At 29.4% G+C, this 71,795-nt stretch overlaps 7 protein-coding genes across 11 annotated transcripts in view; 4 read left to right on the top strand and 3 right to left on the bottom strand.

Moving 5' to 3' along the window:
* The window catches only part of LOC115718799 (chitinase 2), a 1,184-nt gene extending 169 nt beyond the window's left edge, over window positions 1–1,015 (bottom strand). Inside the window, exon 1 of the mRNA XM_030647622.2 lies at window positions 1–1,015. This exon is cut by the window's left edge and continues 169 nt beyond it. Coding sequence (XP_030503482.2) covers window positions 10–921 — 912 coding nt within the window. The 5' untranslated portion in view covers window positions 922–1,015 and the 3' untranslated portion in view covers window positions 1–9.
* A 1,291-nt stretch (window positions 1,016–2,306) lies between these two features.
* On the top strand, window positions 2,307–5,767 carry LOC115718422 (mitochondrial hydrolase YKR070W). The gene is made up of 12 exons (XM_030647197.2): window positions 2,307–2,533; window positions 2,629–2,732; window positions 2,820–2,855; window positions 2,983–3,056; window positions 3,228–3,268; window positions 3,656–3,727; window positions 3,851–4,052; window positions 4,460–4,555; window positions 4,670–4,737; window positions 4,920–5,130; window positions 5,228–5,311; window positions 5,441–5,767. The coding sequence occupies exons 1-12, from the start codon at window positions 2,421–2,423 to the stop codon at window positions 5,492–5,494; spliced, it is 1,155 nt and encodes a 384-aa protein (XP_030503057.2). The 5' UTR covers window positions 2,307–2,420; the 3' UTR covers window positions 5,495–5,767.
* Window positions 5,768–8,409: 2,642 nt separating this feature from the next.
* LOC115721292 (enoyl-[acyl-carrier-protein] reductase, mitochondrial) lies at window positions 8,410–11,431 on the bottom strand. 3 transcript variants are annotated; one of them, XM_030650562.2, is made up of 10 exons: window positions 11,137–11,431; window positions 10,937–11,034; window positions 10,697–10,828; window positions 10,110–10,253; window positions 9,920–10,022; window positions 9,724–9,823; window positions 9,483–9,559; window positions 9,302–9,380; window positions 8,967–9,085; window positions 8,410–8,830 (listed from the first exon to the last, which is right to left on the bottom strand). In XM_030650562.2, the coding sequence occupies exons 1-10, from the start codon at window positions 11,343–11,345 to the stop codon at window positions 8,737–8,739; spliced, it is 1,155 nt and encodes a 384-aa protein (XP_030506422.2). In that variant the 5' UTR covers window positions 11,346–11,431; the 3' UTR covers window positions 8,410–8,736. The 3 variants fall into 3 exon arrangements, with proteins under 3 accessions (XP_030506422.2, XP_060966959.1, XP_060966957.1); XM_061110976.1 differs by having other exon boundaries at window positions 10,937–11,026; window positions 11,137–11,353; XM_061110974.1 differs by having other exon boundaries at window positions 8,410–9,085.
* A 19,144-nt stretch (window positions 11,432–30,575) lies between these two features.
* On the top strand, window positions 30,576–33,727 carry LOC115719108 (probable serine/threonine-protein kinase PBL5). The gene is made up of 5 exons (XM_030648023.2): window positions 30,576–30,996; window positions 31,895–32,157; window positions 32,352–32,541; window positions 32,622–33,013; window positions 33,124–33,727. Exons 1-5 carry the CDS (start codon window positions 30,903–30,905, stop codon window positions 33,403–33,405), a joined length of 1,221 nt encoding a protein of 406 aa, XP_030503883.1. The 5' UTR covers window positions 30,576–30,902; the 3' UTR covers window positions 33,406–33,727.
* A 993-nt stretch (window positions 33,728–34,720) lies between these two features.
* On the top strand, window positions 34,721–36,830 carry LOC115719109 (uncharacterized). The gene is made up of 2 exons (XM_030648025.2): window positions 34,721–36,347; window positions 36,437–36,830. Exons 1-2 carry the CDS (start codon window positions 36,026–36,028, stop codon window positions 36,649–36,651), a joined length of 537 nt encoding a protein of 178 aa, XP_030503885.2. The 5' UTR covers window positions 34,721–36,025; the 3' UTR covers window positions 36,652–36,830.
* On the bottom strand, window positions 36,658–41,362 carry LOC115719107 (uncharacterized). The gene is made up of 3 exons (XM_030648022.2): window positions 40,153–41,362; window positions 38,162–38,710; window positions 36,658–36,967 (listed from the first exon to the last, which is right to left on the bottom strand). Exons 1-3 carry the CDS (start codon window positions 41,095–41,097, stop codon window positions 36,866–36,868), a joined length of 1,596 nt encoding a protein of 531 aa, XP_030503882.2. The 5' UTR covers window positions 41,098–41,362; the 3' UTR covers window positions 36,658–36,865.
* A 9,499-nt stretch (window positions 41,363–50,861) lies between these two features.
* LOC115720676 (phototropin-1) lies at window positions 50,862–63,773 on the top strand. Of its 3 annotated transcripts, XM_061110973.1 has the most exons (25): window positions 50,945–51,223; window positions 51,698–51,744; window positions 53,062–53,869; window positions 54,023–54,205; window positions 55,681–55,772; window positions 56,723–57,035; window positions 57,690–57,933; window positions 58,040–58,110; window positions 58,596–58,702; window positions 58,827–58,876; window positions 58,958–59,062; window positions 59,179–59,238; window positions 59,330–59,419; window positions 59,588–59,664; window positions 59,743–59,827; window positions 59,920–60,000; window positions 60,646–60,749; window positions 60,827–60,876; window positions 60,964–61,070; window positions 61,168–61,290; window positions 61,412–61,463; window positions 61,787–61,899; window positions 62,017–62,157; window positions 62,278–62,391; window positions 63,433–63,773. In XM_061110973.1, the coding sequence occupies exons 3-24, from the start codon at window positions 53,064–53,066 to the stop codon at window positions 62,386–62,388; spliced, it is 3,165 nt and encodes a 1,054-aa protein (XP_060966956.1). In that variant the 5' UTR covers window positions 50,945–51,223; window positions 51,698–51,744; window positions 53,062–53,063; the 3' UTR covers window positions 62,389–62,391; window positions 63,433–63,773. The 3 variants fall into 3 exon arrangements, with proteins under 3 accessions (XP_030505703.2, XP_060966956.1, XP_060966955.1); XM_030649843.2 differs by lacking the exon at window positions 51,698–51,744 and having other exon boundaries at window positions 50,862–51,223; XM_061110972.1 differs by lacking the exons at window positions 50,945–51,223; window positions 51,698–51,744 and having other exon boundaries at window positions 52,692–53,869.
* Window positions 63,774–71,795: the final 8,022 nt, after the last annotated feature.

Here is a 71,795-nt window from a genome sequence, read left to right as displayed (position 1 = left end):
TTAATACTATTAATTATTATTATTAGCAAGAAGTGACTGTGATCTCTTCTCATAACGAAAACCATTCTTCTTAGAATCATCAGCAGACCAAATAAAGATTCCATGAAGCTTTCCCTGTTGTTTCAGCTGATCACAAGCCTTGAAAAACCCATTCTCCGGCGACAAACCACCACTCCCATCACTAATAAAGCTTGTCAAAACCTTCCCACCATGATAGTTAGAGCTTTGAGTATTGAAATAATCAATGAACTGAGACACAGTAGTTCCCTTATCATAAGCATAGAATTGGAAATTCACATAGTCAATCAAATCCCCATATTTATTCCACAAAGCCTGGTAATGGCTCTGTACTTGGTCATCATCAAAGGGAGCAATGGAAGCAAAGGAGATCACATTGTTGTTCTTCAAAGTCTTTATTAAGCGTCCGATGCACTCGGTGAAAGTATGAGTGTCTGAGCTGAAATGCTCGTAATCGATATCGATTCCGTCGAGGTTGTATTGTTGGATGATTTGAGTGAGAGTTTTGACTGCATTGGACACCCAAGAATCAATGGAGAATGGCTTGAAGAAGGCTGATCTGCCACTCGGGGCGGTATCGCCACCGAGGCTTAGGCCTACTTTGACGTTGGGATTGGCTTTTTTGATGGCTGAGACTTGAGATGGGGAGAGATTGTTTGAGTCCCAAAAGACGTTGAATTTGCCATTGGTTGGGGTTGAGCCTGATGACGTGTCATAATCTATGGCGAAGGAGAGAAGGAAGTGAAATTGGAGGGTTGGATTGATTGGTACGTCTGAGAATTTAACGTTGTTGAATTCTGCTCCTATGTATTCTGTGAAAACGTTTGTGTTTGGAATTGGAACAGAGTTAGTTTGGGATAAGATGATAAGGAAAATGGTCATGAAAAGTATGTTTGGATTCATATTGTTCTTTTTTTGGCTTTGCTTTGTTTGGGTATAATATTTATGTTTTTGGCTTTCTTTTGTTTTGTGTTTTGATGAGTAAAATAGTGGAGGGTGGTGGTGTTTATATATGGTTTTGCTTTCTTTGGTTAGTTGAATTATATGTTGTTTTTTATTGTCCAAATCATTATTCTTTACTAAAGTAAGTCTTTTTTTTATTTCCGTTTCTAAATTGTGAAAAAAAAGAGTAAAGACAAATATTTGTGCTTCCATCACTAGTAAAGAACTAAAGATAATCCAAATTTTGCATCCAATAATAAAAAGAGTTATCCATTATTCTTGTATTTTTTTTCCTTCCATGATGTATTGTTTTAGGGGTCAACAGTCAAATTTGGTGTATTTTGAACAATAATTTTGATAATTGAAAAAGTTAAAATTTTCATTCCATGACTTAAAGGGCACTTCACAATCACAAATACACTTTTATCTTCATTATTGAATAAAAAAAAATTATCAATTTTAATATATTGGCACTCATGTCATGAATCATGATACTATTTTGCATTATTGACTGAGATATATTGGGTTCAAAAACTCGTAAACCATCTTCATACTTTAGGGTGTACCATAATGGTGAGGTGAACTATAAATCTTCCTAGTTATATGATTTTGGAGCTTCAAATCTAATTTCGACTATGAATCATCATTTTCTTTCTCGATTTTTCTTTTAATGTCATATCATACTTAGAGTTGGGATTAAATTGAATAATAAGAAAGATAAAAAAGCAAGAAAGTTTCAAAGTGACATGTCTAATAAGATGTATCATACCATACCACCACCTAAAATGCCAAAAATGCTTAAGAGATGTATCATACCATTACTATATCACCAACATGACTAGATTGAGGTGCATAGCATGAGCAATAGAGTCAAGAGATTATTATTTGGGGTCAAAAATATGTGCACTTTCGGCATGGAAAGGCCTATATTCCTTTGATTGGTTTCCTTAACTTATTTGAAACCCAATTTCATTAGTAATTATAACTTTTCTAAGCTATTCCAATTTCATTAGATTTACTATTTGATTTCCGTTTTTGTTTAAACCCAATCATAACCAACCTTACTCAAAGAAATAATTAGTAAGTTTGAATTATACTTAAAACAAAAAATTGATCTAAGCTTAATGTACTCAAATAGCCTCAATTTAGCACCGGGAGAGGATGGGATCCCAACCCCGATCTAGCATTCACCCATATTTTTTATAAGTAATTTCTGACGTAAATATTTATATTTAATTCTCGATTTCAGATAAATTTTTAAATTTAATTTTTGACGATGATAATAATATTTAATTATATTTTATAATTTCGTTATTAATACATACATTAAATTTTAAATTATTATTATGATAATGTAAAATTAAATTATTTTGATAATGAAAAAGTTGAAAAGGTATTTAAAGCTAAAATCTTCTGTTTGGTTTCTCGTCCGGCGATTCAGCCGGTGAGCTCATACAGAGATGGGTCTCCGCCGATTCCTCGTGAAAGCTTCAGAAATCCGAAACAGAAAGAGATTGTGGCCCATTTCCACTCGTTCTTTCTCTAACATCTCCTCCCAAATCCAATCAACTCCGTTCGTATTTCTTCCTTCCTTACATTCTTTCCTTTTCATTGTTTTTCTTTTTCCCTTGAATCTGAACTGTTGTTAGGGTTTGATTTATTTGATAGAGCTTCGTTCGGTATTGCCTTCGACATAGACGGTGTCATTCTACGCGGTGAAACTCCTATTGGAGGCTCTCCTCAAGCTCTTAAACGATTATACAACAACTCTGGTCTAAATTTTACTTCAAAACAACTCTCTTTTCTTATGATTTTCCTTAGTAACTTTTGTAATCGTTTCTTTCTTTCTTCTTTGACAGGTGCTTTGAAAATTCCTTATATATTTTTGACCAATGGTGAGTTGTTTGACTAAACCGAGTAACTGTTGACTTGAATCCCAATGCTGGAAATGATTTGATTGTTTGCTTATATGTTATTATGTAATCTGGATTGGTGTTACTCTTGTTGAATTTTCTTCAACAGGAGGTGGTTTTAGTGAATCAAAGAGAGCCCTTGAGCTAAGTAAACTCTTGGGTGTTCATATTTCACCTTCACAGGTACTCTTAATTTGATAATGTTGGTTGACCCTTTTACTTATTATTTTTCCAATTTTAGATCTTTGTTGACTACTTGGCCAATAGTGATTTCTCAATAATGAGTGTATTTTTCACCATTGAACTCCAAAGGGGTGAATTATGTCTCTTCTAATTACATTATCTTACTCACAGGTTGTACAAGGTCATTCACCTTTCAAACAGTTGGTAGATAGGTACTTTCTATTGACTATGTGTAGACTTTCTTTGAAGTTGCGTTGTTGAAGAGTTTTTTTCAAGGAAGAAATGAAATGTTTGTAGGTTGTTAGTTTTCAGCTTTTGCATTCCTTTTACTTTCATAATCAAGTGGAATTTTTTTTATGCTACTCTGAGTTCTCTGAAAAATTTGTAGTACATGGCTCCAATGGATGCTGCTTATATAGAATTTACAGAAACAGTTACATCTGGTCCAATTTAAATATGTGCCATTGAGTGTTGACACAGGTCTAATTAAACTTTCTGTAGGACAAAAGAATAGTGAGTTAATTCATGTACCATTAATTTGTTAGACATGATCAATATTTGTTTTTAATCAATCAAAGAGTTTATTTTATATTTTACAGATTTGAAAATGAACTCGTTGTCGCTGTGGGGAAAGGCGAACCTGCTACAGTGATGTCTGAATATGGATACAAGTAAGTTTTTGGCTGCTTATCCTGGCTTACTTGATTTGTGCTTCATGTCAATATTTTTCATCAGTGTTTTTGGTCTTGTGAGATGTCACTCCTGAATCCTGATTTTCTTGTATTCTGTAACAGAAATGTTCTTTCGATTGATGACTACGCATCATTCTTTGAGAACATTGACCCATTGTTACCATACAAAAAATGGAACACCAAGCAGACTGACTATCAAAATAGCAATTTCAAGGATACTGCCCTAAAAAATGATGTGTGCTCACAGAGAGTCCAGGCAGTTTTTATAGTTAGTGACTCTGTTGACTGGAGTAGAGACATTCAGGTTGGTGTTGAATGTATTATTTTCTCGATCATTCATACTTTTCGACCATAAAGAATCTTTATTTGAAATCGTCCACTACATACACCATGATGTAATAACAATAATTATTGAGATTAACAGCAAAAACTGAAAGAAGCCTAGACATTCCTTATGATACATGCACATTTGTTTTACACGATTTTAACTTTCAATCTAATCTTTGATATAATAATGCAATACTATACTGGGCATGACTTTTTTCCCCTATACTGTCCCCGTGCATGTAAATATATTGCAGAATTGTATCGACTAGCTACTACAAATTTTTGAGTACACCTAGCCATTCTTCTTCTGTTAGAATTTATCAAATCAATCTGTTTTGGTGCTGAAAAATCAGTCTAAATTGACTAACTGGATGTTCATATCAGGTTCTCTGTGACATTTTAAGAACTGGAGGTCTTCCTGGTCGTGAAATTGGACACCAACCAGAATTGTTTTTTGCAAGTGATGACCTGACTTACCAGGTCTGTTTCTTTTGTTCATATTCATTATCACTTTATGATGCTTACACTAATAATTTTTAAAAATTATTCTGTTGAAAATTGAGAATGTACTGATGAGGTCTTGACAAAAGATAGGCTGCTTTTCCTGCTGAACGTCTTGGTATGGGAGCTTTCAGAATCGCACTGGAATCTGTCTTCAATAAGTAAGGATGTAGAAAATACACAAATGAGTGCAGTATTATGACACAATTCTATACAATCAATTTAGTGAATAATCATTTTTTAAGTGGCCAAATATGCACTCTCTTAATTTCACTTGTATTAGGCTTTTTATTATTATGAATTAGTTTCACTCCTTTTCTTTCTTTTTTTTTTTTTGGTTCAGAATTCACCCAAAGGCTCTAAAGTATACAGCTTATGGTAAACCAAATCCCTTTGTATTCAACACTGCAGAAGTTTTACTTAGGCAATTAGCGCAATCTCTTCATCATAATGTTCACAACGCCACCAATCATGCAAATGTTGGAAATCACCATCTCAAAACGTTGTACATGATCGGGGATAATCCTTCAGTCGACATCCATGGTGCACGACAGGTATGTCTATTCAATAAAAACTTCTTATAACTCAATTTTGTTTACAAATTTAATGATGAAATGACTAAATGGATATCTAATAGCATCTAAACTCCAGGCAGGACATCCTTGGTTTTCTATTTTAACAAGGACTGGAGTTTTTAGAGGACGGGAAAATCACCCGAAGTTTCAAGCTGATCTGGTAATATTTTTAGCAAACAAACTATACTTAAAATAATGCCTTGCAACATTCAGCAGCCGATATCTCCTCCGCCCTTTCTGGCTAAACATATTTGTTTATATGAAGCAAAATCTAAAAATGTTTGTGCAGGTTGTGGACACTGTGGAAGAAGCCGTTGACTATATTTTGCGAAAGGAGTCTTGAGATTCTATAAGTATATTTTTCTCTCCCTCAAATTTTAAATAATGTGGGATGAAATCTTTGTCATAATTAATGAAAGGGGAATGAAAACCCAGTGGCTTAATTTATTTGGTTCTCAATCATATTTTCATCGAAATTTAATTGGTCGAAGTTCACGTATTATAACAATTTATTTATTTATTTTGGGACTAAAGATCTACTCTAGGGGTTCAAAGCATATGGAACAAAATTGACCTTTTACTCGTGTTAATAAGAAGAGTTTATTTGTATACCTTATATTCAAGATTGTGATTTTTTTAAACAAATTTCTCATTCTCTCATACTAATTTTAGTGATTTTTAAATTGCTATTTAATAGTCTTTAATTTGATTATGATTATTATTGAATAGTACAGTAATGTCAAATTGGAGGTTCAATATATATCTCAGACTTTATCCTATCTTGATTAAAAAAAAGTTGTATTGTAAGTGATTCGTGATGTTGAGCCAATTTATTTTGCTATGATACTTAATCAAACACAATAAGATATGGGTAAAAGTAGTTATTTAAGGATATCTCTAATGCTTAAAAAATAATAGTGCCAAAATAGGTGTTAGGACATCTCCGATTAATAAAAATAGTTATCTTATTTTAAAATTTTTTTATCATTACTCTTATATGCTACATCATACAATGTAGTTCACATACTTTTGTTCAACTATTTGAGCAATCCCCATTAGAGTTAGTCTTAGAGTATCTCCAGGGTTGGTCAACATTGCCCACCTGCACACTTTTAAATTTTAACCAATTAGAATTTTTTTTTTTTTAATTTTTTATTTCAGTGAGTATCAGTATCTAAATAAGACCATATTTTAGGGAAAGTTCAATGATGTAGTTTGAGGTGTTGCTCGTGAGAAAGTAAGTAAGGCCAATTAGAGAAAAATATATATTTTAAACTAAAGGGATAAGAAATAATGCAATAGCTGGCTTGTTTTTTAAGAATTTCCTTATTTTAATTGGTTGTTGTGATTAATAAATTGTTTAAAAAAATAATGTGGGGTCAAATAGAGTAACGATTAGTGTTATCTGCATTAAAAGTACTTATATATATATTCTTACCTAGCTGTTCAGACTCTTCTTGAACTAATGTGATACTAGAAGTTTGTCTCCATTGTTGCCAACATTGTCAACCCACTTTAATTGGTTGATTTGTGATGGCGGAGCTACTTTGACTCTCTTTTTAGTTGTCAATAATGACCTAAGCCAAGCAAAAAAAAAGAATATATAATTGCATGCATTTTTTTTATTAGGAAGAAGAAAACTTCATTAATCAACAAACTAAATGCACCCTAATTAATTACATAGACTTTCTTTTTTTTTTTCATAAAAATGCAACTTTTTTTTTTTGCTCTGATACCAATTCTAAGTATTTTTTTTCACTAAGAAAATATCACATTATTTTAAAATCCAAAATTAATCTATACATTTATAAAAGTGTTGATTGTGTGTTTATAAATTTCATCAAGTTATTTTAACTAGGCTAATTAGCAATTTCCCCCCCTGAACTTTGACATATACCAAATCATGCCCCCTGAACTTTTTTAGCCGTTAAAAATTCCCCCTGAACTATTGAGATTGTTAAATTTAAGGACTTTTGTCTAATTTCATTCAATTTTACTGTTTCAAGTACTAAATCATGCTCCCCAGACTTTGATATCTACCAAATCATGCCCCTTAAACTTTTATATGTATTAAATCATGCCCCCTGAACTTTCATCCATGTTAAAATTTTTTTTACTAAAATTAGATAAAAGTTTTTAAATTTAACAATCTTAATAGTTCAGGGGGAATTTTTAACGGCCAAAAAAGTTCAGGGGGCATGATTTAGTACGTGTCAAAATTCGAGGGGAAAAATTACTAATTAGCCTTTTAACTATAATAGAAGAATTACATCACAAAAACTAGTAAAATTAAAATGACTTTAATACTACTCTCAATATAAATATATAAAGTAATACAAAAATAATTTTACAAGTTTATCACTTATTTCAATATTCATTCCAATAATAAATCAAATATTTTAATGAATTTTTATAACCATTTTTATTTCACTACATTACCATTGCCACTATAATTGCTATTACATTATACTAAATCAAATCAAAAATCACCCAGATATTAAAGTGCATTGCAATATACACTACACATAAGTATTAATAAAATAAAAAATTAAATATTAAAAAAAAGTCTATATAATTGATTTTAGGGTCTGTAACCAAAAAATTCTAAAATCATAATAAAGTATGCAATTAAATTAAACTTTTTTATCATCTTTTATTGTTACATTTTCAAGAACAAGACATCTAACTACATAAATATTCTTTTTTTAAAAAAAAAAAAAAAAAGCTACATAAATATTCTAGCCAGACAAACAAAAAAAATATTGAGACAGTTTCTTGAGACGCTATCTTCAATCGTAGTGTAATACCCAAATCACACAAAGGGGGAAATAAAATTAGATTCATTAACTTTCAAACGCTCAGAGTTTCAAAAATCAACAAGTCCACAAGAAAATATTAAAATCAGTGTAATATCCAAAATCAAGCAACAACAATACATCTCGTGACAACCTGAACAACCCATTGCCAATAAAAACCTTCTTTCTTCTCTTCGGCAATGTCTTCCGTTAGGAGCTCGCCAGTGATGGCAGAGCTACCTCAGCAATTTTCCTCTTGAGCTTTCTTTAACAATATTTTTTCTTTCTTGGGATACCACGGGGACCCGACGCTAGGTCCCAGCAGACAACAGAGCATTTTTTGTAGTTGCAGCGGTTCAAACCTTGGAAGTCTGCCTAAGGCAGACCTAACTCAAGGACCATTGCAACTACACCAATGCCCTGGAGATGGGCTTTCTTTGAAAATTATTATACTTGGAAGAAGTTTAATTCAATTATCTTTTTTGTTTGAAAGAATAATAATAACTAGTAGTAGAGTACAACTTTTAAGTGATGTTTATCATGACTCAAGACCATTAATTTAAAAGAAAATTGTCACAAAACTTGTCTGTTTATGTTAGATCATGTGTGACAAGACACTAGTTTACATAACATATAGTAATCCTTCCAATCGCTGAAGCTCCTAGTCTAGCATATCATAACTCTTTCAAGTACAGTGTAATAGAAAATTTTAGATGCATTCCCCAAGAAAAATTCTTACTCCATTAATAATGAGAAGAAGAAGAAAATCCTTACTCCCAGTTATGCTAATTCAGAATTTTATGACTTGTTTTGGTTGGCTCCCTAGTTTACCAAGAGCCTTGTCAAGTGATGTGCTGAAATTGTCAAACGGAACCAGCTCCATTCTGTAATGGCAAATCATCAACATTGAAACATAAATTATTATTTGAAGAAAAATACACGAAAGATATATCTTTAGTCGATAAATAGGAATGCAAAACGATAGAATAAAGCAAACTAAGAAATTGAAAGATAGCATACTCATATCTCAACTTCCCTTCTCGTGCTAGATCCAAGAGGTAATCTATCATTCTTCTACATTCTTTTGCATTATCGGCTCCCAACCATTTCTGCAACCAGAATCCTCTTAGAGAAAGGTCCTGTTAAAGCACAGAGTAATATGGACTTCAGTAAGATGATATAACAAGCCGATGCAGAGGTCATTCAAATGTAGGAAATAGAAAAGAGTAACAGACATAAAGATGAGAACAATTATAAATTTTTCCTAATAAATAAAGTTGAAAGATGAAACCACAAAAAACTCATAGATTAGTCTGAAGGGCAATTAACTGCAGCAAGAAGAGAAAGTGTGAGACCTTAAAAATGAAAGACGAAGTGGATACAGTAATTGGCTTCTTAGACATGCCACCATACGTGACCATAGTTCCTCCATGTCTGTGAACCAAAAACATTAAAAATTAAAGACGAAAAACATTAATTTTTTGTTATAAAATTAGCATTAGCCTTAAATTTTTTAATGATAATTGCATATGACACCTCAAAAATTTGAGAACCAAAGAAGCAGCATTTCCTCCAACACAGTTAAATCCCAAAGCAGGTTCAGGTATACTGGCCTAGCAGATAAACAGGACACAAGTGGATATAATTGGTTAAAATACTTGGAATTATCAGTAGAAAAAGTCACGGAAAACAAAACTAGAAAGAAGATTTTTGTGCATGATAGCAAAAGCTCCATAATTCAGAGAGCATAATGTACAATGTCATTTAAAATTGATACCAGAAGGCCCTTGATATTTTTCACTTCCAATTGACTCTCGGTAAAAACTTCATCTGCACCAAGTTTCTTAAGGTTTTCTTTTGCCTCATCTGATCCAGGCCTGTAAAGAAGCAGGGAATGATAAATCAAAGTAAGATTTTCATTGAAAAATTGTGTTCTCGGAAAGACGAAAGTAAAGAAGCCCGGGAAATTGCACCTATCTCTTAAAATGTTGATACTATGGACACCACGGTCTCGTGCAATCTGAATAACACACTGCCCCACAATGCTTGTGGCTCCATTTTGAACAATAGCATCTCCTGGTTAAATTGAACGAGAGCATTCATACAAAAATTCCAGTGTACTCAAAACAATTCCATACAAAACAAATGACAAAATGAAATTACCCGAATTCAAAGCAACATAGTCTTCAAGCATTCTTAAAGCAGTCAAAGGATTCACTGTAACGGTAGCAGCATACTCCACGGGAGAATCCTTATTAATCTTGTGCCAAACACTCTGATCTTTGACAATGTAAGTCTGCCACGTCCCTAAGCAGAAGGATATTTAGCCAATAAGATTAAAACCAAATAACATAACATTTCTTTGATGTAAAATTGTAAATGAAGACTTTTGATGCAAGTGTGTGTTACTTTAACCCCCATTTTTCTAATCGAAATAGTTCTGGGACAATACACAGTACTTTGGTTTGTGCGTTAGCCAGCCTTATTAAATTTGAATCACACTCATTTTTGCATAACGGTAACTAGAAACCCCTTGCCAAGAAACAATACTACAAGCTATAATCATCACTGGTTTTTGAACTAAGTAAAGCAACTAACATATAAAACTGTACATGCCCATTTGTTATAATCTGTAAAGTCGAAGATTACATTACATAAATACATAATACTTTTCTCAACATAATTTCGAAAAACACAATGCATAAAAGGTTTGAACTTTGAACTATAAACAAGGGAAAATGAAAATGTACCGAAGGAAGGGGGAGATGGAATGACCAAATCGCCAGGTGAGAGACCCTTCACTGCAGAACCAACCGAGTACACCTCTCCAACACCTTCATATCCTCCGATAGCTGGAACTTGCGGCCTCACAGGATATACCCCTATAATGGTTAAGTATGAAAAAAAACTCATCAGTTCAGCCCCCATAGAGATGAGTATCTATAAGGTTTTACAAAAGCTTAAAAGGTTCCATAGCCAAAGCTCAAAACCTTCAATTCGATTAATATCAGATGGGTTGATAGGCGCAGCTATCATCCTAACACAGACATCGTTCTCTTTCACTTCTACAGGCGGCAATTCTACAATTCTTCCAACAAGAAGAACCATTATTAAGCCCTTAATTTTCTTCCAAATTGAAAGATTAGAAGTTCCTGAACCCTAATTAAGTAACTGAGAGTGAGGATCGTACCTTGTAACGACATCGGGAGGACCTTGTTGGTCGTAGACGACGGCCTTGGAGGGTGGTGACATGAAGGCGGCGGAGAATGCTCGAAGGTTTAGGGATTGGAAGCGATAGAAGAAAGGGCGGTTTGTTGATGGAAGGCATTTGGAGAAGAAGGGGGATGGGGTGGCATTTCTGAGGGCTCTGAATGTGGCTGGTCGCACCAGAGACGCCATTGCCGTTGAGTGCTCAATTGAGTGGAAAGTGGTTTTGTTGGTTATGATGTATGAGGTAGTTGGAGCTAGTGCTCTAAATATAATTTATAAATAATATTTTTTAAATAATAAAATATCAATTTCATTAAAATAATTTGGCATTCTAGTACATAAGATTTTGTAAATCTACCGAGAAATCAAAAATGCTACAACCAAAATTAAAACGGGAGTGTCTAGCAACGTAATGTTCTATCCAATTTGTTGATCGTCTGATGAAATGTAAGTAGACATTAGGTAAAGTAGATAGAAGAATTTGGCAATCCGCAACTAACAAGCCAAAGGTACAAAACATTGATTGATTACTTTGTATGGCTTGCATTGAGACCATACTATCAGTTTCAATCTTAACCTGTTTCCAATGTTTGTCTTTAATCCAGTTCAAGGTCTTTTTAATTGCCAACACTTCAATAACTTCAGCAGCAAACTTACCTCCACAACAGTTGCCGGAGTGTTGCAATAAGGCTACCATGATGGTTACGAGCAACAATATCGAAGCCATACTTTTCCTCTTGTTCAAAGATCGCAGTATCCACGTTTATCTTAATTGTATTTTCTTCTGGTTTAGACCATAACTCAGAGCCCTCACCCTTGTTGTCGAGACACAAGGATGTTAGAGTGATTTTATCTTAAGCTTTTTTTTCATTGATCAAGAGCTATATTGGCAGATTCAATTACTTCCATAACAGAAGAATTTTTCTTCTTTCAAACAGTTTTGTTCCTTGCCTTCTACATTAACCAACATGTCATGGCAATGCTACACATGGTATTGATTGAAACTGTTTGAAACAATAGCTCCAACCAGCTTACCAAGAAACTATCGATTTTGCTTGGTGGGCTGAGAACAAGGCCCGCCCAAGCATTTTGAGAACCGTGTACGAAAGATTAAAATTGAGCTTTTTTATTAAAAAAAAGAAAGACATTTACATTAAGATCACAATTTCATTACTAATTTTTTTTTTAAGATATGTTCTTAAACTTTTAATTATAGTTGTTTTTATGTATGTATAATAATAATAAAAAACCTTTCCTTTCAAAAAAAAAAAAAGAAAATAGCCCTTTAAAAATGGGAGTCTTGTACAATGGTCCAAGTTGTCTAAAGCTTAGACCGACCCTAATTAGGAATGACCGACTTATCAATTTATCTTGTAATCTGTTAAGGGCTCATGTAGCTCATGCATTAAGCAAGTTTGAAAATATTGACCACATTGTACATGTGGCAAAGACTACTCCATAGACAACCCCCATTAGAGATGATCTTCTTTAGTAATGTTTGGTTTTGTAGAATGTAATGATTTATCATTAGAATGAATATTGAAATAAATGATAAATTAATAAAATTATCTTGTACTTTTTTTTTTTTGAGAGAGTGATCTAAATCACACTATAAAAATCGTTGACGCAGAAAAATATTAGAGTCATTTTAATTTTACTTTATTTAGTTTTTTGTGATGTAATCATCATTACATAGTTTTTCTAATCTAATGTGATTCTAGTGGAAAACAAAATAAATATTGTAATGAATAATTTAATTCCATTAAGATTCTTATTACAACAAGGGCTATTTACAAAAATATGGAAAAATAAAGATAAGTTTTGATATATATGGCATAAAAACTTAATTACACTAAATATGGCATTTTTTTAAAAAACTTACAAATATGGGAAAAAGTCTTGAGGAATGCCATAAAAAACTTTAAATTTGTGTTTCTTTTTATTTATTTTTTCTTTTTTAAAAAAATAAAATACTAAAATAAATAAAAAATGATCTCAACTATAGATATTATTTTTTTTTACAGAGATTAAACTTGTTTTTTTTTATTTAAACTACTATTTTTTTTTCTTTGTTTTTTTTGTTAAAAACTAATTATTTCATTAAAAGCAACAGAAAAAAAAACCAGTTTCATCAACATCATCCTGAAGAAAAAACAATATAAAAAATTATAATCTAAGATAATATAAACTTTAAAAATCAGTTTCATCAACATTGAAAGAAACTATTAATTTCATTAAAAGAATAAAAAAAATAGTTTCATTATGTTATTAGAATTTTTTTTCAAGTTACTTTTTTATTATTTTGTTTCTAGGTTAGAAACTTACACTTATATTTTGTTATTAAACTATTGGTAGGCATTATATGTTGTTTTGATTATATTTGTGATTAGTATTTTTTTTTTGTATATTTGTGTGTGTGTAGGTTTTTATTTGATTGTCTGATGAAACTGGTTTCAATTAATTTTATTATTAACATTTGTATTTTGTTATGATTTTTTATAACGTCAAAACTGGTTTCACATGTCGAAACTGGTTTCACAGGTTTTAACTGTTCTGTAATGGGGTTGCTCAATTTTTATGATATTATTATATATTTTTTAGTTTGTATAAAACCAGTTTTATTATTGTATGATATTTGAACAACAATTTTTATTTTATTTTAATTAATCAGTTTCTGACACACATATTATTTTATTATTTTCATAACTGGTTTTTTTAAGTAACTAGTTTTTATAACTAATTTTTTTTATTGTTGTTCATAATTGAGTTTTATTCAATTTTTTATTAATTTATTTCAAGAAACTGGTTTTTATTTGTTTGTTTTTATTTTGGTTGTTTTACTAACTGGTTTCTCACATTCCACTGTTTTTTTTTGTTATTCTTTTATGGTTTTTATTGCACTTTTGTCTCTTTAATTTTCTTTGTTTCTTTTTTTTCTCTTTGATTTAAATTTATGATTCTCTTTGTTATATTTGTTGCATATTGTATGTTTAAATTAACTCTAATTTTTGAGCAAGCAAATAAAAAATTAAATGCCAAAATAAAGAATGAAGTTAAAAGTTTGATTATTAGGTATTGATATAAAATTTATATGTTCGAAACTGGTTTTTAAATTTAGTATCGTTAATTTGTAAAAGTTTAGTTATTAGGCATTGTGTATTTTTTATTATGTTATTGATGAAACTATTTTTTTTTTTGCCTCTTTTAATGAAATAATTCGTTTCTTTTAATATTGATGAAACTGGTTTTTAAAGTTAGTATCGTCTTTAGATTGTAATTTTTTTCATTATCTTGTTGATGAAACTATTTTTTGTATTCTTTAAATGAAATTATTAGTTTCTTTCAATGTTGATGAAACTAGTTTTTAAAGTTTGGATTCTTTTTAGATTATGATTTTTTATATTGTTTTTTTTTCAGGATGATGTTGATGAAACTGGTTTTTTTTTTCTGCTGTTTTTAATGGAATAATTAGTTTTTAACAAAAAAAAAACAAATAGTAGTTTAAATAAAAAAAACAAGTTTAATTTTTGTAAAAAAAAATGAAATATAAAAATGTACACTTATTATATATATTAAGAGAAAAAAAATAGGTTGAGAAAAAAAAATTAAAAAAAAAAGAGACACAAAGAGAAATTAGAAAAAAAAAATAGAGAGATAAGCGAAAGAAAGAAAAAAAAAAGTAGCATCTGACTTAAAAGTTGAAAAGAAAAAAGAGAGCCAAAATTAACTAAAAAATATATAATAAAACAAAAAAAAAAACTTTTTGAAGTTTCAATAAGTAAAAAAGAAAAAAAAATTAATAAAAGTATAAAAGTAAAATGTTCTTGTCAAATTAAAAATGTAATGTTTGAAAAAAAAATATAGTATTTGGTGTAAATTTTTCAAATAAAAAAAATCCTAAAATATAAGTGTAAAATAAATTAAAAAATAAAAAACTAATTAAGCTAAAAACAAAAACATAAAACATGGGATTGGATAATAAGTTTATAAAAATATGGCATATTAAATACCATAAAAAATCTTAAATGTGAAAAAATGCCATAGAAGAGTGGCAAACTTAAAAATGCCATATTTTTCTAACTTTATTATGAAATCCCATATTTCATGTAATTTTCACTTACAACAAAGTATGCTATAATAGCATGTAGAGCATCTCCAATGGGCCTTAACTAATTTATGAGAAAAATAGAAAAGTAGCCCAAGTAGAGTATCTCCAATGGGCCTTAACTAATTTATGTACTAATTATGAGAGAAGTTGAAGAATGCTTTCTTTTTATACAATTTTAAAATTTATCACTAAATAAAATTTAATTTAAATACATATTTTTTATGAGTATTGTACTTAAATTATCCTCATTTTCACATAACTTAGACATAATTTCAAATATAACTTGTGTTTTTTAAAGATGGATGTGTAGGTTTATGGAAAAGTTTGAGCAAAATTATAATTAAAGAAGAATGGAGATTGTGATAGGGTAAAATTAGTAAAATTATTAGAAAAATAAGTAAACATAATAGATTTTGAAAAATAGAGTAAAAATTAAAGACATTAATTTGAAAAAAGATATGTCTAATTTTTTCACTAATTATCGCAGGATCGGCCTTGAACGAGAGTAGACGGTGCCTGCGCTTAGGCAAGGCTGGCTCTAGGCATAGGCGGGTTAGGCCCGCGCTTAGAGCTCATTCATTTTAGGAGATAAATTAAAAAATATTTTTTTATCTTTAAAAATACTATTTATCTTTATAGTAAAAATCTAAAAAAATATTTATTTATGGCCTATTTTAACTCAAAACTGGTAATGCCCTTAGGATACAACCTGAAAACAAAAATAATATTTTTGAGATTACCAAAATTGTTTTTGAACAAAGCTTAAATTTGTTTTAGGCCTTAACTAAATTAATGCATTATTTTGGTCAAAATATCCCAACTTTCTGACAAGCTTTTTACATTTACTCTTGAAGATTGGACCCAAATTTTTGTCTTAATATCATAATGATTTAGTTGGTGTATTTCAAGTTTTGAACTTGGATTCTCTGCTTCAAGTACTCAAAATCAGGCCCTATTCCAGGACAAAAATAATTAATTAAAGAAAACCAATCACTGGTGACTTTTTGACCACTACTAATTAATTACTAACCCTTTCTCAGTTACCCATTCACTGGTCACTTTTTGTGTATCCATTTTCTATTGTTGGATGATACAATTTCTGAATTTTTTAGCTCAATAGTTGACCAAACTTTTGTTTGAATAGTCTTTGGAATGATCACTTTGTCAGAGCTATATATACATATATATATATATATCACAGAACATTTAGCTCAAACAGTTCACCCAACTTATATATTACACTTTGAAATTAATTGATGGTAAATAGGCCATCCAACAAAATGATCCACTTTTGCATATAAATTATTTTCATTCAAGAAATCATGGAGTGTCAAGCACTTAATTTCTTCTTCATACTTGTTTAATTAACAGTAACACCAACACCACTTGCTATGAATATTTATTTCTGTTGTAGTTGACTACACTAAAGATTGTTTCATTGTTAAATTTTTAGGGCGATTTTGCGAAGTTAGAATTAATGTGGCGTTTGGTTAGAGGTAATGAAATAGAATGAAATGGAAAGAAAACAATTTTTATTATATGTAGTTGTTTGGTTACATTTAAAACTATTAGAATATCATTTTGATAGAATGACCTTTGCATCATTTTGGTGGAATGACTATTCCATTTTAAAATAGAAGGAAAGATCATTCTAATACAAGATTTGGAAAAATTTAATAATTTTTTATGCATTTTAAATTTTATTCTATTCCATTCCTATTATAATTTTCATTCCCATTTTCATTCTTATTCCTATATTTTCATTCCTGCCAACCCAACGCCACCTAAGTGTAATTGTTAGTAATAATTATATAATATGAAATAACTGATGAGTCTCAATTACACTTTTAAATTCTTATAATCATCATGAGAATTAGATGTGATTACACTGTAATTAATATTATTAAACGGTGTAATTACTAATTATTTTATCAAACAAGATGTTAGAAATTCTTATATAATTATCACTTTATATCCAAACAGACATTGTATTTAAAAATAAAGTGTAATTACCACTAGTAAGAATAATTACACGGTACTTCCAAATGCATCTTTAAAATATCTCCAATAGAGTGCTAAAAATATAGTGTATATGCATATTTTAGTACATCTTTGTAAAAGTGAACTCTAATGGTAGTGTATAAAGTAGAGATGGAAATTTATACCGCGGGGACCCGCCCCTAATGGGGTGGGGATTCCCCATCTTGGTGGTTAATGGGGCGGTGGTGGGGGACAATTTCAATACCCGAAGCGGGGATGGGGCGGGGGCGGGGATAATACTATCCGCACCATATCCGACCCCGATATAGATATATATAATTTCTTTTGTTTTTTTTTCCAAACTTTGAGACATATTTAGTTTTTATTTTCTATTATGTTATGCTTTTTTTAAGTAGTTTTATCTTTTATCTTCTATGAATTATGTATGTATAATAAATATTTGTGAGAATATTGGTTTAATTTATTTTTTTCAATTATTTTAAATTAATGTTTTTTTTTCATTTTACCTTAATGGATACCCGATGGGTTCCCCATAACCGATGGGTATTCCCCTACCCCGAATCCGTTGGTTATTAGACGGGGATGGGGCGGGGATGGGGGTATAAATAGGTAGCGGGGATGGGGGCGGGGATTGCATTCCCCGTACATTAACCGACCAATTTCCATCTCTAGTATAAAGTGGTCCAAATTTAACATATGCTAAAAGTTGTACCAAATATGACACAAAATATTGCATGAGTCAAATTTTACACCACAATAAATATTACTTTTTTATTTATTGTTTTGTCACTAAACTATGTATTAATAATTTCATTTTATTTAGAAAAAATACCTAATAAACTAAAAATTTGAAAAAAAAAAAATTACAAAAATTCATCAAGGAATTTTTTTTTTTATTTTTGTGCTTTAAATTTTTTTATTTACAAAAATACTTCTTAAGTAAAAATAATAAATTATTTTTTTGTTGTTCTTTATAGTTTATTTATAGTTGTATTATAGTTGTCATGAAATTATTTTTGATTGTTTATAATTTTTTTATAGTCAATTTATAGTTGTCGTGAGGTTGATTTCTCGTTATTTTTAGTTATTTTTTATTTTTTCCTAAAAACAATATATTTTAATAATTTTAAAATTTTACAAGTGTATTTTTTTATATAAAAAATATTAGGTCGTAATATTGTAAATAAAACATAAAAATAGGTATTTATAAAAATTCCTCTTTTATTTATGTATTTACAAGGTTTTTATATTTTTAATAAAAATTTAATGTTTTTATTTATTGTTTTTTTTTCACTTTTCTATAAAAAAAATATTATTTTTAACTTTAATGCATTGAAATACTATTGTAAAATTTTAGTTAAATATAAAATTAACTCTTTTTTTTTATACAAATTTAGTTCAAAGTATACAACATTTAAATGCATAGAATATTGTAATGGCATTATATTAACTAGCCTACTTTTCTTTGAATGGAAGTATATTAGTAGTAGTAGCTAGGTGGAGACTAGATAAGCATGCATTTACAATTTTCTAATGCCAATTATTTATTCATTATTGGGTTTTTTTTTCTCCTAAGCAAAGTTTTCAAGAAAGTATTTATCTATTTATTGAATGCAAGGTGTGTTTGGATATGAGGTGGTAATTATATATGAATTCCTAATATCTTGTTTGGTAAAATAGTTAGTAATTACATAGAAAAATAATATTTTTTAATAACTAATGTTTAATATGGAAAGTTTTTAGTAATTACACAGTGTAATAACATTCAATTCTCATGGGGGGCCATGAGAATTGGAGAGTGTAATTGGAATCCCTCAATTACTTCCAATTACACAGTTACAGTGTAATTACATGGTCAGACAAACATGTCAAATTGTGTAATTACCTTCAATTACACACAAATTCAATTACATTGGGGCTTTCCAAACGCACCAGTAAAAACATTCAATGCTAAACAAACAAAGACTTTAAAAGAAAATGGAGATTAAGTGATGCATCTACAAATTTTGCCCAAAGATAGTTTGGCCCCAACAAATCTTTTCTCCAACTCTTGCATTAAGTGAAGTAAAACATGATGAACAACCTAAAAACCACAGGCAAAAAATAAATACATGTAAGAATATATATATATTTTTCTAAATAAAAAATTAAAATGTAAAATGTTATATAATAATTGAAAGAAGAAGAGAAAATTTAGCTGTGTAATCTAATCATTCTTTCATAATCTTCTAAAATCTCCACATCTTCATAAACTTAAAATAACATAACAAAACGCAACACTACATAAACATAACATTACAAAATGCAACATTATACATATGAATATAACTTAACAAAATGTAACATCATATGAACAGAATTTAATATAACACAAAAAATAAACATATATTTTTTAAAATAGAAAACCTTCTACAATAATGTGTACCATGTCACAAAACTACCTAAAAAATTATGGCCAAGCCATAATTGATGTACCCATAAAAACCAAACAATATTTTATTATAAAAATATCAATTTTTTAAATAATACTATACTATTTTGTTTTGTTTTTTTATTATAGGTATATATTATTGTATGGTATATATGATTTTTTGTGTTTATAGTATATTATTTATTTAAGATGATATTTAATTTTTATTTTATTACATATAAATTTTTTGGTATGTATACATATTGAGTATTTTAGTATTATTATAATTTTTATGTGGTATATAATTTTATTACTACAGTATATTAATTTTTAATAATACGATATATTAAATACTGATATATATATTTAATGATTTAATATATTTATTCATTTTTATTACAATATAATAATATGTAACACTAAAAAATTATTTAACTTAATTTAATTATTATATATTTTTAAAAAATAATAATATATAATAAGTGTATAAATATATAGTATTTATTATCTAATAATTTATTATATATGACTATTTTCTTAATTGTTTTTTTTAATATTTACTAATTTAGTTTTTACATTTTACATCTCAGAAAAAAAAAATTGTGATTTGGACTTTCTCACGGTTTACTGTAGAAAACATATGAGCTTTCAAAGTCTTTTACAGCTAAGTAAAGTAAGTACTAACTAATTAAGCATTAATTAATCCACTTTCACCTGCATTGACAAAGACTTTTATTATTTTTTAATTTATATAAAAATATCACAACTTTAACTTTTTATGTCTGTCTTTTTGTATTATGAAATATTAAAATATGTAAAATAAAAAATAAAATAATTAAAGAAAATATAAACTATCTTGTATAAAAATAAAATATAACTACTGGTTTTTTTTAGAAAATTTTCATTGATTATTAATTAGACAAAGTTTATTACATGAAATATAGCTGATAATGCAAAATTAACAACAACAATAAACATATCAAGTCGAAAAAAAACTCTAACAACAATCACAATGAAATATCTAATAAACTAACTATAATACACTTATAAACAAAACCAATGGCTATTGAAAATTAAGTAATATTTATTATCTAACTAATTAAAATTATTTAAATCATACAAAATTTAATAAATTTATCTATCTTTAATTAAATAGTTTAATTTGCCGTCCCTTTAAATAGTTTAGAATTAAATTTTATATTTTTAAATATACTAAATTGAATTATCCAGCATAAAAAAAAAAATACTTAATTGAATTGGTTATACATAATCTCATAAAAGAATAAAAAAAATAATTAATTAATATTTTTGCAAATAACATTCCTAAGTCTCTCTATAACTAACACAATGTTAATATTTAAATCCTTAATGTGTAATTATTTCATCATCAATTAGTATTTATTCACGTATTAATCAAATTAAATTATATATATGAATTAGTTTAGTAGAATTATTATGTATAATAAAAATTAGTTCAAAATAAATAAATATGTAATTTTGTTTATTATACTTATACATTATTTTTCTCTCTTATTTTAGTTCCTTAATAAAATTAATTAGAGGCAAAGTCTATATACACCCAATATCTTTGTACGTGGTATATATAACTCATAATCATTAACCAATTTCTATATTTATTTAATATATGTATAAATTTGTATAACACCACCTCATATATAACCTAATCGTACAATTGACTTTTATTAAGAGTAAGGTATACATGATGCTTAGTATATATTATATCAAATCTAAATAAAATTATTGGCTAATTATTACTTAATATAAACAAATCATTGGCTAATTACTTAATATATATGAGAATGGAAATTAATAGTGGTGCACACACACATACCCCACTAATTTTTTTTTTTTTTTTTTTTTTGAAAGAAGGCATGTTATTCAACTCAAATCAGCTGCATACCCCACTAATTTTAAAACTACATACTCAACACATATATACTTGTTCAGTTGTTCTAATATATTCAATATCTTACCTATATATTATTTATTTATTTATTTTTTTATTATTTAATTATTTATTTTGCCTTCTTTGAGTAGTTATTTAATATTTTTCTTCTTTTAGTAGGTACTTACAAGCAAGCTTAGTTTCATGTCCTTCTTACTAATCTAAACTATACATATATGTATATAAATTTAGGAAAAATATGTAGGTATACCTTTCTAGAAAAATTGTTTTGGTATAGTCTCTATATGTTTCAGCGTCTAAGAAAACTTTTTAAACTAACTTTTTTTTATGATTGTATATATTGTAGTATTTTAGGACCTCTTGTAAATTTTTAAAAAATTCCGAATAATTTATAGTATTAAAATAAAAGTTTAAGTAATAGGAGTAGGTAACATCTAACCCAAACCGATTTAATCTAATCCAATTACAAAAAATTAGATATCCAATTACAATAAAATAATTAGACTGGATATTCAACAGTAAAACTTACAAAAATACTAAAATTTTGTTTCTTTTACGAAAATACATAAATTTTATTTCTTTTACAAAAATACTGTCACACGGATTTTTTCAAAAATACCGTGTTTTTATAAAACAACAGTAAAACACAAAACACAATAACTAAAAAACAACCATAAAACAACAGTAAAAACTTAATACAGTACACAGTATAAATTTGCACAATTTTTTTGAAAAAAATTCCACCCTACAGTAAAAAAGTAAAAAAATTAGAAATTTCAGTATGTGGTGTAAATAATCCTATTAAAAATTGGATTATAATTTGATTGGATCGATTATTGAATGTCAATCTCAAAATCTAATTAAAAATTGATCTAATCCAAATACATCTATATATTCTAAATAATTGACATCTAATAAGCTCAATAGTCTAAAAAATTGAATCGATTATTGGATGATATCTTTATATATACTAAAAAAATTGACATCTAACCTTAGTTGCTTATCACTCTTGTAAGAAAAAATAATCACGTCTGCAATAAAATATATAAATTTTTTTACTATAAATTATTCAAAAATTTTAAAAAATTTACAAATAAATTTAAATAATTATAGTATATACTTTTATTAAAAAAATCTAAAATATTATTATAAATACCAAAACACATAAAAACATATCAAAATAGTGTGAGATTTTTAATTTTAAGTGTAGCGTAATGATATGAGCATTGCTATTAGGCACCAGTGGTGCCTAGTACCTTCTCGACATGTCGCGTTGCGATTGGCTAGCGATACTCCCTAAAAGCTATTATATTAAATTATATGGGACCCGATACTTAGTTGGACCAATAGCGATATTAACACATAGGAGGGTGCTAGGCACCACCGGTGCCCTTTAGCATTTCTCTAATGATATTTTATAATCAACTAATAGTATAATAGCTTAAAAGTTTTGGATTCGAACCCATAATCTCTCTTTTTTTTCCATTCTTTTCTCACTACTAAGGGTTTCTCCAATAGGACACTAAAATTATAAAAATAGTGGAATTTGGACACAAAATTGCTCAAATAGAACACTAAATGTTATTCTATATACGTGGGAGTCTATAGTGTCCCACTATTTAGTGGGACACTATAGACTGTACGAAATTAATATTTTCTTTTTTTTAACATTAAAATAATAGGTTTGTGATTAAATTTTATATTTATATACATATTATTGTGTGAGATAATTTAATAATACAAAATATATTTTTAATGTAATTTTTAGTGTTGTGATGAAATGGAAAAAAAATTTAATATTGAAATAATATCCTTTTTAGTATTGATGTAACACTAAATTTAAATTTTTCCATTGCAATTACTCAAAGATTCTTAGTGGCTTAAAACAAATACTATTACTTCACATGATAAAAGTTGTGATAAACTCAATAATGATCTGATCATCTCCATAATATAATAAAATATAATTTTGAATTAGATTAATATGATTTTTAAAAAAAATTAAATAATATAAATGTCCATGTTCATTGTTGATAATGAGATCACCAATCATCATTCACCACTCATTTTACTGTCATTGGACAATGGCTTAATTTGTACCAGATGTTGTCTCCTACCTAAATATCTATATTTATAGTTCTATTTTATATTCCAATATCTTTGTTTAGGGAAAATAAAACAAATTCAGAGCTAATCTTCACATATAATTAAAATAAAAACAAATAATTGGGTATGAGTGTGACACCATCCACATTTTAATAAAACATTTGTCTTCTTCTTGGAACACATGCAAATCTCCTACCAATATCAATATTTAATTACTATTCATTTTTAATTTAAGATTGAATTTTTTTTTTCTTTAAATTTGCTCCTTGACTTGACCATTCTCTTCTAAGAATATTATTAATTATATATATTTTGTATCTTATTATTTTTTTTAAAGAAAAATCACAAAACGAGCAAGCTCTTAAAAAAGATAAAAATAGGTAATATCATTAAAGATGTATAATACAATTTGAGTAAACTCACCACCAAACCTAGCTAATAGTCACATCTAAGACATACTTAGTAAGATTGTAGATAACAACTTTAAGTGTCCTAAAATAATGAAAAAGACTCGTATTATAAAAGAAAACCAAATTAAAATAAATATCTCTTAAAATTAAATTTAGTGATGAGTCTAAAAAAATATTATTATTAATCTTGTTCACTACATTAAGATAGTTTCGAATTAAATATTATCCAACTAAGAAGGTGACATTGATTACCAGCATGGCAAAGAGCAAAAATTTCTGCAGTTTTAGCTTAAAAAAACTAACCATGCTAAATAACCGTGACAAAAACAATCCCATAAACATCATGAATATAACTATACCAATGCCACAAAATCAACCTTCCAAATCTAAAGTTTCATTAATATTAACCTTAAAATAAAAAGTTATAACTATAACTTAAATAAAAAGCATGTTTAAGAGAGAAACTTAAAGTTGTCAAGTAAATAAGAAAAAATGTTGTAGTCTTTAAATAAAATTTTCAAAAAAATCATAAAATAAATAGATTTATTTCAGAAATACACAAAAACAATTAAAAAATATAAAAATATAGATATACATAAATTTATTTTTTTTTACGATTTTTAAGATTTTATTTATAAAAAATACAGTCTTTTTATGTTTTATATTATATCTTTATTATTTTGTTGTTATTTGTATATTTTTTTTATATTATCTTGATATTATTTAGATATTGTTTTCTTACTATTTTCATATAATTTACTTATTACTTTTGTACTATTTTTTTTATAGAATACCATACAAATAAAAATAAAAATATTTAAACCTAAAAATTTACTAAAAATATTATTTTGTATAAATTTCCTTAAATATTTGAAATAAATTAAATCTTACATTTTTTAATTTGTTTTTTATGTGAAAAAGTGATTTACAGTGTCTAAACAAGAAAAAGATCAAAAAAAAAAACACATTTTTAGTATCGTATCGATCCCGTAAAATCTCGAGTGGTATTCCTATCAAAGCCACGCATGATAACCTGAATTCCCATTGCTAGTTCATTCATAATAATAATAATAATAAGGGCATTTTATAATTTTGTATACATTATATTAATTAATTACAAAATATGTGCAAAAAAATATATTTTTATTTTCTCATACATTTTGATATATAATTAAAAGTTTTTTTTTTCAATTTTTTTTATAATATATATGGTAATAATTATTGATTATTATATATATGGTAATATTAGTTATGTTTATTTTTATGTTTACAATTATAATAAACATACCAATAATATAAAATATCTTATATATGTGTTTATTTTATTTTCTATTAATTAAACATACTGATTTAATAAACAAAATAATAATATTCACATAGGTTTATTATATCACTCTATGTGTGTTATGTTTATTTTTTAGTAATTTTTTAAAAAATAAATAATATATATATATAAAAAATTATTTATCTTTATCTTTTTCTTTGTTATTGTGTCATGTTTATTTTTTCTAATTAAATAATTTTTGGAGTTTATAAAGTTATTTTTGTTTATTTATTTTTTGAAGTACAATTCTTACATCAAAAAATAAATAAACAAAAATAACTTTATAAACTCCAAAAATTATTTAGAACAATAGAATATCCGTTCACTAACTCATTAGAAAATAATCAATATGTAGAACAATAGAAAGAAAATATACTTATTTTAGTATAGTATAAATTAGTTATGTCTATTTTTATGTTTATAATTATAATAAACATACTAATAATATAAAATACTTTATATATATATATGTTTATTTTGTTTTCTATTTATTGAACATACTAATTTAATAAGCAAAATAATAATATTCACATATGTTTATTATATTACTATGTGTCATGTTTATTTTTAGTAATTTTAAGTATTGATTTATATTTATATACATTAATGTTTATAATTTTGATATTGTATTTTATTAAAAAAATCTTATCAAATAATAATAATTCATACTAAAATAGATAATACACATTTATATTTTAATAAAAAAAAATTAACTTGTTTATTTTTATAAAACTGTTTAATTAATTTTACAAAATTGTTTATTTCGAGTTTTAATAAACATATTTTATTATTTAATAATTAAAATGTATGGTTTCATGTAATAATAGTTTTTAAAATAATTTTATTTTGCACATTTTTTTTTAATTATGTTATTTTTTGTTGTACATTTATGAAAAACGTCCTAATAATAAATCAATAATAGTGTAGGGTCATTCATGATGTATTGTTAGTTTTCAACCCCTAGATATGTTGCCAAGTGTTTGTTGGAGAATTTGTATTGAGGCTAAAAATGACCTCAAGAATTTGTATTTTGAATGGATATTATTGTAAGAATTAATAGGTCAATTTTCAATGGAAATTTGTAGATCAATTTATTCAATTAATTATACATGCAATCTCATTCTCTATTACATATAATACTGTTTTTAAAGCACCGACCAAAGAACATATAGGATTTCACTGTTAAACACGTATACCATTAAATCAGTTGTATTGGTTAATATAAGATTTGCTTTACATTATCTTTTACTAATTAATTCTCATCACTTTTGCAAAGTTTGCCTTTTTCTATTTGGAAATTAATAATAGACAAACCCTCTTTACTTTAGATTTGGTTTTTAGGTTAACATTATTTATTTTGGTACTTACAAAATTTTTTAGTTTAATTTTTTTTCTTTATAATTATGTATAATATAGTTATTTAATACTATTTAAAATAATTTACAATGTTGAAAAATAAAATTTATATATTTTATATTGTACATGTGCGACTATTTTTTCTTATACCTATAGGTGCCGTTTGGTAACACTTTTGTTTTTTTAATTTTTTAATCACAAAATGAAAGTAAAATTTTTGTTTTTAAAAAATATGTTTTTGAAAAACAAAAATGCGTTCTATAACCACTTTTGTTTTTCAATTTTAAAAACAGAAAACAAAAGTGTGTTCTGTAAAGTTTATTTTTTTGATTTTATTTAAGTCGGGTCTAGGTCCGGGGTCGGATTCGGGTTCAAGTCAAAAGTCGGGTTTAGCGCCTGGGCCGTAGGGAGGGGATTTGGGTCCGGGTCTGGTCCTAATCTAAAAGATTGATTAAGAAAAAAAAAACGGTTTAAAAAAATATTGAAAGTGATTCTTTTTGTTTTTAAAATTTTGATTTCTAATTATAAAATTGAAAAGTAAAAACAGTTTTATAGAACATGTTTTTGAAAAATATTTTTACTTTTCTACTTTTAAAAACAGAAAACTGATTAAAAAAGTGTTACCAAACGCCACCATAATAAGTAATTATTCAAAAATTTTATTTTCAGTATTATAAACTTAAAAATTATTCAAGTAATCTTTAATAACGTACCTAATTATGAAAAAAAAAAACAGACATAAATTTCAAAATATTTATATATGTTATGGTATAAAAACCTTAAATATTAACTTGAAAATAACAGTTGTGATTAAGACATTTTTAATTAGTAATTATCTAACAAATTTGATACCATAATTAATTATTAGAGGTTCCAATCCAAGTTTTAGTAAAATTTGAACTACACACGCAAAGCTTTCCCTCTATTTAATTATATTTTGCTCTATTTTGTGGTAGTGTTAGTGTTTTAGTTGGAGTGATTATATCATATTAAAATAATAAGAATTTCCCAAAACAAAAAGTCAAACCCATGAATAAAAGCCATATAATTAAATATATTATATAATTATATCTAATTAAAATAAATAAATATTATTGTATAAATATGTGAGACAAATTAAGAGGCATTAATTTCTCAAAAGCTAAACTTGAGTGAAAGAAAGGGACTTTGTGCTTCTCTCACCAAATATCGAACTTTGGCATTTTTATTTTATTTAACTATGTTTTATTTTTTGGATTGAAAATGAAAGTTCTTTAACATATGCAAGTTGGCAAGATTAATTTTAAGGTATCTGAAAATTATTTCTTACAAATTTTACAAATATTAGCGAAATGAACCCTATGCTTTTTTTTTTGTCAAAATAATTTTAGTTATGACAATTTTATTTTAATAATTTAATAGAGTATATTAAATTGTTTCATCATTTTATGTTTGTTTTATAATTTAATGAAATGGAAAGGAAACCATTTTTATTCCATTCCTTTGTTTGCTTACAATTTAAAATATTAGAATATCATTTCAATAGAATGACCTTTCTACTATTTTGGTGGAATGACTATTCCATTTTGAAATATAAGGAAAGATTATTTCAATGCAAGATTTGAAAAATTTTAATAATTTTTTTTATGTATTTTAAATTTTATTCCATTCCATTCCTATTTCAATTCCCATTATCATTTTTATTCTTATATTTTTATATCTCCAAACTAAACGCCACCTGTTTAATTTCTAATAATATATAATAAATTATGATTAATAAATTTAATTATATTAGTGATATTGTAATAAGGCGACACAAATAAAATATTGACTAATTAGGATTTTTGTCTCTTAAACTTTGACATGTACCAAATGATGCCTTCTTGAACTCTTAAGGTCGTTAACAAAGTCTCCTACACTATTGAGATTGTTAGATTTAAAGACTTTTGTATAATTTTATTCAATTTTACTATTTCAGTGATTGTTTATGTACTAAACCATGCTCCCCAAACTTTGATAACTACCCAATTATGTTCTTGAACTTTTGTCTAGTTTTTATATGGGTTGACATACGGATTTTAGTTGAGATTTAAGTTACTCTGTTAGTTGTTATAGAGATTTTTGTGTAAAATTTTATTTAAAAAATTATTTTAAAATATAAAAATGAAAAAGAAAAAAATAGACAAAATTAGTGTTTTAGTAAATTTTGAGGTAGTTTGGCCATTAAATGAAATTGTTTAAATTTTTGATTAATTATGCAACAAATACATATCTCTAAATATTGACATTAAATATGAAACACGTAAAACCATAATGTCATAAATTTTTCTTTTCCTTCTAGAACGTTATTTAAAATAAACTCGAAACTAGTAGCGAGGAAAACAGAAGAGGCGCATTCATTTACACAAGGGTGGTGGTAAGTAATCCTCTGTGGTACACCTCAGCTGGATATAATATAGACCCCAATTTTATTTTCTATTTTTAAGTTTGAAGAGTTAATATTGAGCGGAGTCGCTGTACGCGTGGATCACCGCTTTAGCAGCTAAGCTACACAAACACTGAAATGGCTTTAAATATGGTATGTAACGCGTTTCGGCTACTGGGTCCCACACACACTGAGCTGACGTCAGCACTTGTGGGACCCCACCACTAAATATTAAAAATTGTTAAAATACACTATTACAGTTTGTTTTGATATTCCTATAAATTATATTTGATATTAATTTTTATGATATTTAAATATATAATATTTTACTATAAAGTTTAACATAGATTATATAAAAATATGATATATAATCCAATTTAATATAATACAATACAATATAATACGACTTAATACAACGTGTTAAACGAGTCTTTAGTGTCCAGTATCTTCTTGCTGTTATATCGCTATTAGTGTAATTAAATATCAAATCTAATATAACTTAAAAAATTACTTTTTTTGAAAAAAGCTTTGCTGCGTGGTACTCATAGGGCCTGTTTGGTACGCAGGACTGGATTGGATTATTCATCCCACCCTGTTGGATGTGATAAATAATCACAGACAGATGAGGTTAGCTGAATTAGTTATCTAGACTTCTAACATGCCCAAACACTGGATTGGACAAATTAACCTGTCTAATCCAATCCAGTTCTGCGTACGGTCCATAGTGTCTAGTACTATGATAAAGTGTCGCTCTATAATTAATTAACGATTTTCGATAATATTTACGAAAGTAAAATAAGTAGGACTGATATTGTGTTAAACCAATTACAAGGGTACTAAGTACTATGAGTGTCTTTTTGTATTTTTTTTAAAAAAATATGACTAATTAATCGTAGGCTTTAGGTGCTGGACACCAATTATGCCTCACAACAATGCTCATAAATATTATACATTTTTTCTTTTTCAAACGTTGACCAATTCTAAATCCGACGGTGGTGGTTAGGGCTGTTTGGTTACGTGTGCGTCACAGGCGGGTAATACAAGACAAAACATGTATTAAAAAAAAAAAAGAAGAAATCTTTGATTACGTAAAAGAAAAAAAAAAAGGACAAAGATCTGTTGCGAACCAGCTCGCATCCAAGCGTCGCCGTACGACAATCAGAGAAGGACACGTCAGCGAAAGCTGTGGCTGATTGGACACGTAAACGACAATCTTTTTTTTTCTTTTACTATTCAAAAAATTATAAAACGACGTGGGTCTAATTAAAATCAGCTACTCCGAAGCCGTGTATTTACTAAATGACAAAAAAGTCCTTCGACATACCACGTGGCAAGTTTTAATTGGGAAGAGTGTGCGTTTGTTTTGTGTGTCGATTTGCAGAAGATAACAGGACCATGAAAAATATAAATCAAAGGAAACTGAGTATTTAAGGGAAGAAAAAAATTAAAAAAAACTGTGTTAGTTCTGTAGAAGAACTCTCTCTTTCTCTTCCTTTCTCTCTCTTCTCTTCTCTTCTATTTTCTTGTCTGTAGCTCTGTGTAACGAGTTTCCAAGTCTCGCATTACCTCTGTTTTTCTGTTTTTTTTCATGTGTTGTTCTTGGGTTGGTGTTTTGGTTTTGTTTTGACTGCATATTCTCAGAAAAATTTAAGTATAAGAGGAAAGAGGGGGAGAGAACGTGGAAAGGAAACGACGCCGTTATGGGTTGCTTCCGTTGCTCTGGAAAGTCCAGTAATTCAAGATCAGAAAACTCCCCTAAAGACAATAATAGAAAAAAGTCAGATGATCCTCAAGGTAATTTCTTTTATTTTTCTTTAATACTTTGGTTAACCCTCTTTTCTTTTCGTTCTTAATTTAAAAATTTCATTTTTAAGAAATAAAAAAATACGATCTTGAAAAAAAAAAAAGATTATTCATTTATGCATTCTTTCTTCACTCTTGATTTATGTGTTTGTGGGAATTCATCAAAATATAATTTTTATTTTTACAAAATAATCATCTAACCCTTGTTCTTCGTCGGTGGTACTCTGTGAAATACCCTTTCGTTTTGTTATCGATTCATATTGAAACCCTTAATTTTATCTTCCGTTTGCTGATTTGTTCCGTTCCTCAAATTTGGACTTTTCTGCAATTTTTCTATTTTGTTATTTTCTGGGTTTTACCCTATCAACTTCGTTGCCTGTTCAAGCAATTATTTGTTGTTATTACAGCTAAACCTTGTTGGGTTTGCTTTAGAAATCATGTTATTCTTGCGGAGAAAGCTAGGTTTTCCATTTTGGCTTTAGAAAGAATGTACCTTCTCAATTTTGTCTCCCATGTCGATATTTTTTTTTATTATTATTAATTTTAGGCATTCGTGCTAAAGGAATCAAGTACTAATTTACTGTTGTTATTACTTTGTTAATATGTTTTATTAGTTAGTTACTAATGCTTTTTTGTTTGTTTGCATGGTTGCCAAGGTCCAGTCCATAATCCCTGTTCCTTCTTGGTATTGATTTTTTTTTTCCTTCCCCATATCATTATTATGTACTTTTTTTTTTTTGGGTTTTCAAATTTTAATGAGTATGGTTTTGCTAATGTCATTTTTTTCTCTTACCATATATGCCTTTTTTCTTGTAGTGTTTTTTCTTTTAGCTCTAATCTCTTGTTTTCTCTCATTACTGAATTTGATTGTGTTTTTTTATGTGATCAGGTGCTCAGAAAGTCAATTCAAACGTGAAAAGAGATTTGGATGTAAAGGAGGTTGTCTCTAAGGTTGACCAATTATCATTAGATGTAAAGAATTTAAACTTAAAGGAAGAGGTTTCTAAGGATGGAGAAACCAATGGCAGAAGGGCGCAGACGTTTAGTTTTGAAGAACTTGCAGCTGCAACCGGAAATTTCAGATTGGATTGCTTTCTGGGAGAGGGAGGTTTCGGCAAAGTTTACAAGGGTCACTTGGAGAAAATCAATCAGGTTCGTCAGTTTGGTCTTGTTTTTCTAATTTAGATGCTTTGTAGGATTAAGCCATGTTGCTTGGTTATCTCCATTTAACAAGTCGCGGTATATACTTGGGAAGAATCTTGTGAATTGCTTTTGATTTTACACACAAAATTATTTCATATGCTACATTCAATGTGCTTAGATGTGTTATATTTCTTTCGGTGTAGGTTGTGGCCATCAAGCAACTTGACCGAAATGGACTACAAGGGATTAGGGAATTTGTTGTTGAAGTATTGACACTAAGTCTTGCTGACCATCCTAATCTTGTCAAGTTGATTGGGTTTTGTGCTGAGGGGGATCAGAGGCTATTGGTTTACGAATACATGCCTTTAGGATCTTTGGAAAACCATTTACACGGTATATAACTCGTTTTCTCTTAGTTACCTTTGACATGTATGGTTATGTGATGATGCCTAATTCGGGACTTTATTTTTCAGATCTTCGCCCTGGTATGAATGTACTTGATTGGAATACAAGAATGAAGATAGCAGCTGGTGCAGCAAGAGGATTGGAGTATTTGCACGATAAAATGAATCCCCCTGTTATATATCGCGACCTCAAGTGCTCGAACATTTTGCTTGGGGAAGGGTTTCATGCGAAGCTATCTGACTTTGGTTTGGCAAAAGTAGGGCCGAGTGGTGATAAGACACATGTTTCAACGAGGGTTATGGGAACATATGGATACTGTGCACCAGATTATGCCATGACAGGTCAACTTACATTTAAATCCGATATTTATAGCTTCGGGGTTGTGCTTTTGGAGCTCATCACAGGCAGGAAAGCCATTGATCATACAAAAGGTCCTAAGGAACAAAACCTGGTTGCATGGGTAAGATAATCATAACCACTGCTCTCGTGCTGATCTTTTGTTACTAGCACGTCTTGTGCGCGCCATATCTAAACCTTTTTTATTGCTTTATGGAATCTGTTTATTTGCAGGCTCGACCATTGTTTAGGGACCGAAAGAAATTCTCGCAAATGATTGATCCATTGCTACAAGGTCAATACCCCGTTAGAGGATTGTACCAAGCTCTGGCCATTGCTGCAATGTGTGTTCAAGAACAGCCTAACATGCGTCCTGTTATATCAGATGTTGTCACAGCTCTTAATTACCTTGCTTCTCAGAAGTATGACCCGAAAGCTCATTCACTTCATAGCTCGAGAAAGGGTTCATCTTCCCCCGAAGAGAAAAGCGATGATAATAGACCAGAATCTGACTGAGGAGGTGGATGACTCTCTGTCTGACTAGTTATTTAGAATAAAGCAGTGAATACCTTTTTTTGCAATTGGAATATGAGGGTGCCTACGTTATCAATTTTTGAATTACTGAAAGATAACAGCTGCTTTCACCTTCTTCCAATCTTCACACATAGGAAATTTTCTGTGTCTTTTTTCCCCTCTTTATTATCTTTTCACTGTACATGTGAGCTTGAGCTCTTGTATGTAAGATGCCTTTTTCTAGGAAAACAAAAAACCCCTTCTTTCTTTACCATTTTGTTAATTGGTCTTTATTATAATAATAAAAATCACTTAATTCTTGTGATGTAGACTTGTTTGGAGTATCTGATTCTAGTTCAAAGATGAGAGCATGGTCTATAAAATTAGGACTAGTAATAATATATGTACATTCCACTATAGGTCACTGCAATATTTGTCTTGTTAGCTAAACCAAAAACCTGGTTCTCATTAAAGTTGGGTTGTGGGGTCTCCAATAGTTATGGACTCTGTTGTTGAACTTGGTGTGGTGGTTCCACGTGTCATGTGTCAGAGAGAGATGGGATAAAGGAAGATGCAATTGGAATCTGCTTTTGATGACAGGTGAGTCTAACCACACCTGATCTGACCATGATTCTCAACTCATCAGTAAGTATAGTACCATGTCGTCCTTATCTAATGGAGAAAATATGGTACAAAGTCCTAAGAGTAAGAATCCTTTTGTTTTTGTTTTTTTTTTAATGTTAGTTCGATTATAGAATGTGTTTGTTGGAGAAAAAGTAAAGTCTTATCTAAATCTGGTTTGGGAATATCTCATTGGTTTTATATATCTCAACAGAATCAAATCTTATACGAAATGAATGAATGTGAGTTTGTTTGGTGTTAATGGAATGAAATGAATCATTCATTGTACAAAACATTGCTTTTTATTATTTTTTGGGATTTTGTTTGAACCTGTTGCAACATTCTTCACACATTCTTAGGTCCTACTTTTATTGTGTATTTAAACTAGAAAAGTGGTATAAAAAAAGAGTTTTATGTCTAAAGAGAAACTTAACCTAATTAGGCACTATTGTGTTTAATAAATGACATTTTATTAATCATTTAATAATTTTTTATAGTTGTTATCAAATATTATTAAATTAATATATGTGAGATCCGAGAAAATTTGTGGTTGGATTATTTTAGATTGAAAAATCTAAAAATATATATATATTTGTTTGAAATACAAAATTAGGTAATACTTTAAGCTATATAAGCATTTCTATTTTGGAGTTACACAAATGCTTCTACCGTCACAGATGCAACACCACATTATAACGGGAGTGAGAGGGGCTGAAGGAACCGTCAAAATGACTGTTTTAGGTTTGAGTGAGAGATTGAGAGGGGATTAGTTTTGCATGCTCTACGGATGGATGAGCAATTTATTGACTAGATATGAATATTAAATCTATAATATTATTTTGATAATCATGTCATTTATAGTATTTATTTGATCATCACGAGAGGTATAATATTCATATCTAGCATGTATGATATTATAATTTTAATTAATTTGTTTATTGCTTTCAAAAAAAAATATATTAACATCGGTATAATGGTCTAAGTTATTTCACATGCATAGTTGAGGTTATGAGTTATTAATGAACATAATGCTATTAGTATAAACTTTTGTATACTGATCTAAGGTATTTTACCTGCATAGTAGAGATCACGATTCATAAGTTTAAAAAAATTAAAATCAAGCAATCTCACCCATCTTACAAAAAAACTCAAATCCGTTTTTTCTCTTTGGTTTTTTGGTCCAGTTTTGAACTTTCTCTTATTAGAGATTTGAGGATTTGTATCCTTATTTTAGTTAATTACTATCATTTATGGTGGTATTGTACTTGAAGGTGACCATAATTACGATGGACGCATATGCCTCAATTTATCGGTCTATTGGCTTTCTTGCCATTTGCTCACATTTGTTGGTATTAATTTACTTTTGCTTATTATTGAAGTTTATAATGAACTTTGTCCTTAGTTTTTTGTTGAATGAAAACTTAAATCTTTCCTAAAAAAATAGTTATAATCTCTTTTTTTTTTTTATATAATAATGTATTATAAGATAAAGTTTTAATTAATTTAAAATAATTTATGATTTAAAAAATAAAAATTCAACAGTCCTATGGATATAAAATAGAAGAAATATATGTGTAACAAAATATTTAAATTTAATATTTTCTACGGTCAATTTTCTTTTTAATTTCTCAAAATTGCATGATGTCTTTTTCTTTTTATTTTTTAGAAATGAATAATTCATTGAAAATAACTTGGAATACTCGACCACCATAAGATGATGAGTATAGTAAAACAAAATCAAACTTAGTCAGGAGAGTATGTTTATAATTACAGAATGTCTATTATTAATATAATAAAAAGAAAAAGAAAAAGAAAAATAAATAGAATAGAATTGAAATCCTTGTATAAATTTGGCGGGTAATCAAGATTGGTAACTAGTAACCAATTGAACTCAGTACTCAATCCTATATATAACTGAAATTAACAGAACCTAACTTCCACTTTCATTGATTTCTTCAACTGAAATCTCTCTCTCTCTCTCTTTCTCTTTCTCTATCTAACAATGCAGCAAAGGTACTCATCATCATCATCATCTTCATCTCCATCTCCATCGCCACAGCAAATAACAATAAAACTAACAGAGCATCAACACCATCACCACACTAAAACCTCTCCTTTTATAAGAAGATCATCATCAATGGCAGATTTCACTTCTACTACTCCTACTTCTCTTCCCCTGTACGACCCTCGTTCTGTTCTTGGAAAGAAAGATCATCATCATCATCACATGATCAAACGCTCACTCTTTTCAGAGAAATGGATTCACGCCATCCCTGTCATTATCTTCATCTCACTCTTCATCCTCTTCTGGTTCTGTTATCCTGGTAATAAATCTCTCTATCTTTAATTAATTATTCTTCTTCTTCTTTCTTTTATATCATTAATTTTGTTTTAATTAATTAATTAAAAACAGTTACTGTGGAGATTAAGGATGGAAAAATTGTGGGTATACATCGAATTATCAATAATAATAATAATATGAGTGTGATTCTCAACAAGGGTATGGAAATTGGTACTGTTGCTTCAACAATATTATCCCAAGAAGAAGACATTGCTGATGTTCCTCTTCCTCAGAATTTTACAGATCAAGAAAATGGTACTATTAATAAAGAAATTAAAATGTACTAAACTCTCTTTCTCAAGAGATTTTTCTTCTTTTAATTCTTTTTTTTTTCTTCTTTTCAAAATTGTGTACAAATAATACAATACAATAGAGTTGTAATAATGCCCAAATTGGGACTTGTGCTAGTTTTTTTGAATTTCTTGGATGAATTCAATAAATGAATGAATATATATGAATTTGACTCTTTCTTGGGTTGATAATATAAAATTAAATACATTGTTACAATTCACTAATCTCTCCTCCTCGACAACTTCCTACCCATAAATACATTGTTGATTTTTTAGTTGATGGTAGAACTCTACAACAATCTCTTCTTGGTGACTGTTACAGGAAAAATATTATGTTAATATTAGCAGAGTATATAATCATATGGACAATTTAGGCATCAATTATAATTTTGATTGGGCAATTAATCGAATAATGTCTTCTCTACCTTGATCATAATTTATAACATCTATACACATACAAATTCCCTCTTGGGACAAGTGAATTTCATCATTATGACATCTTAAATTAACTAAAATCTTAATTTTGTTCAAGCAATAATAAAAAGAGTAATAATGGAAATCAATAGATTACTTTGGCTATGTTTTTGTGTTAAATTTTGGTAGGGAAAGGTAAGAAAAATATAGTGTGAAAAAGAAGTTAAATTTCTAATGTTTGGTACATGGTATGAAAAAACTTGATTCAACAAAATTTTCCATACCAACATAAAAATTGATTTTTTTTTTCATCTTACATTTTTCTTACTCTTTTATTTCTCCAAACCAAAATACAATTTCCAAACATACCTAGATTATTTTTAGGAAAGGGCAAATTTGTTTTCCATCTTTTCAATAGCACATTGCATTTCATTATTATTTTAAGAAATTTTAACTAATTTGTTATACGAAAAAAGGATTCAAAATAGTAAGTTGCAAGAGTACTCTAAAAAAAATGAATCACTTATACAATGACCATTTGAACTTTGGTTCTAACACAATAAATTATTTAAAATTAAATTAGATAAATATTATTTTGGACCATGCGTTTTGCAAAAGTTACCAATTAGACCATCTGTTTTGTTAAATGACGAAATAGATCATGTATTGTATTTTCTAAAATTGTACAAATAGGACCATAAACTGATTTTTTTATCAAAATAAAACTTAATAATAATATGATTTAGACATGTTATGACAAAATTCGTGTTAGAAATTGTCTTAAAGTTGGTTATATTAAAAAATAAAATTATTGTAAATTGAACTCAGGGTTCTATATTTTTATTATTTTAGAAAATATAGAATTTATTTTGCCATTTAACAAAACAGATGTTCTAATTAGTAATTTTTAAAAAATACAGGGTCCAGAACAGTATTTACCCTTTAAAATTTTCACTCCACAAAAAGAACAAAAGCTATGGATGTTCTATCCAACTAAGAATTTTGCCTATTTATATATAAATAAATAGATAGAGTAGAGAAGTAAGTATTTTGTGTTATCAAAGTAATAAGTAGTAAAGTATATATTAGGTACCTTTTGCCAACGTTGAGAATGAGGCTTTTTGAATACAACAATGGAATCAATTCTCTCAGGAGATTCCATCTTCCACCGACAATAAGGGTGTTTTGTTCTACGATCCCTACCATAAACCCCAACCATTTCTCTCTTTGAACCACGATCATATCGAACTGTGTTCATGTAAAAAACATAAGGTTTCTGACAAGGGTGTTTGGTAACAGGCCTAGTGTTGAAAGCATAGGCAGTGTAATCAGCTCTTGGGTACCAATTCAGGAATGTTCTTGTGGGCATTTCTAGCTCTCTTGGTGAGACCACACCCCTCAAGATTTGAACAACGTAGCCCCATGAAATTGAGATCGACCAGGATCGACGCTTGTCGTAGCAAATTGATTGTTGCATTATGCTGGCTGAGTCTAGGTTGACCGATTGGAATAGTTGTTGGAGTGCTTTGACTCGTGTGGTGCGTGGGAATATTGGCTCGACTACGTCTATGTGGTGGAGTGAGAGAAGTGGTGTTACTGGATGTGCTCCTAGAAGTCCTAATAGATCTCCGTACACATCGTACTGCATATATATATATAATCATTACTAGTTATCATCATGTATTGGTCGTACATCCCCAAATTTTGTAATAGTCAATGCAAATATTATATAGATTTATGAGTAAATACCATTTTAGAACCTGTGTTTTGCAAAAGTTACAAATTAGACCCTGTGTTTTGTTAAATGAAAAAAAATGGACCCTGTATTTTCTAAAATAGTAAAAATAGGACCTGAACTTAATTTTCGATAACTTTTTTTTTTAATACAACCAACTTGAAGACAATGCTTAATACGAACAGATACAAAAAATATAAACAGTTTTGTCATATAGCACTTTTAAATCGGATTATAATTAAACTTTATTTTGACAAAAAATCAATTCAGGGTCTAATTTGTACTATTTTAGAAAATACAGGTCCATTTTGTCATTTAACAAAACACAGGATCCAATTGGTAACTTTTGTAAAACAGAGAGTCCAAAATGGTATTTACCCTAAATTTATAGACACTGCATGAAATTAAGTAACAGCTTTGATGAGATTATCACTTATTAGTTTGGATTTTTAGAATATGATCACGGCGCCTTTAGAGGAGGCATCAATACAATCAAATAGTAATTAAGATTCTCAATATTATATATTGAATCAAAATGTTTGAAGGTATGTATATTATATTAAAATTCACCAATAATAAAGTGTGAAACACCATAAAAAGTTACTTACTGTTATTAATTCATTTCAATATCGAGTTTCACATATTTTAATTTAATAATCGTTAACTAATTATAAAATATTACATTAATATGGTGTTAGAAACTTTAAATTACCTAATAACAATATTCATAATAATTAAGGTATCCTCTTTTTTGTAGACCTAAAGGGTGAGAAAAGGAGAAGTTTTGGCTGTACAAAGGTTTTGGTGAAAAAAAATATTACCACATATATTTTAGACGTAAAAATTGAGTAATAGGTTATAACAAAAGGTTGACGATTATTCTAGTCTTTTATTAAAAAACCATTTCAATTTTAATATTATGTTTTGCATACTTTAACTTTAAATAGAGTATTTCTAGGGAGGAGTACCCAATTCTTACTACATCATCAAATCTCATTCTATACTATATTGTTATACATAAATATCAAAGAACAATACTTTTAAGGATGTTGAACAAGTACTAATTAAAAGTGCATATATCTTTACGATCACATTATTAGTGTAATTATTAAAATTTTAATTTGGACAGTTGAGAACATTATATAGGTAGTTTATATATGAGAAATGCTAAAGTACACCGGGGATGCATTGGTCCAATTAAGTATCGGGTCTTATATAATTTAATATAATAATTTTTAGGGAGTATCGTTAGCCAATCGCAACACGACATATCGAGAAGGTGCTAATGCTCATTATATATATATAGATTAATTAAGCTAATTAATAATCTATTACACATACGTACGTACCTGATGAAAACCAGGTTCTCTAGTAAGAGGAACACCAAGCTCAGCCATACAAGCCTGCATACGATCATCACTCCCATACAACCCAGGATACCTCTGAATACAACGATCTTGCATCTTCTCCAATTCAACAGCCAAAGGATAACTTATAGCAAATCCACCACCACCATAAGCCATACCATAAGAAAAATAAATGTTCTGTACGTGACTCTCCGAAGAACTCCCCACATAATAAAACTCCCTATGATCATATTTCGATAAAACCCTAACCAAATTCTCAACAACAAAAACCGTATCATCATCACCCATAACAAACCACCTCACATCCTTCATACCCATCCTAACCGTCTCCGAAACCACCCTAGATATCCTCACCGCCGATCTCTGACCCTGTCGGTTAGTGTACTTAAACCGCGACGTGTCGCCCGAGATTCTAATCTCGGGCAGCACCGCCTGGTCCCGCCAACTCGTCCTTACCTTCTTGTCCATCCAAACGAAACCCCTCGTCTCTTTCGGCCTCCACCACACCTTGATGTACTCTTTTCGCTTGTTCCATAGCTTGGACGAGGCCGCGATCCCGAAAACTACGTGTTTTAGCTCCGTTGGAGTTAGGGCACCGGCGGCTTTTTTGTTGACGCCTTTATATTTCTCGTGTTGCTGTTCGTCCTGTAGAAATGTTTCGGGTTTGGATATTTTTGAGGAGAGGTTGGTGGGGAGGGATTCGAGATCGTCTTCTTCGTGTACGGTGGCGGCGGTGGTGGGACAGGTGTGGTGGCGGGCGGTGAGGATGAGATTGGAGGAATAGAGAATGTAGAGAATGCAAGTGAGGAGAATGAACCATGTGAGGGTGTTTCGGAAGCTTGGGATGTTGGAATAATGGTGGCCGGAAGGGAGAACGGAACGCGGTTGTGCGGTGGCGGCGGTGATGGTGGAATTTGATAAAGGCATATTTATTTGTAGTTTGACTGATCGATCGATCAGAGATTAATTATAATTATTAATTAACATATGTTAATAATAATTAGTTGTAAAATGAGGTTTTGGGGGTTAATACCTGTTTCGGATTATTCGGATCAGAGAGTAAGAGCTTGGTTGCATTTGGGTTTTGAGAGAGTAAATTTTGTGTGAGATGTTTGTTATGATGATGATGAAAAAAAGAGATTCAACGCTAGTAATTTGGAACAAGTCAAGTGGTAAATTAATGTAGCTATATATGCATGTTATATATATATATATGTAATACATTATATATGGGAATTGTATTGTATTGTTCCAATTACAAAGCCAGATTTCACAAAAATATATAATAACAACATCTTCAAAGGAAAAACTTCACATCATTAACACACTAATTAAATTATTAGTCAGCACCAAACTCCACATTCATTCTAAGCCTTCTTTTTATTACTTTAAGAAATAATTAATTTTTTTGAAAAATAATCATAAATTATTTATTGACAATATATATAATTATAGGATAACTCTATGGTAGTGACTATGTTTTTGTTCCTATACTATAGATATACTTTTTTAACCATTCATTTATATGACTTTTTAAAGTCAATATTGTGTAACATGTATTTGTTTGTAGCTTATTAAATTTACTATTTTTTTTTTAAAAAAAAAGAAATAGACACCAAATTAAAAAAAAAAGTTAACAACCAATCAAAATTAACTTTATCATTCAAAAAAATAATTAATTAAATTATTTTTTTGGACAAATAATAACCTTCCTCGTGTTTAAAAGTATTATTTCATGTAAATTTTATCAGTTTTTCTTTTTGGAATTTTATTACAAATCTTCTTCTAAACATATCTTTCTCCCATTTAAATTGTTTTCTTTGACCAAAACAATTAAGACAATAATTATTTATTTTGTTGAAATAATTAATTAGTGAAAACTCATCTTATCCCAAAATAAGAGAATAAAAAAAAAAGAATAATTAGAAGTGGGACTAAGATACCATAATTTTTTACAAGTAATAAATTTTGACTTATATCATTAGTACTTTTCATCAAACCTCACCAATTACATTTTAATTAATGAAATATCTGTAAATAACACTAAAAAAGATATGTAAACATATAGATGAATAAACATGGTTCCCAAGCAGAAGAAATGAAAGAAATATGGTATGTCTAAAGATTTGAGATTCTGAATGAAAGAGAGAGAGAAAAAAAAAGGTAAGAATAAATTAATAATCTATTTAAATAATTATAATTTAATTTAAGAATATTATTAAAAAAAATTAATTATGAATAATCTAGTACATTCTACATATTAACCATTTATATACACTCATCAATTTATTACCATTAGATTAAATATCTATGACTATAAAAATATGCCTACCATAGGGACAAAACTAAGGTGCTTACCATAGACATATCCTATAATTATATTGTAATTAATTATTATAAATTATTAATTGAGATCTTTTAAGTAAAATATTATTATTGTTGAAGTTTGATTTAAATTATTTATTTATTTTTTTTATCTATATTTATAAAATTGTAATAGTTTTAATAACTATCAATTATGATAGAAAATGTATTTTGGTGCACAATAAGTTTTACGCTATGTTTGGTAGAGGAGAGAGAAAGAGGGAGAAAGAAGCATAGAGGAATTGGAGAATACTTTTGTTTGGCAATAGAGAGAGAATAAGGGAGAGGAGAGATAGAATGAGAGAATCTCACTCCAAACACATTATTTTTAATTTCTCTTAATATGGGAGAATTTAAGAAAACAACAAAAAAAATTATATAAAATATATTTTCTACCTTTAAAAAAATAATATATAATATATTAAAAATGATAAAATGGTAATTTCAGTATTTATTTTACTCTTCATCCTTTCATATATACTCCTAATACCAAATATTATTATAAAAGAGATCAATTATTCTCTCCATTCCTCCTGCTCCCCATCTTTTATGATGGGTTGAGAATAAATTTGTGTTGGTTTTGTTTAGAATAGATGGATATGCGGTTAATGATTTTTGTGGTAATGTAGTGAAGTAGTGATGTTGATAAGTAGTTGTTGATTTAGTATATGAGAATGGTTTTTGCTTAGAAGAGGGGGTTGTATGAGAAGGTAGTAAGATTTATTGGTGTTGGTTACAATTTGGAACCCTTGATAAGGTATTTATAATTACTCCCTCTTACACTTTGTGGTTAGAATTATTTCTTCTAGATCCTTCTTTTACTAGAAGGAAGTATATCCAAACAAATCTAAATTTTTCTAGAGTTCAACATGACTAGTATATTCTAGACTTAATCTAATATTCTAGAAATCTCTTAGCTTCTTAGATAACTTTTTCTACAAATGTATAGAAATTTCTAGACTAAATTGTGTAGAAATGTGTAGCAAATTCTAATACTCCTTCTTGATACACATTTCAGTAACTCCGATCATGTCTCGTAGTAGCTCGAACTTGCCTCTTGGTAGTGCCTTTGTGAATAAGTCTGCTACATGTTCTTCAGTCTTGCAGTGTTTGAGCTCGATTTATTTGTTTGCTTCTGCTTCCCTGATAAAATGGTACTTGATGCTTATATGCTTAGTTCAACCGTGAAATACTGGATTTTTTTGCCATTGATATAGCTGATTTGCTATCGCAATATATCTTTGTAGCCTCCTTCTTTGATTCTCCCATGTCTTCTAGTATTCTTTTAAGCCATATAGCTTGGTTTGTAGTCATTGTTGCTGCAATATACTCTGCTTCTACCGATGATTGTGCAACTGTTACTTGTTTCTTTGATGCCCAAGAAAATATTTCTAATCCAAGTGTGAAGGCATATCCTGGCGTGCTCTTCATGTCGTCCATGGATCCTGTCCAATCACTATCCGTGTAGCCAACAAGTTTTGAGTCACTTGTAATTTCGTACCATATTCCGTCGAATTTTGTTCCTTGCAAGTATCTGAGGATTCGCTTGGCTGCTCCGTAGTGAACTTGATTTGGATCATGCATGAATCTTCATAGGAGACTAACTGCGTACATTATGTCTAGTCTTGTAACAATTAAATAGAGTAGGCTGCCAATTAGACTTCGAAATTTGATTCATCAGTTTTTGGTGAGCCATCTTCCTTCTTGAAAGCTTTGTTGTTGTCTGATGGAGTTGATACAACCTTGCGATCCCTCCATTTTGATTTTTTTCAATAATGTCTCTATATACTTCTTTTGTGAGATGAAGATTCCATCTTCATTTTGAGTTATTTTGATTCCAAGAAAATAGTGCATTAATCCTAGATCGGTCATTTCGAAACTCTTCATCATAATTTCTTTAAACTTCTTTATCGTCTTCTCATTATTGCCTGTGTAGATGATATCATCAATGTATAAAGAGACAATTAGTGTATCATTCGTACTTTGTGTCTTGATGTATAATTTTGGCTCACTTTTGCTCCTCCTGAATCCTTGTTCGGTATAGTAATTGTCAATTCTGCTATACCAGGCTCGTGGATCTTGCTTTAGGCCATAAAAAGCTTTTTTCAATTCGGCGCCAGTGACTTTTCTTGCAAAACTTATTATTGTTTATAAATATGAGATTTCTATCTTTTTTTTTACAAAAATATGGTATAAAAAAAGCCCATATAAATGTAATAAAAAAAAAAAAAAAAAGAGGAAATTACACTTAGTATGGGATTTTAAAAGTTTTTATGATAAATATGGCACATTTAAGTTTGACCAATTTATATGGTATTTTTTTGTTTTTAGGTTTTGTTATGGTATTTGATATGCCATATATATGTAATTAGGTTTCTAAATCCCATATTTAATGTTTTTATTTGTTTAGGAAGTTTTCTTTGTCATTGATTCCGGAAAAGTCACTGGAGTTTGCTGCCGGTGCCGGAAAAGTCGTCGGAGTAGCGGTCGGTGCCGAAAAATTTGTCGGAGTTGCTGCCGGCGCCGAAAAATTCGTCGAAATTGGCATTGTCGCCGGAAAAATCACTGAAAAATCACCAAGAAACCGGTTTCTTGAAGTCTAAGAAACTGGTTTCTTGGTGATTTTTCCGTTGACAATGACAATTCTAACGACTTTTCTGACGCTAGCAGCTACTCCGGCGACTTTTCCGGCATCGACAGTGAACTTCAGAAAAGTCATCAAAATTGGCATAGTCACCGAAAAAATTACCAAGAAACTGGTTTCTGGTTTCTTGATGAAGAAACCAATTTTTTGGTAATTTTTTTTTACGACAATGGCAATTCTGACGAATTTTCTGGCGTTGGTAGCAACTCTGACGACTAATACATCGGCAGCTACTCCGGTGACTTTTTCAGTACCGACAGTAAACTCTGGGAAATTCGTCAGAATTGGCATTATCGCCAAAAAAGTTATTGGAAAAATCACCAAGAAACTGGTTTTTTTTTCTTCATCAAGAAACCAATTTCTTGATGAAGAAACCAGTTTCTTGGTAATTTTTTTTTTATTTTTTTTCTCTATTTGGTTGATTGATGAAACTGGTTTCAATTATTTTCAGTGTATATCATTTTTGTTTTGTTTTCATAATCTTTATTATTGTTGTGTAACAAAATTAGTTCCTTGATGAAGAAACTACTTTCTTGGTGATTTTTCTAATAATTTTGCTCGCGACAATGCCAATTCTGACGACTTTTTTTACGCCGGCAATAACTCCGGCAATTTTTCCAACACCAGGAACTACTCCGGCAACTTTTTCGGCACCGACATCAAACTCCAGAATAGTCGTCGGACTTGGCATTGTCATCGGTAAAATTACTGGAAAAATTACTAAGAAACCGGTTTCTAACATCAAGAAACCAGTTTCTTGGTGATTTTTCCCGCGATAATGCTAATTCTGACGACTTTTTCGCCGCCGGCAGCAACTGCGGCGAGTTTTCTGGCACCGACGACTACTCCGACGACTTTTCTAGTGCCGACAGTAAACTCCGGTGACTTTTCCGGCACGAGTGACAACTTCGGCAATCACTACAGTTTTATTTGTTTTATTTTTTTAAAAAAATAAATATGAAGGAAATTTTAATATTTTTTATGGTAATTTAATTAAGTTTTTATTTTTTATGAATTTCAAATTCAGATTTCTTTTTAATGTTTTATATAGTTTTTTTAGAAAAAAAACCATATTTTTAGTTTGATTGGTTAGATAATGCCATAATTAGTGTCATTTACTTTTTATGCCATATTTATCATAATCTTAATAATTTTTTCCATATTTTTGAAAATAGTCCTAAAAAAAATCCATAATCTTTTAGCATTATTTATTTATACCATAAAAAAATAAACTATTATATTTTCTCGAGTGTAATTTCTACTTCGATTAATGAGTTCAAAAGGCAATGTATAAAATATAAATCTTGATAGAAAAGTGCGCCCCTTTAGCCTACACACGCCCATGGCTAAGTAATTGGTCTTCTATTCCCCACATTTTTATGGCCCATACCTTACTGGATTAATACTAAGTTGGGCTTGACCCAAAACTATCACCAATCTTTGTAAGAATATCATAATTTACTTAACTTGAAATTAACACAAAGTTATCACTCATCTTTGATATGTACCATAACCAAGATTTACATTCTAAGTAAATTGTCTCTCTGCACAATGCAAGTTACAAAAATAATATTGCTAGAAAGATAAATAAGTAGACAATTAAAAATAGGGGGATGAATTGCTCTATACATATACTATTTTTTTTTTAGGGGTTTTTTCATAAATGTACAACAAAAACAAAATAATTACAAAAAATGTGCAAAAAAAAATTATTTTAAAAATTTATACATTTTGAAAACTTATTACATGAAACCATACATTTTTAATATGTTTATTAAACCTCAAAATAAATAATTTCGTAAAATTAATTAAACAGATTTATAAAAATAAACAAGTTAAATATTTTTTTATTAAAAGATAAATGTTTATTATCTATTTTAGTATGAATTATTATAATTTAATAAGATTTTTTTTTTAATAAAATACAATATCAAAATTATAAACATTACTGTATATAAATATAAATCAATACTTAAAATTACTAAAAATAAACATGACACGTAGAGTGATATAATAAACATATGTGAATATTATTATTTTGTTTATTAAAGTAGTATGTTTAATAAATAGAAAACAAAATAAACATATATATACAAAGTATTTATATTATTAGTATGTTTATTATAATTGTAAACATAAAAATAGACATAGTCAATTTATACTATATTAAAATAAGTATATTTTCTTTCTATTGTTTCTTTATATTGATTATTTTCTAATGAGTTAGTGAACGAGTTTTCTATTGAAGTATAATTCTTACATCAAAAAATAAATAAACAAACATAACTCTATAAATTCTAAAAATTATTTAATTAAAAAAAATAAACACGACACAATTAATAAACAAAGAAAAAGATAAAGATAAACAATTTTTTATATATATTATTTATTTTCTAAAAAATTACTAAAAAAATAAACATAACACATGTAGAGTGATATAATAAACTTATGTGAATATTATTATTTTGTTTATTAAATTAGTATGTTTAATTAATAGAAAATAAAATAAACACATATATAAAATATTTTATATTATTAGTATGTTTATTATAATTGTAAACATAAAAATAAACATAGCCAATAAACACATATATAAAATGTTTTATATTATTAGTATGTTTATTATAATTGTAAATATAAAAAAAAAACATAACTAATATTACCATATATATACTAATCAATAATTATTACCATATATATATTATAAAAAAAATTAAAAAAAAGTTTTTAATTATATATAAAAGTGTATGAGAAAATGATAATAAGTTTTTTTGCACATATTTTGTAATTAATTAAAATAATGTATACAAAATTGTAAAATGCTCTTTTTTTTAATTTACGGTTTGAGTTGCTCCGATAATTTTTATGTGAGTTGCTGTGTGAATTTTAATTGCGATTTAAATTACTCTATTAATTGCTATTTGTGTTTCTATGTTGATTTCCATAAAAATAGAAAAAAAAAAAAACTACATTAAAGTATAACAAAAAAACCCTTAAAAAATAACATTGGTTATTACAAAACTCAGCCTAGTTGACTAAAATTCCTAAGATTTAAATTTTAATGGGAAAACCTAATTATGAAGACATTGTAGGATCAATATTGAGGTTTAACACTACCTATTCTAAATCTAATGATTAAAAAAAAACGATTCCTATGGTGTAATTAGGTTAAACCTTAACTCTTAATGACTCTAACTCATCCAAAGTTTAATTGGAATAATGGAGGATTACTCTTACACAATCATCTAGCTAAAGCTTCTCACATAACCATGCAAATGTTCATGGCGAAATTGAATAGAACTAGGAGAACTCATGAACTGTGCTAGAGAAGATAATTGTGTCATGATCGATATATCATCATCTAGCTAGGGACACTTCAAAGGTTTAAGGTTGGTTAGTTTTATTCATGTGGGGGATTGTTAGAAAAATTAATAAATTTTCACAAGTTCAAAGGCTTTTTTTTTAAAAAAAATATACCTTTATAAATAAAATTGAAGTTAGACCTCATATTCATTACAAAAGATATTAATAAGTATAGTAAATATCTCTACCATGTCCGTAACATTGTTGGCAAACGCTACACAAGTTCAAAGGCTACACAGTCTCTAGTCTTTCCTTATTTGTTTGTTCTACTTCTAGTACTTCTTTTGCCAATAGAAAGAATATTCGATTTTGAATTCATATATATTATGAAGTAAATTAATTAGTTTTGGTATGATCGATAGTCCTTATATTATGAGGAATGAAGGATGTGTCTCCAAAGGCTTTTAATTTGTGTAAATAGAGAATACTATATTATATTACTAGTGAGTGAGTGAGTGAGTGAGTGTGAGTCCATCTTAGTCTTAATTAATAATTTGTTAATTAAAATTTTGTATGTCCCAACCAACTAAGCCACATAGGATAAGAGTAAGACCCACCACCAAATAAAGACTTCTAAATTAGGGTGTGTATGATGTGACCGCACCCAACAGCTACAGCCGTGAATATATAGATAAGATAACATTATGGAAAATTAATAAATTAAATTACAACTATATATTACATAATTCTTTTCTTTCTTTCTTTTTTTTTAAGTAATTTTAGAAAATATCAATTCTTAAACTAAAGGTTTAATTTATTTTTAATAAATAAGATGTAACACTAATGACATTAATGTATCCAAATTCAAAAGTCTAAACAAAAACTAAATGCATAACATATACAATAATATAAGTAGTCTTAGAAATTTTTTATTAGATTGGCATTAGTACCAACTAATATAAATTTTTGGGGGTCTTGATTTGGATTTGTAGATGCCAACATAGCAAGCTGCCAAAAAAGAATTTACATTTTAGTTCACAATATCGTGTGTATATGATTTGAAGAACTAAAAATAAAATACTTAAATTTGGACAAAAAAAAAAAAAATGCAAATAACGATAAATTTTGTTCAATCTGTTAAACATATTGTAATTGCTAGAATATATAGTCTTAAACATATTGAAAATAGAAGAAAAAGATAGAATATGGTTTGAGAATTTAAGTTAAAGGATTTAACAAGAATTTGTGAGATTATTGTTATCTGGTTAACAGAATTTGAGGTTTGACGTATTGAAGTTCTTATGTACAATATAGTACTGATTGGAATAAAATTGATTTATTTACCCAAAAAAAAAAAATTAAATACATAAATTAATAACATTCTAAATTATGAAAATATGTACTATTTGCATTTTTAGAGTTTATGTTTGTTTTAATGTTAACAAACTGAATTTTAAACAATTTAAAGTTAAATAAATTTTTGCAATGCAACTATATATACATGTAGCTTATAGTTACATAAAGTAAATTCTTTTTAAAAAATATAGATAATGTAATTAAAGGGAGATATATTTGTAACGATTTATAATCTCGGGAAATTTTTATAATAATAAAACTAATAGGATAAAACTCTATAAGAATGATAATTGAATTTTTTATTTTAAAATAAAAAACTACATATATAATAGTAATTATTAATTATTATATTTATAAAATAATAATAATAAAGACCTTTTTTATTTTTACACTTCTAAATATTTTTTTTTTTTTGTATTTTTACGAAATTCTATGTAGAAACTCTTATTGCAACTAGTGCTGCAATACTTTAGAAACCCAAACTATAAATTTGAGAAAAAAAAAAGTTAAGAAAAGAGGATAATTCACCTAATAATAATATATATATATATATATGACAATGGTATTTAATTAATATATATTTATTAGGGATAAATAATAGTTCTCATTGCTTTCACACTAAAACTTTTGTGATAACTTTGGTAAATGTCGTAATCTTGCTAATGAGTGTACCATGGACCAGAAAAAGCTAGTTTTCTAACCCTAACCATGGTAGGGCTTGACCTAATATAGATCACATACTTGTAAAGTAATCCTCCCTTTTTAATTAATTAGACAATGATGTGAAAACCCTTTTGATCATCATCATAGATTACAACCATAATCCAAAATACACTATCATAATTTTCATGATGTACTACAAATAATAATAACAATAACAATAATTTGTGGTAAATATTATATCATCTATATAGCCAAAAAAAAAACAGGGTACGTGGTGTGATGATATAAGTCCAAAGTGACCATAATGCTTTAATTTGAGATTACAAGTTTCAAGATGTAATATGTTGCTTGCTTCCATATTAGCTTCTTCTTTTTTCCCATATTGATTTTCATTCATTCCATTCTTCTATGTCTCTTGATCTCATCTAGATATATATACATATATATATATATATATAGATATATAGTGGTGGTTGATCTGTAGTGAGACAGGGGAGACATATACTAAGGAATTATAGAGCAAAAGCAGAGGACAATCTCCAAAAACGTGGTGGTGAGGATCAGATATAAGTAGGACATAATTTTGTAAATTCCATATCCATTTTTGGCATAAAAAATCAACATAATTCTCTTTTGTTGATGCCAACCAATTTCCAGACTGTAAAATACTACTGTGGGAATAAACAGTATATTTATATAACATCATTACACTACAGTACGAAGGTAATAAATACAATCATTAATTTATTTGTAAATATATAGTCATGAATATTAAAATTCGAATAAGTTTTTATTTGTTTTTTTGTGTTATGTATATAATTATTGAGGTTGGGAATATAAGTGCAAGAGGCATGTGAAGTCTTTGGTGTACAGGGATTTGAAGCCAAACCCTTTTTCACCATTATTATTATTATTATTATTATTATTATTGTTTTAATAAATAAAAAAATAAAGTAAAATTTTAATTAATTAAAAAGAAAAGTAGCCTTTTGAACAATCATTATTTGATATCTTCTCCTCACTTCTCTTTATTATTTTTCTCCATCATCATCCACACAATAATTATATATATATATCTGATCGAGTACTATACTTGATCCACACACTGATATATATATAAATATATGTATATATATATCTACTGCATGCTCTCATCACTGAATTAATTAATTCGTCTTTTGTTAATTTGTCGAGTAGTTTCATTCTCTGGAAGAAAAAAAAACTATCTACCTAGTTCACTAGAGGTACGTTTTATTATGTTTTCAATTTTAGCTACTTATTTATTTTATATATTATATATATCTAAGATTTTTCCATAATTAATTAATACTGGATATAAACTTAATCCTTATATTAGCTCTCCTTTGTTTTATCTCTTTTTTCCTCTTAATCAGCCATTACTTATTTAATTTCTCATATTTATAAAACTCATAATTTTGTCCTTTTTTATTTATTAGTTTTATGGTCAAATATTTCTCATGCGTACAGTCCTTTTGTTTTTTTTTTTTCAAACAGTTTAATTTCCAGGCATATATATATTTGCACTAAAATACTCATCAAAAGTTCCCAAAAACAAAGAAAAATCCTCGTACGAACATAAAGTTGTTGCAGTGTGTAATAATGTGTACTATTAAGCGAAGAAAATGGACCTTGTCTAAGTTTTTAGTACACAAAAAAAAAACTATTGTTTTAATAATTTTTGTTGGTTGTTTTTTTTTTCTTTATTATCAATTTCACACTTAATAAGTTGTCTCTCTTAATTGATCCAAGATGGACAATAATATCTTCTAGAGTTCTGAGGTGGTGAAAAAGTTTCACGTATCTATCAACCCAACAATCATACATGAATTGTCAAAAATACCCCTCTCTCTTCACAACTAGTCATCATGTCTCTTGAAAATCGTTTTCAAAATTACCCAAAAAAAATGCATTTAGGGACTTGTAGCTAACTATTAACTATATTATGTATAACACAAAATAAACCAAAAACAATGTAAAGCGACTATTCATGTTATGAAAGATAGCTTTTCTTACTCAACACCCATCCTTACTCTCCAAAACATCCCATTTCAAAATCTGTCCCACCTTAAAAAAAATATTATCAATATATTAATTATAGAAGAATATTTTAGTAAGATAATATTTTGGAATTTTATATAAAGTAGTATAGTAGTAATAAGTAGTATACTAGTACAAATATCCTAAATCAATTAATTAATTAGTAGAGGGGTCAATTCGAAAGTGTACATGTTTTAGCATTATTTATTTAGGTGTTCAATTTTAATTTAAGCCTCTCCATAATAATAATAATAATAATAAGATTTCTTTCTATTTATCAATATATATCTATACACATAAATTTATGCTCTATTCCAATTTTTATGGATGCATGGACCACATCATTGAATCTCTCATGCACCAAAAAGTAGTAGACATATATATTGGTGTAAAGTTTCATATAAAATCTGATATTTATCTTCTTTTGTAGTGTTATATAATATATATACATATATATATAGATTTAAAATGCTTAATTATGATTGGCCATAGTGCTTGTGTAGAGATGGAAAACTCATCAGAAAATATTTCATCATCCAATTCCAAACCAATCAATGTTCCACCATTACCAAGAGACTCCCGGGGCTCCTTAGAGGTCTTCAACCCATCCACTTTCTCAGCCACCGCAGCCGCCTCTGCCTCGGCCTCCACCCGCCCCACGAACCCGCCGTTTCGCCCCCAATCCTCATGGCACAACTGGGTCGACCCGCATCCAATTTCAGAGCCCGACCCAATACCCAAACCCGCCCGAGGCGACGAAATAATCACTTCATGGATGGCTCTCAAGGACCCGGCGGCTCCGCCCTCACCGAACATACAACCTTCACCGGCGCCGCCGCTTGCGGCGGCGACGGCAGCTGCTCCGATCATCCAACGAACATTCTCGGCAATCCTCAACGACAAATCAGAGAGCTCCGGAAGCAATAAGGAAGTCGGAGCAGTTGCGGCGCAGAGAGCCGCCGAGTGGGGTTTGGTGCTGAAGACCGATTCCGAGACCGGGAAGCCGCAGGGTGTCGGCGTGAGGACTTCCGGCGGGGATGAGCCGGCGAGCAGTAACGTACTGAAGGGTAATTCTCGTCGGAGCTCGAATAATTCTGTTAGAACTTCCGGTGAATCTTCCGACGACGGTGGAGGAGGGAAGGAGAGAGGGTTTCCGAGAGTGTCTGAGGATTTGAAGGACGCGCTTTCGGCTTTTCAACAGACTTTTGTGGTTTCGGATGCTACCAAACCCGATTACCCGATTCTTTATGCTAGTGCCGGGTTTTTCAAGATGACGGGTTACACTTCTAAAGAGGTTATTGGTAGAAACTGGTACGTAACTAAAATAAAAGCAGTTATTATTTAATTATTTAAAATTAACTGTAATACCGGTCAGATCAATTGTTTAATTATTATTATTATGTATTATTAAGTGAGTTAATGATTTGTTTAATTAAATTAATAAATAATGTGGTGTGGGTCCAGTCGGTTCTTACAAGGGTCGGGTACTGACCCGGAAGAGTTGGCAAAGATTAGAGAATCATTGGAAGCAGGATCCAGTTATTGTGGGCGGATGTTAAATTACAAGAAAGATGGGACCCCTTTTTGGAATTTATTGACTATTGCTCCAATTAAGGATGAGACTGGCAAAATTCTCAAATTTATTGGGTAAGTTTTTATTTTCTCAATATATATTTGCCATTTCTACTTGGAGTAAAATTAAGGACTCATCTACAATTAAAAAAAAAAAAAAAATTGATTGACGTAATCAGAAGTTCTACAGTACATAGGTACACATATTTTTTGTTTCTAACAGTTGAGCATCCTCTACAATATTATAATCAAATATAATTTAATTGTATTTGTATTTTAGTTAGTTTGTTTTTTATATTATTTCATGTAATTGAATTTTTAGTATTATAAATTATTTAATGTTTTTTTTAATATAAAATATATAAAATAGTTATAATTTAAATAAAAAAAAGTTTGAGTTGTAATTTTAGAAAATTACTTCATATTTTTTTTAACTTTTATTGTGATTTAGGTTGTTCTATCCATTGTTAAGGTTTCTATATGAATTTTCGTAAAAAATATGAAAAAAAAAATTATTTTAAAATATATATAAACAAAAAAACTCCTATAAATTTTCCAGTAATACAGTTAGAACAAAATAACACTTCAATTATTGTTCAAAAATAAAAATAAAAATAACACTTCAATTATATAATCCTATATATAATAATGTAATGTATATATGTATATTTGTCGTGGACCTCACTCACGTGTGTTGATTAATTTGGATGGTTGTTGATGAAGGATGGCCCAAGCATTACACAAGGCGCCTTATAGTAATAAAGATTCATCTTTTTATCATTTCTTATATATAAATATTATACATGTTTTTTTAATAAATGTTCGTAAATATGCATTTACAAAAAAAAATAATAATAAAAATTTATGGTCTCAATACATATCATTTTAAATTTTTTGCACATTCTAGAATTATGAAGTTTTTTTTTTTTAAGTGAATTTATAAAGTATTAATTAATATATATATTTTAAATAAAAGTTTTAATTTTAATGTTATGGTATGGAATGGATTTATTATATTATTTTTCTAATATATATTTTGTCACATCTTGTTGGTTACTTTATATGTGGATGGTAGCAAATGGTGAATGAGACATTTTTGAATGAACGTAATTGTGTAGGAACTATCTTTGAGTTTGAGTGATGATACTAACATATATATCTATATATGTGTGTATTACTACTATTAATTTATATGAACACAATAATTCATGAACACTATATATATTCAATATTCATAGATGAAAGACTAGTTAATATAGAATATGTCCTAAAGCACATACCACGTGTGTGATGTGTTACACGTGGGACCAAAGAACATCTCACTCACTCATATATCTCATCTTCAATAATGTAGCAATGAAGCATTTTTCAAATTTATTTATTATTTTTGAAAAAATTCCATTATCTGGGCCAGTTATTGATACAAAGTGGGCCTATGTAATTGGATAAGGAGATTGATTCAATCAAGAGATCTGTTTCTGTCTGTCTATTAATTTGATAATTTGATTTTTATTTATTTATTTATTTATTTATTAAATGTGATTGGGCAGGATGCAAGTCGAAGTGAGTAAGCATACAGAAGGGTCCAAAGAGAAAACTGTTCGTCCAAATGGATTACCAGAATCTCTGATTCGTTACGATGGTAAATTATTATTATTATTTCTCAAATCACTTAAATAAATTAACTAAAATGATCATTGTCACTTAGTGGCCAAAGATTCATTTATAAATTATTTAAGCTTTAAGAAATAAGGAATAAAATATGTTGAGACTCAAGTTGTTATTAATGTAATTAAGTATAAAGTTATAATAATTTTTATGAAACAAGTTTTTATTTTTAAATAGTACTAGATACTACTGATACCTAATATCATGAGGAGGTGACACGCGACTTGTGGAATTATTTGCATGCCCACCTCTCAATTTTTTATAAATTGAACTTTTATACATAAATTTTAGAATATTTTATTTTTACTCCAATAAAATTTATATCCTTACATATAAATTTAATATTTTTCATATTATCCCACATAATTTTATATTATTCTACATAATTTTACTTATTCCCTCATAAAAATTTATTTTTCATCTTATTTTCAAATAATTTTATTTTATCACTATAAAAATTATATATATTTTTCACTAATACTCTTTTAACAAAAAAAAAAAAAAATTATCCCACTAAAAAATGTGGCTGGCTCACCTTTGTCATTTCCATAAATTTAAGACAAATCAAACCACTAAATTACTAATATTATCACTAGTGGCGTTTGGTTGGAGGTAATAGAATGGAATGGAAAGGAAACAATTTTCATTTCATTCCTTTGTTTGGTTGCATTTTAAAGTATTGGAATGACATTCTAATGGAATGTTCTTTCCACCATTTTGGTAGAATGGCTATTCCATTTTAAAAAGGAAGGAATGACCATTCCAATGTAACAAGAAAAAAAAAATTAATTATTTTTTTATCAATTTTTTTTATGCATTTTAAATTTTATTCCATTCCATTCCTATTCTTATTCCTATATTTTAAAAGGGTTAGTAGTTGAAATACTTAAGTAATAAGCATAGTACTGTTTTTGATGAATGTAGCTCGTCAGAAAGATATGGCAAACAGTTCAGTAAACGAGCTAGTACAAGCAGTGAAGAGGCCGCGAGCACTGAGCGAATCGATGAGCCGCCCCTTCAGAAGAAAATCAGGAGGAGGAGTAGGTATTATTAGTAAAAATGAGGAGAAAGGAGATCATCATGATCAACAAGGTCTGTCAAGAAGAAAATCAGAGAGTAGTACTAGTGCAGCTCCACCAAGGAGGAATTCACATGGTGGCTCTAGAATAACGATGCAGCGAATTAGTGAACTCCCCGAAAAGAAGCACAAAAAATCTAACCGCCGCTCTTTCATGGGGTATCTATCTATCTATCATAACACCATTCTTTTAGTTTTATTTCTGAATAAAACATGCATACAATAGATTGTTAATTTGTACTACATTTTTAATATCTTAATGCTTAGTAACATTTTTATTTTCTAATTTTTTAATCACAAAGTGTAAGTAAAATTTTTATTTTAAAAAATAAAAATACTTTCTGTAACCACTTTAATTTTTAAATTTTAAAAATAGAAAACAAAAGTGTATTCTGTAAAGTTTATTTTTATTTTTATTTAAGTCTAGTCTAGCTAGGTCTTAGTCGGATTCGGATTCGGGTGGAAGGTCAGGTTCAACTCCAGGGTCGTGGGGGATTTGGATACGGGTTTGGTCACATTCCAAAGTATTGATTAAGAAAAAAAAAACTGTTTAAAAAAAATATTAAAAGTGATTTTTTTTTGTTGTTTTTAAAATTTGGATTCTCAATTAAAAAGTTGAAAAGCAAAAACAGTTTTCACTTTTCAAATTTTAAAAACAGAAAACTGATGAAAAAAGTGTTACCAAACGCTACTTAAATTACTCGAAATTTTACAAAAACTTAGTCATATTAATAAAAATAGATTTATAAGTATTGACATGCATAAAACAGGGGACCAAAGAGTTTTCATGTGTTATGATATTTTGTATAACAGGAGGCTTATTAGGAAAAGTCAATCTGATAATGAGAATGTTGAGGATGATAATATTGTTGTGGTGGATAATGTTGAGAGTGATGAGGATGATGATGATGATGATGAAGATGGAGATGGACCTTTGGATGTTGAAGTAAAGAAAAGGCAAAAGGAAATGAGAAAGGGTATTGATCTTGCTACAACACTTGAACGTATTGAGAAAAACTTTGTCATTACTGATCCAAGGCTGCCTGATAATCCCATTGTAAGACTTTTTTTTCTACTCAAACTTAGCTTGTTTGATTATTATAAATCATTGTTATTATTGGCTAATTTAATATGACTATAGTAATTCATTCTTTTTCTTTTAGATTTTTGCTTCTGATAGCTTCTTGGAGCTTACTGAATACAGCAGAGAAGAAATCTTGGGAAGAAATTGCAGGTAATAATATCACTAATGAGTCTCAAAATCCTCATATATTTAGTACAAAAAAAATTGATTATTTCAAGCTGTTAATTATTTTCTTGGAAGTTTTAATAGTATTATGAAAAAACTGTTGAATTTTTTTAAGAAAAGAGTGGAGGAAAATTTTTTTACCTTCTAGAAGAAAAAGTCTTAATTTATTAATTCAATCCATCAAAATAGTTTTCTGTTACAAGGGCCAAAATGGCATGACATGAGGCCCGGGACTCGACATAGATCGGTTAGGCCTCTGCTTAAGTCTCATCTAACTTAGGACAAATTTTTTTTCTTTTTTCAATTTAAAATTATACATTTTTTTTTATTATTAAATAAAGGCTCAAAAGTATTTTTTTTTCCTATGGCCACAATATTGACATCCCCAATTGTGTCAAAATATTTGGTAACTCATAATTTTGATGGGAATTGGGAAGTTGAATTCATTTTTTTTTCCTGTGAATTTGTAGATTTTTACAAGGACCTGAAACAGATCCAGCAACAGTCAAAAAAATAAGAGATGCAATTGACAATCAAAAAGATGTTACTGTACAACTCATTAACTACACCAAAACTGGTATGATTTTTTTCTCACTCAATTTCTCAATACTATCAAAATCAACTACATAGGAATGTCATCATCAAAGTAAAAGATCAAACTATATTGTTTTCTATGATATAAAGTCCTTTGTACAAAACAGGCAAGAAGTTCTGGAACTTATTCCATCTGCAGCCTATGAGAGATCAGAAGGTACTAACTAACTAACTACCTAAGCTTCATGTTTTAGTCAAAAGAAAGTGAATTAACAAAGCTAGTTTACATGTTCAACAGGGAGAAGTACAGTATTTTATTGGAGTACAACTAGATGGGAGTCAACATGTTGAGCCGCTTCGAAACTGTATCCCGGAACAAACTGCAGAAGAGGGTAAAAAACTGGTCAGTTCATGAACTCTTTTACATTCTATTTACTTCTGTTCTGATTAAATTACTGTATTTTGTAACTTGTTTAGTGATTTATTTAACATATATATATATATTTGTGTACTTTTCAGATCAAAGAAACTGCAGAAAATGTTGATGATGCAGTGAGAGAACTTCCAGATGCCAATATGGTAAACTCTGCTTATTATTGGTTCATCATTTTCTACTAAAATGTTCAAAAGGGTGAAATTTTAAGTAGCTTTTTATTTGACCAAATTGCAGAAACCTGAAGATTTATGGCTAAATCATTCAAAGTTGGTTCTTCCAAAGCCTCACAGAAAAGATAGTCCTTCATGGCAAGCTTTCCAAAAGGTAATGTTCTTATAAGACAAAGTACATATACTATTTGTATAAGACAAAGTACAAAATAAAGAAATGTTCTAAAATACCATTTACTATTTGATAAAGTGGCTTTTCATTAACTCCAAACATCTCTTTTCTACCATATTTGGTTATGTAATTCTGATATTTCATTTGCAGATTTTAGGTAAAGGAGAGCAGATAGGATTGAAACATTTTAAGCCTATAAAGCCTTTGGGATCTGGTGATACTGGCAGGTTGGTTTCTTTTCTTTCTTGTACCATTTTTATAATCTAATGGAAACAATGATCTGATTTTTAAACATGGCTTGGCAGTGTACATTTGGTAGAATTGTGTGGAACTGGTCAACTTTTTGCCATGAAAGCTATGGATAAGAGTGTGATGCTTAATCGAAATAAGGTATTATATAATGAATTTGACTCTATTTTCATTCATGCTTACTATTTGACTGTCTTCAAAAGATGTTGAGAAGAATGGTTTCACTTTTACAGGTGCATAGAGCTTGTGCAGAGAGAGAAATTCTTGACATGTTGGATCACCCTTTTCTTCCAGCATTATATGCTTCATTTCAGGTAATAACTGGTATTTTTTAACAATCTGATCTCTAAATTTTGATATCACTTCTTAGTACTTACCTATTAAAATAGTAGCAATTTTATAATATACTAGTAGTGTTTAATATTATTATGAAGTGACACATTATTCATAATTTAATGATTTTCTTATAATTATTACTAAATTAAAATAGAGTAATTTGTGGCGAAACCTTTTTATATTTTAATTTTTATACACTTAATTCATTTTTTTTTTTGTTTTTATTTGGCAAAACTCTCTTAAGTTTATTTTTCTTTGCAAATTAGACATGCCAGTTAAATATTACCGTTAAATATATATCAACTGGATGACCACTATATATGTAACAATAAAATCTCGAAGTCGATATAGTAGTAATTCAGTTGGTATTTAATAGTAATAACTAACTGATACCTTAAATTTACAAAGAAAAATAAATTTAAGGAAGTTTTGCTACTAAAAATAAAAATAAGAGGATTAAGCATATAAAAATTGAAAGATAAAAGAGTTTCACATTTTTAGATGTAACTCATGATTTTTATTATCTCATATCATTACCTTTTAATTAATATTAATGTACTTATATATTCATTATTCAATTTCAAATATTATCTTCTCAACCTTTAACATTTATAACTTTGCAGACCAAAACTCATATTTGTCTAATAACTGATTATTGCCCTGGTGGAGAACTCTTCATGCTTTTGGATAAGCAACCCACAAAAGTCATAAAAGAAGAAGCTGTTAGGTAAGAACAAATATTCTTGATTATGACTAGTTAAATAATAATATTAGTGATATATAACTAACATAATTATTTTGTAGATTCTATGCTGCTGAAGTAATAACTGCCTTAGAGTACCTACACTGCCAAGGTAAGCTTATAAACAAAAGACATGTATATAATTACTACTATGTTTAAACTTTTGGAATTTTAATTATGTGTTTTTGTTTCCTTTCAGGGATAATTTATAGAGATTTAAAGCCTGAAAATGTTCTAATCCAGGGTACTGGACATGTTGCCTTAACCGATTTCGATTTGTCTTGTTTGACATCTTGCAAACCACAGGTAATTATTTGTGATCGAGTTGTTCAAGATTAGCAAATAAAAATAATATTATATCATTTTTTTACATACTAATAATTAATTATTATTATAATTTCAGCTGTTAATTCAAGAAACATCTGATAAGAAAAAGTCACATAAAAATCAACAGAAGCCAATTTTCATGGCCGAGCCAATGCGAGCATCAAATTCTTTTGTTGGCACTGAAGAATACATAGCTCCGGTTTGATACTTCTTAATTTAATTTCTTCTGAAGTTTGTAATTTATTGCTTTTTTATATACTATAATTTCATTATGATGATCCTATGTTTTTAATTTTTAATTTTTGTTAAATTTCTTGCAGGAAATTATAACTGGGGCTGGCCATACTAGTGCAGTTGATTGGTGGGCTTTAGGTAATGTTATTTCCTATGTTATTTTCCTCATTTATTTGTTTTTGGAGAATTTTTATTTTTATGCTTTTCAAGGCTCAAATTTACAAAAATGTGACTTTTTTTAAAAAAAATATATATTTTTTATGGGAATTTTTCTTAAAAAATGTTTAAAAATCACATTTTTGTATTCATTGTATTAAAAAAACTCATAAAATACGTAATTTCCTAAATATTTATTTATTTACTTTTAAATCTTATTAGCAACTTAACAATAGTTCTTCATCCTTCCATTTTTTTTTATTCCTTCTTTCCTTATTATGAAAACTTTTTATTTTGTTCTTCAGGCATTCTTTTATATGAAATGCTTTATGGATACACACCATTCAGAGGAAAGACAAGACAAAAGACATTCGCAAATATTCTTCACAAAGATCTCAAATTTCCAGGAAGTATACCAGTAAGAATATTGGCGGATAAATTACTTAAATTATTATAATTTCAGCTCATAATTAAATAACATTAGTAAAATTGTTACCATTTAAGAACTTAAATACCTAATTGTTAAATTTTTCAGGTAAGTCTACAAGCAAAACAATTGATGTATCGGTTGTTGCATAGAGATCCGAAGAACAGATTAGGTTCGAGGGAAGGTGCTAATGAAATTAAACGACATCCTTTCTTTCGCGGTGTTAATTGGGCTCTAGTTCGTTGCATGGTACTACTAACTTAATATAATACAATACAATACAATACAATATTTTCTTTCTTTTTTTAATTAATTATTTTTTTAAAATAAAATAAAATAAATATTTACTAGCTAGTGATTTATGTGCAGAACCCTCCAAAGCTTGAGGCTCCTCTCTTCGAAACCACTGAAAATGAAAAGGGATCAGATAAAGTACTATTGGATCCTCACTTAGAGGATCTACAAAACAATGTCTTTTAATGGGTATGACTTTGCTCTTTATTTTTTTTATTTTTATCAATAGATGATGAATATAACTCCTTTATGTTAATTAAAAAGATATTATAAATCATAGATTGAATACAAGATATACACATTTTATCAATAGATCCACCCTTAAAAGATTTCTTGTCTAAATGGAGAACAAGACAGGGATGAGGATTATTTTTTGTCCCCGAAAATTAAACAGAATAGGTACGGGGACTACACTCCCCACCCTGATGGTGATCCGTTTAATATTTTATTTATATTTCTAATAATATTTTATAGTTCGTAATTTATGTTGTATAATTTAATATATTAGTATCATTTTTATGATTTTTAAATTATCTTTTGGATAATAATTAATCTATTGAGTAATAATTAAATTGTAATATTTTAATTTTTATGTTGTTTAATATTTTTATATATTTAAATTTTTATTATAAATTTTATTTTTTTTATTAGGAAATTCTTTGTCCCGTCTCTGCCTTCATTAAGAGATTCCCTGCTCCATTCCTAATAGAAAATAAGTCGGGATGGAAATTAAAATTCTTCCTTGTCCCGTGTGCCTCCCTAAATACACCAATCAAAATAACATAACAACATACATACAATTTCTGTTTTTAACATGTAAAAAATGAATATTTTTGTAAAAAAATAAATAAAAACAATGTTACTTTAAATATTTTAATTTTTACTTTTATTTTCATATTTTTTTTTTTAAGATATACCTACTTTTATAGATAATATTTTCATTATACTCCTTAGGTTAATATAAATTATGTGCTAAACTTAAGTAGAGTGTGAGATTATATTAAGCAACCTACTCATAAAAGTGGGTACATTTTTATAAAATTTAATATGAAAATATTTTTGATTAATAAATATAAAAAAGTGATATTTATATTTATAAAAATGTATAGTGTATCTTCATTTTTTATTTATTTATTTATTTATTTTTTTTTTGTATATTTTCATAAATGAGATTTGCATTACTTGACTTTTAATATTGTGTAATTAACAATATTCTTCCTTCTATTTTAGGTTAATGAGCAGGTTGAATTGGCATGCATGAGCTGGATTTGTTGGATTTTTTTTTTTCAAAAAAAAAAAAAGAAGATTAGTGCTCTTAATCTTTTTGGATTATTCTCTTTTGTTAATAAGGGTTATGCAGTAAATGGTGTAATTTGGTTTGTCTAATAAAGAACAAGTGAACAACTAAGCCTGTAGGTGAGGCTTTCTCTTACATAGTTTGTATTTGTACTAGGAAATTCAGGCTTTTCTTTTTGGTCTTTAATCGCAAAGTTTGTTTTTGTAATTTCTATTATTTTGTTGCAACTTTCCAAGTTTATTTTAATTTATTAATATTTGTTGGGTTTTTTTAATTCATAATTTTTCTCGTACCATACAAACTGGCTTAATATTCATATCCAATGTTAAATTAGATCTCACTGTAATATTTATTATTACTGTGTTACAAGATGAAGTGAAAAAAATACAGATAAAGTACAAAACAGAATACAACAGAAAAATAGATCCTATGTGGCTTTGCCTCTAGTGGATCAAGAACTAGCTGTTAGTTACAACCGAAGTTGTAACTAACTCCTAGTTCTGTGATCAACTCTAAACTAAAACTATAAAAAGAGCACTAGAGGGACAGAGTTAAGATATACCAGAATCGAGAGCCCTAGGTTACAAGATCTGAGAAGTTGTTCAGCTCCAGACGTTGTTTCAAGTCCATGCACAAGAAACAGAAGTGAGTTAGTGAGAGAAATCAGAAAGAAATAGAGAAATAAACACAGAAAACAAAAGAGAGAAAACCTAAGAAATATCAGTCGATCTGTGACTTGAATTTCTTACCTGTTGTAATATTCATTCATCATAGTGCAAGATCTGAGGTCGATCTTCAAGGCGAGCTCATCAGAGGATGTACCCCTAATTTCTAGGGCGAACCTCTATATTTCTGGTGTTTTGTATTTTCTCTCAAACCCTAATACTTGTTGCTTTATCTTTGAGTATGCTTTGTGTGATGGTTTTGGGTGGGTTTCTGGGTTAGATCGATCAAGAGATCGAGGGAGATCTCTGGTTCTAGGGTTTGAGAACCAGAGAGAAGGCAGAGAGAAAGAGAGAGAGTTCTGAGACTCTCGAAGGTTCGAAGAGAGGAAATGAGCTAGGGTTTGCTCTGATTCCTCGTGTTTTATTCAAAGGAGAACGACAGATCGTTTTGAGATCAAACGATCTGTCGTGTTGGTAAGAACGACAAGTGCCTTTGTCGTGCAAGTGAAAACGACCAAATTTTTGTTGTCGTGTGAATTGATTGTTTCAATTGTTTTTTAAAGGACAATTCTGTCCTTGTCGTTTTTAACTGTGAAATTGAGTTGGTGTAGGTTAAACTTGGAATTTCACCAAGTAAATTCCTACAGTGGTATCAGAGCTTTGGTTCAAGCTTTAATCAACTCAAGAAAGAATCAAGAAAGTGACAAAGACTGGGAGAAGAAGAAGAAACACAACAAGAAGTTGTGGACAGTGGGAAACTTGTGGAAATTCCACAAACTGAAAATAAATCAATATCTCTAAACTCAACCCAATTTAATTTTGATTTTTTTTTTCTAACATGAGTAATATCAAGGTTGACATTGATCGTTTTGATGGATCTGGTGATTACAGGATCTGGAGGAGAAAGATCAGATCCCTGTTGGCTCAACAGAAACTACTTAGGGTTCTTGAAGACCCTATTGAATGGCCAGACAACACATCAAAAATACAGCAAGAAGAGCTGTTAGAAACAGCCACTGGAATCATAATTTTCAACCTTTCTGATGCCATTATCAGATTGGTTGATAAAGAAGAAACACCAGCTAAAATTTGGAAGAAACTTGAAGAACAGTTTCAACAGAAGTCCCTAACTAACAAGATCTACCTAAAAGAAAGGATCTTTGGGTTCAAGATGAGTCACACCAAAACCCTAGATCAGAATCTTGATGAGTTTCTCAGAATGCACATTGAATTGGCAAATTCAGGAGAGAATGAAGCTCTAAGTGATGAAAATCAGGCAATAATCATTTTGAATTCATTGCCTGATTCATACAAAGAGGTAAAGACAGCAATCAAGTATGGAAGGACTTCAATTACACTTGATGAAGTCATTTCAGCCCTAAAATCTAAAGACTTAGAGATGAAGAGTGAAAAATCCAATTCTGGACATGGTGAAATGAACCTAAGTAGAGGAAGGCCATCTCACAAGAAACCCTACCAGAACAGAGGTAGAAGTAATAGTGCACATCATCATAGAAACTCAAACAAAGGAAAGAGTAGATCACCATCAAGAGATTCTGGTGATTCTACAGGGTGTTTCTATAGTGGAAAACCTGGACACTACAAGAAAGACTGCTATTTCTACAACAACAAATACAAGAACAAGAAAGGAGGCAGATTCTCAGAAAGATCATATCAAAACAAACAGCAAAATGACAAGCAACAAGAAGCAAACTACTCAGATGGCTATGATAGTGGTGAAGTCTATGTTGCATCTACATCTTTCAAAGATGACTGGATTTTGGATTCTGGGTGTACTTTTCACATGACAAATTCTAGGGAAATCCTAACTGATTACAGAAATTCTAATGGTGGCAAAGTAATTCTGGGAAATAACAACACATGCAATATAGAAGGTTCAGGTAATGTAAGTTTTAAAATGTTTGATGGAATTGTTAGAACCCTAACTGGTGTAAGGTATGTCCCTAATCTTGCTAGAAATTTAATTTCTATAAGTGTTCTAGATGACATGGGTATCGTTAGCAAAATTGAAGCAGGTTCAATGAAGCTAAGTAAGGGTGCTATGACAATAATCAAAGGCCACAAACATGAAGGTTTATACTACTTAGATGGAGAACCAGTAACTCACTGCAATAATGCAGTCACTAGCAATCCAGAAGACCTAAAAGCTGTTCTATGGCACAGAAGGCTGGGGCATATCAGTGAGAAAGGACTACAGATCATGAGTGATCAAAAGCTACTGGGTAAGGACAGAGTAAGTAAAGTGGATTTCTGTGAATCCTGTGTCCTAGGTAAACATCATAGGTTAAAGTTTAAAACTGGTATTCATAAAACTAAGCACATATTGGAGTATGTTCACTCTGATCTCTGGGGACCAGAGAAAACTCCAACACATGGTGGAAATGTGTATTTTATGTCTATTGTTGATGACCACTCTAGAAAAGTTTGGGTATTTTTACTTAAACATAAAAATGAGGCTTTTTCTAAATTAATACAATGGAAAACCCTAATGGAAAATTTAACTAATCAAAGGGTTAAAACCCTAAGGACTGACAATGGCTTAGAGTTTTGCAGTGATGAATTTAACAGATATTGTGGCTCTGTTGGAATTCAAAGGCACGGAACTGTGAGAATCACTCCTCAACAGAATGGGGTAGCTGAGAGGATGAATAGGACCTTGATGAACAAGGTCAGGTGCCTATTATTGCAATCTGGACTTACTAAAGGATTTTGGGGAGAAGCTGTGTTAACAGCAGCATACCTGGTGAACAGAAGTCCATCCAGTGCCATTGATTTCAAGACACCAGAGGAGATCTGGTCAGGTAAGCCTCCTGATCTTTCAAACTTAAGAGTATTTGGATGTGCAGCCTATGCACATCAGAGTGTTGGTAAGTTAGAGCCTAGAGCTCTCAAATGTGTGTTTCTAGGATATCCTGAAGGCACTAAAGGCTACAGATTATGGGTAAGAGAGAAACAAGGGTTTAAAGCTATAAATAGTAGGGATGTTGTTTTTAAGGAAGATTTATTCCCTTGTATTACTAATAATAATGCAATATCTAGTCCTACTTTAGACACTAACCCTGCAGGCACATCTGTGGACATGCAAACAAGGAACACTCAACCTAATACTGTTCAGGTGGAACCAGAACAGGTGGAAAATACTCAGGGAGATGAAAACTTGGAAGGAAATGACCAAGTTCAGGATGACAACATTCAGGTGGAACCTATTACTGAAGAAGGACAAGAAAATGAGGCAATACAAGATTACCAACTGACCAGAGACAGAACTAGAAGGGTTCCTAGACCTACTCAGAGATTCAGCTTCACAGCTTGGGAAGAAGTGCTAGCCTATGCATTCTTTTGTGCTATGGGAGTGGAAATGACAGAACCTAAGACCTATGAGGAAGCTATGACTGATAAAGATGCCAAGAAATGGTCCAAGGCAATGGACACAGAGATGGAATCTCTGAGAAAGAACAGAACCTGGATACTAGTGAAGAAACCTAAGGGAAAGAGCATAGTTTCATGCAAGTGGCTTTTCAAACACAAGGAAGGACTCACTGAGACAGATCCTAAGAAGTTTAAGGCAAGACTAGTGGCTAAAGGATTTACACAGAAAGAGGGAATTGATTTTAATGAGATATTCTCACCTGTGGATAAGTATAAAACCATCAGAATTATACTTACCATAGCTACTCAATTTGATCTAGAAGTTGATCAAATGGATGTAACTACTGCATTTCTACATGGGGAACTTGAGGAAGAAATCTACATGCAACAACCTAAAGGATATGAGGAAAAAGGCAAAGAAGACTTGGTTTGCAAACTGATTAAGTCCCTGTATGGACTTAAACAGTCACCAAGGCAATGGAACAAAAGGTTTGATGAGTTCATGATCAAGAAGGGGTTCTCTAGGAGCTATTATGACACCTGTCTATACTATAAAGGCACTAAAATTGATGAAGTCATCTACTTACTACTGTATGTAGATGACATGCTCATTGTGAGCAAGGAAAGGACCAGGATTGACCTAATGAAAGGTTGGCTAAGGGAAGAATTTGAGATGAAGGACTTAGGCAAGGCTGCTAAGATCCTAGGCATTAACATCTCTAGGGACAGGGAGCATGGGACACTAAGGCTACATCAGAAAAACTACATAAAGAAAGTCTTAGAAAATTTCTCTATGACTAATGCAAAGCAAACTAAGCAACCTATGACTAATCAGTACTATCTAAGCAAAGATCAATGTCCTAAAACTACAGCTGAGAAAGAATCTACGAGTGAAGTGCCTTATTCAAGTGCAGTGGGATCTGTGATGTACCTAATGGTCAGTACTAGACCTGATTTAGCCTATGCCATTAGTGTACTAAGCAAGTACATGGCTAACCCAGGTAAACAACACTGGGAGGCTATGAAATGGTTACTAAGATACTTATTGGGATCTACAGAAGTGGGATTAAACTACAAGAGAAGGGACAACAGCAGAATGATCACTGGGTACAGTGATGCAGACTATGCAGGTGACAGAGATAGTAGAAAATCTACCTCTGCCTATTTCTTTACACTATGGGGTAATTGTATCAGCTGGAAAGTACAACTGCAGCCTGTTGTAGCTTTATCTACAACAGAATCTGAGTATGTAGCTGTTACAGAGGCTATTAAAGAAGCCATTTGGCTTAAAGGACTACTAGATGAACTTAAACTACTAGATGAAGAACCTACAATCTATTCAGATAGCCAGAGTTGTATCCACTTGTGTAAGAATCCTGTCTTTCACGACAGAACCAAACATGTGGAAATCAAGTATCACTTTATACGAGATAAAGTGACACAGAAGGCTGTACAGATAGAGAAAGTTCCCACTGAAGAGAATCCTTCTGATATCGGTACTAAGGTGCTACCCTTAACCAAGTTCAAGCACTGCTTGGACTTGTTAGGGGTTGGTAGTGGTGGATGACCACTACCACTATGAGCTAAGACCCTTGAAGACGAAGCACAATGATAATAAACATTACAGAAGAGATCTAAGGTGGAAATTGTTAAATTAGATCTCACTGTAATATTTATTATTACTGTGTTACAAGATGAAGTGAAAAATACAGATAAAGTACAAAACAGAATACAACAGAAAAATAGATCCTATGTGGCTTTGCCTCTAGTGGATCAAGAACTAGCTGTTAGTTACAACCGAAGTTGTAACTAACTCCTAGTTCTGTGATCAACTCTAAACTAAAACTATAAAAAGAGCACTAGAGGGACAGAGTTAAGATATACCAGAATCGAGAGCCCTAGGTTACAAGATCTGAGAAGTTGTTCAGCTCCAGATGTTGTCTCAAGTCCATGCACAAGAAACAGAAGTGAGTTAGTGAGAGAAATCAGAAAGAAATAGAGAAATAAACACAGAAAACAAAAGAGAGAAAACCTAAGAAATATCAGTCGATCTGTGACTTGAATTTCTTACCTGTTGTAATATTCATTCATCATAGTGCAAGATCTGAGGTCGATCTTCAAGGCGAGCTCATCAGAGGATGTACCCCTAATTTCTAGGGCGAACCTCTATATTTCTGGTGTTTTGTATTTTCTCTCAAACCCTAATACTTGTTGCTTTATCTTTGAGTATGCTTTGTGTGATGGTTTTGGGTGGGTTTCTGGGTTAGATCGATCAAGAGATCGAGGGAGATCGCTGGTTCTAGGGTTTGAGAACCAGAGAGAAGGCAGAGAGAAAGAGAGAGAGTTCTGAGACTCTCGAAGGTTCGAAGAGAGGAAATGAGCTAGGGTTTGCTCTGATTCCTCGTGTTTTATTCAAAGGAGAACGACAGATCGTTTTGAGATCAAACGATCTGTCGTGTTGGTAAGAACGACAAGTGCCTTTGTCGTGCAAGTGAAAACGACCAAATTTTTGTTGTCGTGTGAATTGATTGTTTCAATTGTTTTTTAAAGGACAATTCTGTCCTTGTCGTTTTTAACTGTGAAATTGAGTTGGTGTAGGTTAAACTTGGAATTTCACCAAATAAATTCCTACATCCAACATTTCATAATTCATATTTAAAATAAATATAATTGGGTTTGAAAAACATTACTAATGTGATTGAAAATATTAATACATAGCATTTAAGTGTACACATCATTTACTCTATGCTAATACAAATTTATATTTTTTTTTAAAAAAAAAGTTACAAATTTTAATTATTTTCCAAAATAAACATGATATAAATTCGTTCATTCAAAGGATAAAAAGATTACTTTTAGAATTTGAGATAAGATGTATGAAGTTTCATCTTAAAATTAATTGACAATGAGAATAGTTGTCTATTCATCTTATATATGATAATTTATTTTCACACATTAACAATGTCTAACAATAAAAAATATTTTATTATGATAATTGACTAAGTATTCCACCTATAAATCTTTTTTAGATGTTCTACTAAAAAACTAGCATGTATCATATAACACATTTTATTTGTACTTCTAATAAAATAAGGATAAGTATGGAGTTAGTATCTTGTGTATAATTATAATATATATATATATAAATATATATATATATATACTTTTAGATACTAATTAATTCATTTAAGTCCTCTTTAATTGTGTAGTTCTATACCTATACAGTTTTAGAATTATCACACTTGACCTTTCTCAGGTGATGTGAGATTGCACAGCTTACCCGGTATTTCTCCTTATGGATCACAGGACTACTAACTGTCACAATCACCCCCTTACGAGGTCCAACGTCCTCGTCGACCACACTTCCAGCTGGGTCAAGGCTCTAATACCATTTGTAACGTCCTCACTTCAAGCCTCCATTGGGCTCTTACATCCACTGAATAATGACTCTTATACACGAGTACGTCACTCTACTTGCTTCATAGAATGACGACTGACCCTACAAACCAACATGAGTGTTTCCAGCATGTTTTGTCCTCACTCGCACACTTCTTGAGAAAACTTCCCAGGAGGTCAGCCATCCTGAAATCACCACAGGTCAAGAACGCTTAACCGTGAAGTTCTTTCTTGATAGGCTACCGAAAAACAAGATGCACCTTGTTGATATAGGTAGTATACCAATCAATCCATTTAAGCCATCTTCAACTGTGTAGTCCCATACCTACACAGTCTCAATATCATCACACTTGACCTTCTCCAGACGATGTGAGATTGCACAACTTACCCGATATTTCTCCTTTATAGATCACGGGACTATTGACTGTCAGAATGTGCATCTTGTTTTTCGGTAGTACCATCAATCAATCTATTTAAGTTCTCTTCAACTGTGTAGTCTCATATCTACACAGTTTTAGAATCATCACACTTGACCTTCCCCAAATGATGTGGGATCGCACAACTTACCTAATATTTTCTCTTATGGATCACCGATCACGAGACTACTGACTGTCACAACCACTCACATAAAATTTATTAAATAAATAAGGTCATACCTATATATTACTTGAAACATTTTTACTTCGTAGAAAAATCGGAAGTTCTCTATTTTAAAGAATGTATATGAAGAAGATGATGGAGCTATACTTCTATATCATTTTTATTATACTTTTATAAAATAGATTATTTTTAATGAACTTGGAGATTTCTTATAATACAATTATATCCCATTCTCTAAATTATAA

Source organism: Cannabis sativa, chromosome 2, assembly GCF_029168945.1.
Source record: "Cannabis sativa cultivar Pink pepper isolate KNU-18-1 chromosome 2, ASM2916894v1, whole genome shotgun sequence".
Lineage (NCBI taxonomy): Eukaryota > Viridiplantae > Streptophyta > Magnoliopsida > Rosales > Cannabaceae > Cannabis > Cannabis sativa.
Note: the sequence above shows the minus strand (reverse complement) of the source record. Positions and strands in the feature narration are given on the sequence as shown.

Excerpts from the sequence above, each read along its gene's own strand:
- LOC115718422 (XM_030647197.2), top strand. The coding sequence starts at position 2,421 with ATGGGTCTCCGCCGATTCCTCGTGAAAGCTTCAGAAATCCGAAACAGA. Across the intron at positions 2,733-2,819 it reads ACGATTATACAACAACTCTG|GTGCTTTGAAAATTCCTTAT; the intron begins GTCTAAATTTTA and ends CTTCTTTGACAG. Across the intron at positions 5,131-5,227 it reads ACATCCATGGTGCACGACAG|GCAGGACATCCTTGGTTTTC; the intron begins GTATGTCTATTC and ends TCTAAACTCCAG.
- LOC115721292 (XM_061110974.1), bottom strand. The coding sequence starts at position 11,345 with ATGGCGTCTCTGGTGCGACCAGCCACATTCAGAGCCCTCAGAAATGCC. Across the intron at positions 11,035-11,136 it reads CCTCCCGATGTCGTTACAAG|AATTGTAGAATTGCCGCCTG; the intron begins GTACGATCCTCA and ends TCTTGTTGGAAG. Across the intron at positions 9,086-9,301 it reads CTTCGTCTTTCATTTTTAAG|GACCTTTCTCTAAGAGGATT; the intron begins GTCTCACACTTT and ends GTGCTTTAACAG.
- LOC115719108 (XM_030648023.2), top strand. The coding sequence starts at position 30,903 with ATGGGTTGCTTCCGTTGCTCTGGAAAGTCCAGTAATTCAAGATCAGAA. Across the intron at positions 32,542-32,621 it reads TTTGGAAAACCATTTACACG|ATCTTCGCCCTGGTATGAAT; the intron begins GTATATAACTCG and ends TTTATTTTTCAG. Across the intron at positions 33,014-33,123 it reads AACAAAACCTGGTTGCATGG|GCTCGACCATTGTTTAGGGA; the intron begins GTAAGATAATCA and ends GTTTATTTGCAG.
- LOC115719109 (XM_030648025.2), top strand. The coding sequence starts at position 36,026 with ATGCAGCAAAGGTACTCATCATCATCATCATCTTCATCTCCATCTCCA. Across the intron at positions 36,348-36,436 it reads CTTCTGGTTCTGTTATCCTG|TTACTGTGGAGATTAAGGAT; the intron begins GTAATAAATCTC and ends AATTAAAAACAG.
- LOC115719107 (XM_030648022.2), bottom strand. The coding sequence starts at position 41,097 with ATGCCTTTATCAAATTCCACCATCACCGCCGCCACCGCACAACCGCGT. Across the intron at positions 38,711-40,152 it reads GAGAACCTGGTTTTCATCAG|TACGATGTGTACGGAGATCT; the intron begins GTACGTACGTAT and ends ATATATATGCAG. Across the intron at positions 36,968-38,161 it reads ATTCTCAACGTTGGCAAAAG|TCACCAAGAAGAGATTGTTG; the intron begins GTACCTAATATA and ends TTCCTGTAACAG.
- LOC115720676 (XM_061110972.1), top strand. The coding sequence starts at position 53,037 with ATGATTGGCCATAGTGCTTGTGTAGAGATGGAAAACTCATCAGAAAAT. Across the intron at positions 59,420-59,587 it reads CATGGCAAGCTTTCCAAAAG|ATTTTAGGTAAAGGAGAGCA; the intron begins GTAATGTTCTTA and ends TTTCATTTGCAG. Across the intron at positions 59,665-59,742 it reads GGATCTGGTGATACTGGCAG|TGTACATTTGGTAGAATTGT; the intron begins GTTGGTTTCTTT and ends ATGGCTTGGCAG.